Genomic DNA, 72089 nt, shown 5'->3' on the forward strand with positions numbered 1-72089 from the left:
TAAGGTTTTTAATTCTCGCCTATGTTCAATAAATAGATGCCTTTATAACACTCCTATTATCATATGAGCTGGAAAACACAATGTAGCCACAGTATGAAGCCTTACCTAACCCATGACCTTAAAACATTTGATTCTGTGAGAAAAAAAAAAAAAAAGATAATATAGTTAATAAAAAAATAATTGTTTTCAAAATGAGTTTTTCAGAATCAAATGTGTTATGGTCATGATTCACCAGTAGCCTAGGCTTGATTCTAGTCTTAAAATAAGTTATATAAATATTTTTGGAAATCTCTATGGGAAAAATGAATGGCCTTTTTTTGAGTGAAACCACAAAATGGCCGCCATGCACTGCTATGCCCTATGGGGGTTTCTGTGGGGTTCTTGACGGAAAAAAAGTGGTTTGGACTTTATATGCTGTATCACTTAATCACTCTTCCCCGAAGTGAGAACATAATCTTTGTGGAAATATTTCATATAGGTGGAGTAGATTCAACTTTCAACAAGTCGCTGCATGCAGCTTTGTGGATGTTTGTTTGTTTGTGTATGTCAGACATCTGTGTTGATTTTAGCGTTAATTTTGATGCCATCTTGGAATAGTTTGCATCACCAGCGGGACTGCGGATTGTTAACAGGTTGAGAACATTCTAGAAAACTGAATCACAGGTCACCCTGAGCTGTATAAGACAATACTAATTCCCTGTTTATTTGAGTATTTCCAGTGAATTACTATTTACTTTTTGTTTAATTAACTCTGTCTCTGAGAGTGCACAGATGTAACCAAATGCAACCTTAGCTCAGGATAGTCCCTTTCTTGTCGTGGTGGGTGGACCCAGCATGTGGCATTACAGCATCTAACAAGATGGTTTTCCAGTACAATGATCTAAATCAGCGTTTATCAACCTAAAGAATATGTAAATAAAAATCTGGATTTACACTTAGCTACATGCCGGTGTTGTGCAGTGAAAATAGCATACTGAATATATGCAGATCTAAGTTTGTGGATCTGCTCATTTCAGTGCACGATGCAACCGATTATAGCAAGCCCTCAACAAGCAATATATATATATGTATATATTTTTTTAAAACATTTGAAATCACCAGTAATTAGGTCATGGACCCCTAGTGGCCTGTGGGCCGCTGGTTGAGAAACAGTGATCTAAGTCAGTGGTTCTCAAATAGTTTCATGTTGAGGACCCCCAGATTTTGCGAGAGAAACAAGCAAACAGGTCTATGAAAACACGCACAAAATAAGTAAAATAATAACTCAGGCAGGTCGTTTTTGAGAGCAAAAAGAACCCCCAAATGAATTATATTTGACCACGGACCCCCATCTGAAAAGATTTTGTGCCACTGACCCCATACAAGATTATTTGAAAATAGCTCACAACACATTGCTTGTAGGTCGGCTATTTTCAAATAACCGATTTATAGGGTTTAAGTGGTTAAACTGAAGCAAGCCAAAATAAGCAACTACACTTTAGAAACAAGCTACCGATATTTATACCGACTACCGACTTTATAGGGAAACAAGCCCAAAGTCGCGTGTAATAAGCAGACTTGGCAACACTACTGAAAATACTTTGTGGGACAGCCATGAGAGAACATTTTCCAGAAATTTTTCACATGTTTCCACACTTTCTCAGGATTACTCTACAAGCTAAATCTACGAGCTCACTTGTCGCAATGTGACGCGTTGTGAGCTTGTAATGTAGATTGTATGTGTATACTGTAGATTCAAAGTGGTTAAACTGCTATATATTATAAGCTGATTTTGCTGGGGACACCCCTCAAGGATGTCTGTGGGGTCCCTGGCTGGACCCCACTTTGAGATCCACTGATCTAAGTGACCAAACAGATCTCTGCTTGACCTTCAGATTGGAGTGAGACATTCCCAGTCAAATCATCACTGAACACCAGCGTGGTACAATTTGTGTGTCACATATAGCCTCAGGAATCCTCGGCAAAGATGGTACATTTTTTGGATGATCCGCTATCCCAATAGGAGCCACTAGAGGCAAAATGGTACACATGTATCCTACAAATGTCTCCTAAGTGGACGCCGGCGTCTGACAGCAAATGTCCCATGTTTACTGGTGCTAGATCCCGCGAGAGTGTGTTGCTGGGACAGAGAAAGGTTCATAATAAAGTTGATTTTCTCCTGATTTGTCTCTCTGAAAAAAATCCATTTTGGTATGAAAATCTTGTAAATATTGTGTGGCTTGTGACGATCGGGTCCAATATTTAACTTTATTTCGGTTAATTCGGTTGTTCAGTGGCGATCTAAACCAGGCGATCTGTTTTTGAAAAAATAAATAAACATATATATATATATATACATATATATATATATATATATATATATATATATATATATATATATATATATTTTTTGACCAGCACCCAGTGGGTGCTCCTCACCCACAGTGGGTGCTTTAGCCCCGGGGCACCCACGGTATCGGCGCCCTTGAGTCATGCTTCATCTCAGCCCTGCTTCTCAGCCCATCTCAGCCCTGCTTCATCTCTCTCTCAGCTAAGGGTCCTTGACCTGAAAAAGTTTAAGACCCCTGCTTATAGAGGATAGTCCTTTGAGCCATTGAACACAAAAGAACATGTCTTTGGGTGAGTAGAGCCCTCTAGAGGCCAAGCTGAGAACAGCATCCTTGGAAAACAATGCAACCAAGAGGGGTCATAGGCTAATGAATGTAGGGTTGCACAGATGCCATGTATTTACAGTGTTAATACAAATGTTATATTTTCTAACTCATTCTGTATTCTCAATATGAGATTGGGTGATTTACATATACATACTGTAGCTACATTACATCTGGTACAAGGCAATAACACCAACATGTCCTGAAACTAAAAATTAGATGCAGAACATTCCATGAGGAATGCACCCAGCAGCAGCACTGAGCAACATGAACTTCAGAAAGATAGAACTTGTGACTAGGGCAGTCATGTTCATGACACTAAGGTGCTGTGGTGGAAAGTAACTAAGTACATTTACTCAAGTACTCTACTTAATTACAATCTTGAGGTATTTTTTACTTTACTGGAGTATTTCCGCGCTACGTCTAACCAGTGAACCTCCCCCCTGTCGGGTGATATGAAGCGGCTTGCTAGCTCTCATGCATTGAAGGAGGCATGAGTTCAGCTCTCCCTAGGCTGGCAGAGGGAGTATAGCGCCCAGGATTACATAGGCAATTTGCACTGGGTGAAAAATGGGTTACAAAATCGTGGGATAAAAAACTAAGGAGTATTTCCAATTTTCAATACTTTTACTTCTACTCTGCTACATCTCAGAGGCAAATATTGTACTTTTACTCCACTACAATCTTTGAAAACTTTAGTTACTAGTTACTTTGCATATATAAATTATTACATTGTAAAACATATATTTAGTCCTATTTTATACAGAGGCTATTTGAAAATAGCAGATCTACAAGCTTATAGATCTGCTATTTTCAAAGATTTTAGTACTTTTACTTTTGGAACTTTAAGTATATTTTCATGCCAATACTTAAAGGGGCTACACCATGAATTTCATTTTTTTTTTAGGTTTTTAGTATTTTTTGGGCTCCCCAGTGTCTCTTGTACCCAAAAAAATATATTTTTTTAACATTCAGTCATTCATGCTCATTTCATGGATTTCCTGAATGGGCGTGTCTGAACAGGCCATTTCAGAATGGCATTGCCCTGATTTTGCATTGATGATGGCCAGACAGAATTGCTCAGTAGCTCTCCCCTGCCCAATAGGACGTTTTGGTATTGCAGCTGAAAAAGCTTGGAATGACAGACAGTCAGATTGTGAGAAAAAATATCTGGATGTTTTTTAGGCTTACAACCTGTTTAAAACGTATTAGGGGGCAATATTTATATATAATATATATTTTTTTAATTCATGGTGTAGCCCCTTTAAGTACTTTTACTCAAGTAACATTTTGAACACAGGCCTTTCCTTTTACTTGTAACAGAGTATTTTTTATATTGTGGTATTGCTACTTTTACTAAGTAAAATATTTGAGTACTTCTTCCACCACTGCTGCTAAGGTCGACGATTAATTGTCATTACAAATACTGATTCATGATTTAATTGTGTTTGGCACTGAACATTGGAACATTACATGTCATTTTTTTTTTTTACTTTTTAAAACAAAGATTGCACAGGACAGATATGACTTTAATAATTATACAAAGCCTACTACTGAAATGTACAAAGTAAAACTTTAGAAAATGTACACGTATAACATTTTCCACATTTTATAAATGCTTTGCCTTAAATGCCCAAAATAGGGCCAGGTTGAAAGTGGTTAAAAGAGCATGATGGACGATGTGCATGTACTGTAATGACTGAAATATGACATTTCTGCTCATTTCATCCAGCTGTTTCTATACAGATGAGGGGAAACGATTATAATGACTGTGATTAATACAAATAATTTCCGATCGGGTGATCACACACACACACACACACACACACACACACACACACACACACACACACACACACACACACACACACACACACACACACACACACACACACACACACACACACACACTGCAAAAAAACAAATGATTAAATGACCTATGTTTAAAATTATTTAATCATCATAGGTTAAATGTGAATGCTAGGGGGTGGCAATTTCCATCCCCTTGACCCCAAATGACACCCCAGCAATGCACACTTACGGCATATCAACTGCAAGTTTACTGTCTAAAGTTAACCTTAGGATTTGTTCACAATACAGCGTGTTAACGCATTACATAAATTGTGCCTTGAGTCTTTGTATACAAATTTGTACTTTATATATATTTATATCTTTATATAGGGGTTCTCTAGGAACTCGCACAGACATGTTTTTTTCCAAAATTGTGAAACAAAAAGTTGAATACTGTGATATTATGTTGCTATTTTTCTTGATTTTCTTTTCTTGTTTTGACCCTCTTGTGGGAAAAAGTGTTTGCATTATGATTTAACTACCATATATGTTTTTCACCCGGACCGCTTTGTGCGAGGCACCGAGGTCCCCTATATAAGTGACACTTATGTCTGTATGTTTCATTCACGCTGAGGAAGGCCTGTGGGCCGAAACGTCCGTCATATGAGCTGCTGCTGGGGGTGAATGACTGAAATAAACAAGAAATCCTAAATGGATCAAAGTCAGTGCCAGTATTCCTTTCTAAGAAACACATTACATAAAACATAGTTCCAGTAATGTTCCCGTTATGTAACAGCTGCTACTGGTAAAGGTCTATTAACTCAAGTCATATTTGGAACAGAACTTGTGAATTACTGGTAAACTCCTCCTCGAGTTCTATGACGTATGCACACCAAAATTCCACTGACCGCCGTCTGGCATCATTTATTGTTTCTCATTTGGTGAAACACTTCTACCACTCACTTTCTCTCAGTAAAGTCTGGAAGGCTTTTCCCCCCCGAAAGATTCTGCTCTTAACCCATTTAGACCGGAAAAGAATCTAAGATTTCTTTGGTGCCACGCTATGAGCTTGTAGATCTGCTATAAATATATTTATTTTTTTTTATCTTGAAAATGTGTGCGAATACATTTTTAACTAAAATCTTTGCTTCTGGGGGTCCCTGGAACCAAATATTTTCAGATGGGGGTCTGCGGCCAAATACATATCATTTTGTTGGGATTTAGAATACATTTGTAGAATCCCCAGAAGCAATAATATTTGAGTTACAAATGATCGCTTTAAAAAATATATATATTGAAAGATTTTCATAATTTGTAAAAACAAAAAAAGCAGATCTACAAGCTCATAGCATGGTACTCGGTGCCACGCTATGAGCTTGTTGATCTATTTTTGAATAGCCAAAGGAATCTAAAAATGACACACAGAAGCGTTGCCGGTCTTAATGGGTTAATGCTCAGTGTTTTTGGTGGAAATCGACCAATTTGGTTTCAGTTACTTCACGTGTAACTGAAAACCAAGCATGTTTAGTTTAATAAAATAAGGCTTAGGTGTCTGGAACAATAGGACCACTATGCTATTGCCATCTGACATGGGACAAGATGGCGCCGAAAGACTTTTATGAACAACTTTGATGTGTCCCCAGAACTTGAAACAATGATAAATATAAGTTTAACCACAGGGACGTGCACAGATAGGTTCTAGAGCACCTGCCCTTTACCCTCTTGACCAGAAGTGCCCTTTTGAAAAAAAGGAAAAAAAAGTTGTTTTTTTTTCAGTTTACAGCAAGGGTCTTCAACAGGGGGTCCTCAGAGTTACTACAGGGGGTCCACCAAATCTTTATGTGATATGATTTTTTTTTTTTTACCATAACCACTCGAAACCTAGCATCCCTTTTCTGAGGAGAACTTTAGCCAAAAATAGCAGATCTACAAGCCCACAACGCCTCGCGCTGCGAGGCGTTGTGGGCTTGTAGATCGGCTATTTTTGGCAAAGAGGTATAGGTGTAGAGGGAAAAAAGAGCAGACCAAGTAAACAAAAAAAAGTATAATTTACTTGAGCACCTGCCCCTCAAAATGTCTGTGCACGCCACTGTTTAACCACTTAAACCCTATATACCATACATGGGCGGCTGGCGGGCCGGGGGCCACATGCGGCCCCCCACCTTCACTTAATGCGGCCCGCAGGTTAATATTGGAATACTGATATATTATTGATTTCAGCTGTTACAACTCCAAACATGCAAACATGACCCGCTTTAATTACTTCAGTCTATATTAGTAGCTTAATGACTGGTATAAAAATTCTATTGTCTTGTTTATGTCTATTGTCTTTTTTATGTCCAATGTATTTGTATTTAATTTCATAAAGTTAACATAAGTAGGCCTATAACTAAATGCATTTGAAATTAAATAAAAATGTTAGTTTTCAGGATTCCAATTAAAAAATAGCACCAAAAAAAAATAAGAAAAAAAGGAATGACCATGAGGGGGATATCAAAAGCAGAAAGGCATGAATCCCCATGCGCCCACCCCCTCAAGAACATCAAACTAGAGTTGTTCCGATACCAGTATCGGAAAAGCTGCCGATACTGCCTAAAATGCTGGTATCGGTGAGTATGCCAGTCTATGCCATTCCCATACCACATAATTCATCACATGATGATATGTCATTTACAGTAATCAATGAGTTTGTATTTTAAATGCTTCAGGTGATCTCTTCAGTTTTACTGTTTTATAAACATTTTCATTTTATATATTTATCCCTAGATCAGTGGTTCTCAAACCTTTTCATTTTAAAACGTGAAGAATAATATTTTGTTTTGATTTCAGCTTTTTTTGCAGATCAAAGTATGAATAACTGTCTAGGTATTTGCTGTGGTCTCCTGAGTGTAATATGTTTCGACAGGAAGAAGGAGGACGAGCATAATGGGTGATGTTTTGTTGTTCTTTCTTCAATGGAACAAAAAGAAAAAAAGAAAAGGAGAGATTGAATCAAATTGGCTCGGTGCCATGCAGCCCAGCTTACTGGAAATGACCAGAGGTGTTTTTCCAATGACGTTCTAATCTCCGCCCTCCTCTCCTCCTAAACCTCTCCCTCCATCCTCCCACTCACTACTCGTTGTTGTCCAGGGATTCATTCATCTGTCCACTCTTTCCATCTGTCTCCTACTCCTTGTTCTTTTGATCAGGTCGCAACTAATGATTTTCTTTTAATTAATTAAAAAAATTGTAACCCCTTTTTGTCCCCAATTTCTGTTGTTGTGCCAATTAATTCCTCCCCACACACATTTCTGTGTTGTCACTGCTGCTGTATCCTACCGACTCACCTGCCAGTGAGGAGCCCCCGCCGGGAGGACGTAGAGCCTTCGTCGTACAGAAAAATCTTACAGATCCGTGTTGGTCACATGACTATAGAGATAATCTGTACCGATTTAAGTTAAATTTGGACAAAATCTGTAGGAGTAATATCAAATATGCAAAACTCAGCCTCCTGGTGGCGCTATAAAAGGCTGATGTGAATTGGCATTTCTTCCTTGGCCTAGTGGGAATATGAATGCAAAGTTTCACAGCAATCGTACGCTGTGTTCATGATTTGAGGGATTTTGTTCAAAACGAACCACTCCTGCAAACTTTGGAAGCCAATCTTAGCCAATCAGGATGGAATATGAGAAATCTGAAAGACCAGTTTGGTTTAATGACGATAGAGATGCTGTGTGCCAATTTGCGTGATGTTTGGACAAAATCTATAAGAGTAATATTTAAAAAATGGTTTTGCAAAATGTTGCCTCCTGGTGGCGCTATAACAGGCCGAACTGAAACATTCGGGGCAGAGGTTCTGCTCTGGCTTCCAGGGAGTGTCGCTGCGATTGGGCCAACGGTGCCGGAGATTAGCTGTTCACAGACAGACGGACACACACATGGACGGGCAGACGGACAGGGTGCAAAGCATAGTCTCTGCCACGGCTTCGGCCTGGCGGAGACAAAAAGCAGATCTACAAGCTCACAACAAACTTACTGTAGATCAGCTACTTGCTCTATTTTGTTATCAATTATTTTATTAAAATAGAATTTTATATTCACTTAAATTGATTAGTTTGATTAACTGTAGCAACCCTATACACATACACTGACATTTACATGACACTTCTACACAGTGGGGCTATTAGAGGCCACTTCAATACCGGCTACTAAGGTTTATAACAGCCCAATTTTTGTGTCAAATCTTCGTCAAATCTCTCTTCCCAGTGTTGCTGAAACAACATCAATGATTTGTTTCTTCTAGAGCCGTTACCATTAAGTACAGGTCTGAAACACCTCGTTCTACGGAATAGGGTTTCCTTTGGGAATTCAGTGGGAGTAAATCATCTCAATACAAGCTACAGTAAGATTTATAACAGCCCAATTTTTGATATATAAATAGAAAGCAGCTATTGGGGGCTAAAGAACATAATTCATGAACTGTTAATCAATTTTCTTGACATTGATATATCATTATTTCCACATTCTACCACCCACTAAAACTGATTTGAAGATACAACTTGCAAAGCATGCAACATTTAGGCAGCTATAGCCTCAAGCTAACAATAGCCGTTAACCTCCACTACCATAAAGTGGAGGTTCACCAAGAAGCAGGACATGTCAGCGGGACCAACACTTGATACGTGCAATAAAATGTGGGCTGTCTTGCAAAGCAAGTGGATGTTCAAAAGCAGGTTAGCTGAGCTCCTCAACCTGTGGATAACATGCTACGGAATCTGTACTCCAAAACAATGTCCCTTGGCAGTGAAACCAACACAAAAAGCAATCCCTTGTGCAAACAGCCCATGCCACTTCTTAGTCAAGTCTAACGTGTAAAAACTCACTCACCATGGAACATGTCACTGCTGGAGAATGCTTGTTCAGTCAAATGAATTAAATGACATGCAACACCAAGCTGTTATCAGACCATTGACTGGAAATGACAAATGCAAGGAAATGACAGTATATTGTATATTGCCCCCAGGGGTGTCCCCACATATTTTGGGGGGTCCCAAGATGTCAGTGGAGTGACAATTTAAGGACTTTTAAGATATTTGTAAAACCAAAAAGAAATTGTAAAGAAAAATCACACCCTGTGTGAAGGAAGCGGTGCCTTTGGGGCGGGGCTTAACTCATTTCAGTTCGTCCCTATTGGTGGTCTGAGTCCACTTACCAAATTTGTACTTGGTAGCATGCTGCAAACTGGAATGATAGCTGTTTAAAGCCCAGCCAATGGGCAGACAGAGGGGGCGGGGCTTAACTAATTACAGTTTGTCCCTATTGGTGGTTTTAGTCCATGTACAAAATGTGTACTCCGTAGCATGCTGAGAACTTGAGTTATGGCTGTTTAAAGGCCAGCCAATGGGAAGACAGAGGGGGCGGGGCTTCAGCAATTCATGCTCGTCCCTATTGGTGGTCTAAGTCCACATACCAAATTTGGACTTGGTGGCATGCTGCAAACTGGAGTTATAGCTGTTTAAAATCCCGTGCTCATCCCGTGCTCATACGGGCGGACGGACATAACATACGCTGGGGGTCCCTGGACCTCTCTTTTATAACTTCAGCAATTCATGCTCGTCCCTATTGGTGGTCTAAGTCCACATACCAAATTTGGACTTGGTGGCATGCTGCAAACTGGAGTTATACTGTAGCTGTTTAAAATCCCGTGCTCATCCCGTGCTCATACGGGCGGACGGACATAACATACGCTGGGGGTCCCTGGACCCCTCTTTGATAACTAGTGGCACGTGTGGCCAATGAGAGGAGAGATGGCATAGGCAATCTCCAAGTCCATGTGTGTGTGTGTGTGTGTGTGTGTGTGTGTGTGTGTGTGTGTGTGTGTGTGTGTGTGCGTGTGTTTGTATGTGTTGCTTCTTTGCCGTGCTCATCCCGTGCTCAAACAAACGGACAGACGGACACGCAGACAGAGTCAAACGTAGAGCGGTTGGCACCGCTAAAAAAGACCATTACTGCATCAAACGTAATCAACAAACTATACTATAAAAACTGGCCAAACATTGGCCAAATATTATAAGAAATAGGCAACTGCTATTTTCATAATATTTATCTGTGGAACCGAGTCAAACTAAATGTAATGCCTCAACTCTTACAATTCCATGTGCTTGTCAGGGTAGGGGTCCCCAGTTCAAATATGATTATTTTCACAACCTGAAAAGGTTGAGAACCACTGGTATATTGCAATTAACGTACACAAACTGAAGAAACAAATAGGCCTAGGTTCCTTGAACAAACAAACACACTGCTACCTATATGTGCCATATGCAGTCAAAGGAGGATGTACTCTCTTACAGAAATTATGACTGGTGCATAATTTGAAAGAAAACACAATTTTGGCACTGCAATCTATCAGTTGAGAGGCAAGTTTATGTGTATAGCACATCAACAACGCCATTCAAAATGCAGAAACCATTAAGCATTAATGAGGGAGAAGACACAGAATTAAAAGTGAAAAAGGAACCCGTTATAAAAGGACATTTGAATGTAATAAATAACTTTGTATTACACTGAGGAAATGTAGTCAATTAAAATATTTGTAAATATTATTTGTAATTACTATAACTTTTATGAATCATTTATTTGTATTCCTGATTTCTAATTATGTAGATCTTTGCTATAATTTAGAATTTGTGTTTTGATACTGAAATTATACCAAATCATTTTGATAGGTTGCAAATGCTGTGCCTTGGCATTTCAATACATTTAAAAAGGTGCCGTACACACGACTGTAAGTGAGATTAAAAGTGGAATTGCGTCAGAAAGGCGTCCGCCTACGCATTTCAAGACATTTACAATGTACACACAACTGTAGATGAGATTAAACATATAATTGCGTCAGTAGCAACGCATGCATCAACTGAAAATGCAACCTTGTTGCAGGGACACAAAATTAAGCTGGATTTTCCTGGATGGGTTGACCTGTGCATGCATGCATATGGGTCAGAACAGAAGCAAGTTTGGGAAGATGCAAAGTGGGGCATTAACTCATAAAAACCGGGAAAGCATCCGTGTCATTTTAGATTTCTTTGGCTATTCAAAAATAGCACAGAGCTGCGAGTTTGCAGATCTGCTATTTTTGAGAAAAACAAATAATTTGTGCAAATCTTTGATATATATATATATTTTTTTAAAGAGAACATTTAACTCAAATCTTTGCTTCTGGGAGGTCCCCGAAACAAAACATTGTGAGATGTGGGTCCGCGGCCAAAGATATATAATTTTGGGAGTCCTTGACATGAAAAAGTTTGAGAACCACCGTTTTTTTCAGAAAACTGTTAGGATTTAGAAGACACTTTTAGAATCAGCCTAAGGTCTTAATTGGTTAAGAGAAAGATACACTATAAAAGGACATTTTAATGCAAGACATAATTGTTATCAAAGAATTAAGAGAACATAAAGTGAGTATAAGTTCAAATAAAACATAAAATACAAGAATGTTGTTACATTGCAGGATATGACTCAAAACCTCAACTAAAGGCAGGGGCAAAAAGAAAGGTCTTCCGCTTTGATTTCAAAGCACTGAGACTTGTAGCAGACCTACAGTTTTCTGTGAGTTTGTTCCACAGTCCCCTGTACACTATATGTCCGGCTGCATACAATTTGAACACTGCTTCTCCACATTTAGTTCTGACTCTGGGATCAATATAGACCTGTGTCTCACGACCTGAGATGGTTCAAAATCATAATAGTATAATATAATAGTATAGCACAAGGTCAGACAGAATATGTATTTCTGACAGACAGGAAGCCAATGTAAAGACCTAAGAACTGGAGTGATATGATTCACTTTCATTGTATTTGTAAGGACTCGAGCAGCAGCATTCTGAATCAACCTGTTATTTTTTTTACTCCAAACTATTTATTTTGTTCTGTATGATAATCAATGACTCTATCCAGCTGGAATATCTATGTATCTATCTGATCAATTATTTAGGGAGACCTGTAAATACAACAGTTGTGATATTACAGTAGTACTGAAGATGAGTCATTTTTTTTCCAAATCCTTACTGAGACATAAGTGCTTTTATCTTTTATTATTCTTACGGTGATAGTAGGCTGACTTTGTATTGGTCTTTAATATGGCTGTTGAATGCATGACTACACCAAGATTTCTGGCTTGGGGTTGTGTTTTTTAACACCACTGAATGAAGCTGAGCAGTGACTTTATTGTTTTCTTCCTAGGCTACAAAAAATATTATTTCAGTTTTGTTTTTGTTTAATTGAAGAAAACTCTGCCCACACAAATAGGGGGAGGGGACCGATACATTGTGGGGATACCAAGTAGTAATTCACCTCAACATCATGACATAATCAGACATGTCTTATTTAAAGACAGATCGGCATACTGTGTCACTTTGTCACTTGCATCTGCAGCAAGAGAGACATTTAGCAAACTACAGGTAAGGCAATGATATAATACACTCTTACAGGAGATGGTGATGAGAGATAAATCAAATTAATTTTAAAAAGCAAAATGTATATTATTTTCTAGAATGTTAATGTTATTTCTCTGCAGAACTTGTAAATTCAATTAAATTGTCATGCATAAAATGTACTGGCATTTTGCTTTTTTTATGCAGAAAGCAAAGTTTTCTGTTACTTACTTTGACTTCTGTACAATGTCATTATTTGTCATTCATTGGTTTATATATACTTTTTGTGAATCAGAATGCACACCAGTCTGCCTCTCCTGTGTGTCTCTCTCATGGCACTTGCATCCGTCTGCTTCAGTCGACCGACCAAAGGAGAATCCAACTCCATCCATGAAATAATAAATATTGCTCAAACTACCCTTGTTCACATTAAGAAAGTAAAAGCAAAGGTATGTACCGGTAAATAGATTTACTCATTTGATTACTCACACAATACGATATAGGCTTTTCTCTATGTTTGTTCTGAAAAAAGAAACTTTACTTAACATATTTTGGGGATAAAGTTTTAACTTTAGGAATTTATTTTATCTTATTGTATCTGTAATGTTACCAGGCGGGGATGGTCATTTCTAACATATTGATTCGATTTTTTTGTCATATTAATAAGAACAGATTTAATGTTCTTTCTTTTTTCACTCAACTGTGAAAACTTGATTGGTTTCAAAGCTCGGTCATGCAATGATGAAGAGACTTAAAAAATATGTAATAATAAAAGAATCACAGTAGATCGTAAAATAGTAATTGGTGCAGCTTTTAAAATAATGTAATGACTTTAAACCTGGTGTCCTTGTTTTGGCCATGTTAATATAGACAAAATGTTTTGGTTCTTTTGTGTTCAAACATAAAAATAAAAATCGGAAAATAGCTGAATGTACAGGGTTGCATAATGAGCTTCTATTTAAAAATGCTTGACATTTTTTGAAAATAGTTAAGAACTGCAAAAGTTAATTTCCCTTTCCATTTTATGCAAAATCATTTCTTTGGAATTATTTTCCAATCTACCTTTTTAAAAAAGCATTTTCTTAATTATTATTATTGGGCCTTTTTTTTTCCATGCCCTGATTTTACCTAGTTTTTAATTTGACCCTTTAGCCTAGTAGGGTCCCATGTAATTGTTTGGTTGTCTTTGCTGTTTTATGCCATAAACCCTGTAGCACTTTGAGATGTGCAAGAATGTAAAGTGCATTATAAATGAAATGTATTATTATTATTATCCATCATTTTTATATATATTTTTTCTCTTCCTCAGTGGTCGATAGCTTCTCCGGTGACAGTCATCTCCCCTCCCATCATCATCGAGGGCCTGAGCAGCATTAGTCATGACCTGGGACTGCTGGATGTTCAGCTCCAGAACCCCCCGTCCGCTCACTTAACCCAGATCCAGGCTGACGTGTCCAGCTTATGGGGAAGAGTGCGCTCCTTCTCCCAGACAATGGAATGTTCTGTCCAAGCCAGATCTGTAGGAAACGCCACCGAAGACGCTTTCCCGGCCACTCAGCAATATGAGAGGCTGGTGAAGGTGGAAAACTACCTGGATCATCTCATTCGCAACCAGGACAAGCTAAAAATCTGCTAGGGAAAAATCCATAATAAAATGATATAAAAAGCCATGCAGAGATGATAACAGGCCTGAAAATCCATCTTTCAGGAGACCCACAAGGGGAGGTAAACTAATTTTTCCCATAGAAAGGAGGTGGCATTCAATGCCTTTTTTTTCATTTTTCACCTTTTTCTCCACATATTTTTGTGTTATTTTAGGCTATGTTGATTAATTGAATATATAGGACCACAATGGAAACAAGTGGTCTGGGGATCTTAGTATAATTTGAATTTAGAATTGAAAAAAATGTGAAAACGCTAATAAAGAATTCACAAAAATGACCCTTTTTGGTCTGGGGATCTTAGTATAATTTGTACCACAAGTGTCCTGGACTTTTTTGTGTTACCCTTTTAGCCTAAATGTCTGACTGTACCTCGTTGTTTACATTTCTGACTAATAAAGATAAGTATTGAATAATAAACAGTGGAATAATGTCACGTATGATCCTATTATGGCAGGTAGCATAATTATGCATTTTTACATGTATTTTAAGAGAAGCATATTCATTTATGAATGCAAAATAGTTTAACTTGCACATACTGAATTAATATTTACAGTATGTGAGCTGTTTATATATTTTTTCAGATATTGTTTTTAAAGAACAGAAAAGCACCGAACTTTATGCAATAGGCCTAAACAGAATAAACAAAATCAAATATCTTACAATTTTGGCTGTTAATGTTGATAGAAATGGGGACGTAGAATTCAAGAAAATTCACCTTTTTATTTTGTGTTTGATTGTTATTCGTCTCTGTCAGCAGTGTAGGCATAGCATGTTCTCCTATGGGAAGTTTGGGAACTTAATATTATTTTTGTGGTCGGCTACATTTGACAGTAAACATGTAGGCATGAGATTGTGGGGAGGGCCTTCGCTGAAAATAGTAGATCAACAAGCTCATGTCGCAGTGTATAGGGGCTGAAGTGGTTAATGTATGTTTTGTAATAATACTCAAAATCAACAAAGTTACCAGTAACTAAAGTTTTCAAATAATTGTAGTCGAGTAAAAAGTACAATATTTGCCTCTGAGATGTAGTGGAGTAGAAGTAAAAGTACAGAAAAAATGGATATACTCAAGTAAAGTACAAATACCTCAAAATTGGACTTAAGTACAGTACTTAAGTAAATGTACTTAGTTACTTTACACCACTGTTTACCATAATAAACTCACCTGTTCAGTTCAGTTCAAGCATAAGTTGTGTCTGAAGTGGGCTAAATATCAGGCCTGATGCTCACTGATCGTGGGCTGGTCTATTGTCTATATAGGCGGTGGAGTACAGAATTTTAACATGAACATATGAAAACTAGTCTTAGCTCTACTATGGTCAGGAGGACATAAACATATGAAAACTAGTCTTGTAACTCTATGGTTGAGAGGACATGACTACATGACAGAGGTGCTTTGCACTCACTTCCTGATTCAATATCGACAGGCTGTGCTGATTGGCCAATCTTTTGGTTGGTTGACAGACAGGCAGACAGACTAGATAGATAGATAGATAGATAGATAGAGGAGTGCATAATTGGTACTTTAAGTATATTTTGATGCCCTTACTTTTGTACTTTTACTCAAGTCAATTTTGATTAGCAGAATTTTACTCTCTCTTCTCATCTCATGTCATCGTCTGTTACAACAGTGTCTTCTTTTAAAAGCAAACTAAAAACCTATCTTGTGTGTGTAGTTATCAAGAAAAACTGGACTTTCATTTATTCTAATTCATTCTTATGTGTTAATCATAATGTAATTGTGTTCATTTCTGACCGTCATTGCTGACCGTTGCATTTTCTTGTCTTTATATATATATTTTTGAAGCACATTGAGTCTGCGCTTGTCGTATGAAATGTATCATGTCATTAAATGTAACTTGTCTTGACTATGAGTCCAGTGTGGTTTTGGAATTTGACCTTAAAACAATTTGTATGGCTTTTCCACTTATTGTTACGTGGCTTCTGCATGGGAACTGATGAGAACGCATGGGAACTTATGGGAAACTACTTTTTTGTATATAATTAGTAGATCTTGGTATTCAAGATTTCAAATATTAGAGGTCATCTTTGCTGCCAAATGCAATATTTATCTAGACACATAAGTATTTCAGGTAATGAACCCTGACTCGATGAGGAAATCCTCAACAAGAATCTGGACCAGTGGGAGTACATCTTTAAGGCCTCACTGTGTAACTTGTTTTTAATGAATAAAATGTAATTGTGCCCAATTTGTATGGTTGAGTATGTTAATAGAATATAACTCATACAATTGGGGTGGTTGTATTTTGTCTCCCTGCTCTTCTATTGAGACATTTAGATCATGTCAAAGGTCATGTCACACCTAGACACAGGATCTGTTTTGTTACAATCTTCTTTTCTGGGAGTCCCTGGCACAACATATTGTCAGGTGGGGGTCCGCGGCCAGAAAGGCTACATATAATTTTGGGGGTCCTTGACATGAAAAAGTTCGAGAACTACTGCTTAAAATAACATGTAAAGCATGTGGGTGATCTGTGATCACGTGATGTATGATTTCTAGATGTGGAATGTGTGAACATGTTTCAGAAATGGGCGGTGTGCTATTAGGCTGCGTTGTTGTGCAAGACATCTTGTTTCAGCAGAGGCCAGTACTTCTCAAACTTATTCATGTCAAGGACCCCCAAAATGATATGTATTTGGCCGCAGACCCCCATGTCAGAAGATTTTGTTCCAGGGACCCCCAGAAGCAAAGATTTGCCAACATTTTCACAATCTACAAGCTCATAGCATGGAGCCAAGTGCCGCGCTATGAGCTTGTATATCTGACAGTTCTGCTATGGGCTACTCCAGCTGTTGATTTGTCATCTCTCCAGCAGATGTCAGTCATGATTCAATGTTTTGGCTCCAGTCAGTGTGTGTGTGTGTGTGTGTGTGTGTGTGTGTGTGTGTGTGTGTGTGTGTGTGTGTGTGTGTGTGTGTGTGTGTGTGTGTGTGTGTGTGTGTGTGTGTGTGTGTGTGTGTGTGTGTGTGTGTGTGTGTGTGTGTGTGTGTGTGCTAAATGTGATGCAAGTTTTCAACATTATGTATGCAGAGGGCATTAGCGTGCGTGTGCGTGTGTGTGAGAGAGAGAGAGAGAGAGAGAGAGAGAGAGAGAGAGAGAGAGAGAGAGAGAGAGAGAGACGGTGACACATGCCTTTTGTCTTAATGCAGTGGCTCAAAACAGTAACCTCTTTAACCTTATTTTATACTTCGGCTATTAGGAAATAGCTGATCTACAAGCTCACACCACGTCGCGATGACAATGACACACGTTGTGAGCTTTTATGTATTGTGAGCCATTTTGAACATTGTAGCCACACAAATCTCCTCTTATGCAACTCCCTTCCCTGTCAATCAATTCAATTTGGGGGTCCTCCAAATGAAAATGTTTGAGAACGACTGTTTTAAGTGACCAGCCTTTTTATGGGTCGTTTGTGACTCTTACCTTTATAGGATTTTATTTCTCAAAAGGGTGTGAGGGGGGGGGGGGTTATTGAATTATACCAGACGACTGTTACTGAAGGCCGATGCCTCTCAAAACATAATGTTTATATGACTCATAAAAAATCACAGTTACTGTAATACAAAATCTATTCTGATGTCAGTGATCTTGTTCTCACTTTGTAATTTAGGTCCATTGCACCATAATCCATAAATAGGTCCCATTTGCATGTATAATGTATGCACGAGAGGGGATAAGCCTATGGCACAATAGCCCTAAATGACAAAATCTAAGTGAGAACACCAACATCAGAACAGCAATTTCATCAAGTGTATTATAAGATCAACGTAAAGCCTGGCTCACTACTCTACTGTATAATCGGGGAGATTTTGGGTCAGACCCAACTATTGGGCCATTATCTGGCCAGATTATCCCATAGTGTGTGATGTAACCAGATTTCAAAACCGTTTAAGATTGTAAAACTCCTGTGGCGTGAGCCCAGCTTTAGTGACAAAGGACCCACATGTCCAAAGGCTGGTGAGTGGTTCCCATGATTTTGGAGGGGTCCCTAGATGACAGTGAAGTGACAATTTAAGGACTTTTAAGAACTTTTTAATACCGAAAACAAAATAATAACAAAGACGATTACTGCATCAAAAGTAATCAACAAACTGTGACAAAAACTGGTCAAACATTGGCCAAATTGTCAAATAATATAAGAAAATTGCTGATCTACAAGCTCACAACGCCTTGCAACGCAAGGCGTTGTGAGCTTGTAGATCGGCTATTTTCATAATATGTATATGTAGAACCGAGTCAAACTAAATGTAATGCCTCAACTCTTAGAATTCCAAGTGCTTGTCAGGGTGGGGGGTCCCCAGTTCAAATATGATTATTTTGTAGGGTCGCGGCCTGAAAGGGTTGAGAACCACTGGTGGTCTATGGCAGCATTTGGACCATGGTGAAGAATGATGCCAGTGTTCATGCTGACATCATGTCTCGTTTGGATCCTCACCCTCTATAGCGTAGGGTGATCGAGTTCCAATCGGGGGTAGCCTATAGCTGGCATCATGCCTACAGTATGTGCACTTCCTGAACGAGGTGAGCGGTGCCCCCGCAATAGTGGCCCCGGGAACAGTTTTTCAGCGCAGTTAATTGCACTATAAGGTCCGGCCTTTCTTTCTTTCTTTTGGGCCAATTAAGCGTTTGGTGCCCCCCAAGCTTGGTGCCTCCCGAGCTTGGTGCCCGGGTCAGCAGCACGGGCCAGCAGCCCCTACAGCCTGTGCATTAAGTCGGGCCAGTACACATGCACAAACCACATTCACCCCACATACACACATACATACACACCACATATACATCATGCACACATACATAACGCACACACACACACACACACACACACACACACACACACACACACACACACACACACACACACACACACACACACACCGCATACCACAGATCGACACAAAGCAGAGCTGTGATGTGTTGCCACAATGTAAGGATTTGCTCAACATACATTGACCATTTAAGCCAGGGGTGGGCAACCTTTTAACGCACGTGGGGCCCTATTGAGTGCCGCCGCCTTACCCCTTATGAATTCATTGTTTTGGCATTTTAAAATAGTTCAAATAGCCGATCTACAAGCTCACAACGTGTCAATGTAGATCGGCTATTTGAACTTTTTTTTAAACAATCCAAAATAGTAAAAAGCCAAAAAAGTTCAGGCGTAAGGGGTCAGGCAAGGCAAGATAAGGCTAGAAAAACACGATCCCTTAGCCGTTTTCCAAGGCTGGCGATTTCAATGACGGGCAGTGACGGATAACTTTAAGTGGGAGTGTTTATTCATGTTGATGATGATGATGACTCCGCACTGATGTTTCATAAAGCCTTGAATTCATTGAGATTTTATTTGTTTTTGTCACATTCCTAAGCCAATAATTTGATGACGAGTCAAGAGTCTCCTCCTGAGTGTCCTATTGACCGATGACCCGGTCATCTAATTATTGGCTTGGGGATCTGAATAAACAATAAACAATAGATGGCATACTCTGCATACTTGAACATGTCTGTTCATACCCGTCTTCACCACGTCCACGACCGTACCAGAAGAACCATAGTAATAAACACCAACGCTGCCACAAAAAGCACCACAGAGACACTCACAAAGACTCTTTCTTTGAAAATAAATATAATTTTATTATAAATATAATACATTGACTAATGTGTTTTCAAGTCAGATTCCAAATGGTTTATTAAAACAAATAAAACATTAAGACCATAGTCATGCTCTTCCAAAAAGCTTGCAATTATCTATACATGTTAAGCATAACATCACTTAGATCAGTGTTTTTTAAAGGGGGGGGGGGGGGCACTTGGAAAGGAGTAAATAATAATTTAATTAATTAATTACATTTTTAATTTCAATGTGTAAGATTATTGTGCCATAACCACTTTCAAGTCTGGCATCCCTATTTTGGGGATGTTATTAAATGTGAAAAATATTTTTTTTTCAAAGATTACAAAATAAACCCTTTTCTTTACAGATTGGTCAGCTACCCGTCATATCAGCCTTAGGGGTTATCAGTTATCGTCACCTTTCATCAATATCCTCAGCCAGGGTAATTGACCACTTAAACCCATATACTTTAGATTCCATAGTAAAGTTTAGAAGAGTCAACATCCAAGGACAGTGCCTCAATTACACCAATTTATTTTGGCAAGACTAGGCTAACGTTTCAGCCTAGCTGGCCTTCATCAGAGCTTATGCTCTGATGAAGCCCAAATTGGCCTAGTTGGCCTTCATCAGAGTTTAAGATGTGCTCTGATAAAGGCCAACTAGGCCGAATTTCTGAAATGTTAGCCTTTTGTTTGTCTGGCCAAAATAAATTGGTGTAATTGAGGCGCTGTCCTTGTCCTTTTTTTTAAATTGGTCAATGCTACCATACATCCTTGGATGTTGAGTATTCTTTACTACATGTTTTTTGGCTTAGCAGCACGGAAGTGTTTCATTCTGGGAAGGCACGTCTAACTCCTCCTTTGCAACCCTATATACTTTGTTTGCAAAATGCGCCACAACGTGTTGTGAGCTTGTAGATTGGCTATTTTCGCTGACTGTTCGCCTTATGACATGCCCACAATAAGGACATGTCAACATATTCTCACTCCCAACTCGTCACATACTGACACTTGGTAAGGGCCCGCATTTAGTCACCAGTAAATGCACTGGGAAACCCTTGAGTGTCGCTTTTCAATGATCAGGACAGTCCGCGTCACGTGACGAATATTGCAGATCGACGATGAAAATACCATTAAATACATTGAAAATGAATAAAAATCTAAACTTAAAACAAGGCAGGCACACCGTCAATAGCGGACTTGAGCCCTGTGAGAATGCATTCATGTGGTTAAAGGATGGATATGTGATACAATGCAGACAATGCAGCCAGCGTTAACATACCAAATGAATCAGTGCAGCTATTATTGCAAGAATAACAGTAACAATTCAAGCAGTGATTGTCGTCATTAGAAATCCCTTCACGTTGTGTCATACCAGGTTCCCATGCTGGGGGAAAACACACTGATTGAACGTCGGGCTGGGTAGTATATTGATATTATCGGGTGGTAACGTCCAAAATATATGTTCAAATTCAAAACTAACATTTTCTAAACTAACCTGACTGTTCCAGCTGTTCAATTAGTTGCCTTTACCCACTTGGTTATTATATAGGCATTACTTATTATTATATCTAAAGAATCTCATTGGATATTAAGCTATTGGGTAAACAAGAAATGGCAGTCATAATATACCAACTTGTGCCAAGCCCTTGAAAAGTACTGTCATGACTCTTGCATCTTACTAAACATTACCAAAAATATATATTTATTAAACTCAAGAATTAAATTAAGGTGCCTTTCACATCTAAAGCTCACTAGTGGATTGATTCATGGACTCTTCCAGGCACAAACAATCCAACATCTAACTGTAAACATAAACAAAAATAACTTACAACTACTAGGCTTCTATTAAAAAGTGCAGTATTAAATAACATATTCAACTACTTCGAACACTGTTTCAGAGACATAGCGAATTTCATTCTTATTAACCTATACATTTGTATGTAATATAATCTTGACCTGAGCGCCTCATTGCGGCTGTGAGGTTTCAAATGATCTAATAATTTAACTAGGCTACTATATCAGACAGAGCGCTGACAACATCATCAGACAGGGGAGGGGTGCTCTCTGTAAACTGTGTTGTTTGGGCCATTCATCAATCAAATAAAACATGTTTAGATTATTGAACCAACTGATGCACATTTCCCTCTTTACGTAGTGCCGGCAGTTGTGATGTGACCGCACAGGTCACATTGCTTTGAAACAATTTTGAGCAATAAGATAATTAAATATTTTACAAAAATCTTCAGCGTGTCCCAGCAGTCACTTATCCACTCCCAACTAATTACATTTTTGCTTGAAGTGGCACTAGTGCATTCAAGAACTTCTCCAAGGTGGACAGGTACTCGTCCGGGTGACACCGCATGTGGCCCGCGTGCACCGACACCTTCCACTTCCTGCTTTCTACGGCCACGCCCCTCTCTCTCCACAAGTCAATGACGGACTCCAGGGCGACTGGGTCGCAGAGTGCATCGTTTTCGCAGAAGAAGAAGAGCGAAGGGGAAGTGACGGGGCTGTGGTGGAAGACTTGGATGCCGGCGTCGTAGTAGTCGACTGTGTGCGACTTGAACAGCCAGAAGTACAGCAAGGCTGCGTTTCTGACCAGCCAGTTCAAACGAGGCAACAGAGTCTTCCCAAGCCCTGGATAACAGACAGATCACAGACAGAGAAATGGAGAAATTAACCGGGCTAATTAATATTTGAAAACGTCAACAATGTGTTTTTTCAAGAAAAGTTGAAACACTTTCAACCTGCCGTCCCTATTTTGAGCGTGTCATTATAGAGCAGAAATGTTTTTAAAAAATCTTCAAGCTCACAACACGTCCTATATAGCGTTGGTTCTCAAAGTGGGGTCCGGGGACCCCCAGGGGTCCTTGAGGGAGTTCCAGGGGGTCCCCAGCTAAATGATAGATAGTTAGGAACCAAATGGACCCTTATGGGTCTGTAACTCTGAGAGTGTACAAATGGAACGAAATGGACCCGTTAGGGTCCATTTGGTTCCATTTGCACACTTTCAGAGTTAAATTAACATTGATTTTACAATATAAATTGGGGTCCCAGAGATATAAATGCCATTAAATGGGGGTCCGTAGCCTAATGCATGTCAAACCGGGGGTCCTAGAAATCTAAATGGTTGAGAATCACTGCTAGAGCCGTAAAAAAAACCTTCTCTTATGGGGGTCCCTGGCATATGTTTTCAAATGGGGGTCCACGGGCCATAAGTGTCAACTTGGGGGTCCTTGGCATGAAAACGTTTGAGAACCACTGCTATATAGGGCTTAAGTCAGTGGTTAAAGTTTAAAGTTTCATATATGCAACTAGCATTTCCTAGCCAGTAACAACAGCGTGCATAATTTAACATTGAACCACGGGCTCCTAATTCATTATTCAACAGATTGACACACTTTTCCAACACAAAAGGAAACACAACCCCCTGTCAGATCCCCTCCCTCCCTCTCTCTCTCTCACCTAAGGCCATGTGCTCCAGTGTGCCAACCACCATGCTGTCGTAGATCTGCCCGACAAACATCGGCGCCAGGCGGGCGTATCTCTCGGGACCCTGAGCGATGTGCTCCAGCATCTGGGTGAAGGTGTACCCGCCGATGGAGCAGGCGTGCACCAACAGGGGGCGCCCCGAGAACCGCGGCTCCTCCAGGACCTTCAGGACCTCCAGGCCGTAGCCCAGGCCCCAGCGCGGCCACAGGAAGTGCGCGACGTCGGTCTCCACCGACAGCACGTCCATGCCGCGCCGCAGGTAGAGGCTCCGGTACTTGGCCGCGGCGCCGGGCCGGGCGCCGAGCCAGGGCAGGAACAGGACGAGTGGGCGCGGCGCCAGCAGGGGGTTGGTTTGTGTGCCTGAGAGCAGTGCATCGTGGGAGGAGGCCTCTGGAGGCTTGGCATCAGAGATAGACTCTGATTGGCCGGCGAATAGTGTCTTTTGGTCCCTCGCGATGTGAACGCTGGTGTAATACGTTATCCTTTTAGTAATGTTCTGGGAGACGACGCCCCTCTCTTCAGATAGCTTTTCAGGCATTTCCGCACCAGAGCTAAAGAGACTGTGTGGGCGGATCAAAAAGAGACATTCGTTACAATCGGACAGCATGTTGAAACGTGAAAGAAGAACATGAATGAGTCATTCTCGTGCAATGAACAGCCAGTGGTGGAAAAAGTACTCAAATTCTTTACTTAAGTAAAAGTACCAATACTGCAATATAAAAATACTCTGTTACAAGTAAAAGTCTAGAATAAAAAATGTACTTGAGTAAAAGTACAAAAGTATTGGCATCAAAATGTACTTAGTACCAAAAGTAAAAGTACTAAATATTTGAAAATAGCAGATCTACAAGCTCACAACGCAGAGCGTTTGTTCAGTAACAGGAGTCCCCATGTCTCTCCAGCTCTTTAATAAACAGAAAGTTCATTTTCAGGTAGGTGACCACATCTCAACCAATCAGGAGAGGTTCCCTTTTATCAGCTTCATTTGTATAGTGTTCCAGTTCAATTTCACTTGTTTAATCGATATCCTGACTGCGTTCTCTATCCTGATTAGATAAAATTGGAAATGAAACTAAAAATGGACTGAAAATGCATTTTATGTTTAATAAAGAGGTGGAGAGAAAAGGAGACTCCTGGAAAAAAAACACTCTATAGCAATGAGTACAATCAGAATATAGAGCTATTTAACACTTATTTTAACCAACAGAGTAACAGAGTATTTCTACATTGCAGTATTGTTATTTTCACTTTTACACTTAAAAGCACTTTTACTACAGAGGATATAGGACTTAGCAGCTTTAAATTAACTAGGCCATTGGTTCTCAAAGTGGGGTCCGGGACCCCAGCAAAATTAGTTAACACTAGCATCACAATCATTTTAACCACTTTAACCTTATGTTGGCTATTCAAAAATAGCAGATATACAAGTCCATAGAGCGGCAAAGAGTGCCATGCTATGAGCTTGAAGATCTGCTATTTTTCAAAAATCTTGAACATCATCATTTTGAACACAAATCTTCGTTGACGTCACAAGCGTCATGGCGGAACTTTTTCCTGTTTTTTGAAAATGTTACATTTACAACCAGTTCATCTACATGAACGTTCAGATTTCAAATATAAAGTGTTTACCCCAAAGCCACGGATGTAAAACGTTAAAGCGCCAGGGTCTAAGTACCCGTATCTTCCGTATTGTTCAATAAAAAGCAATTTAATCCGATCTGCAGCCATTTTCTTTTTTTTAAATAAATGTATCAGAGTGCAATACACATCCCAACTGATAGGGGCGCGTATGAAAAAAAATCGGAGAAATGCTTTTTATTGAACAATACGGATGACGCGAGTACTTAGACCCAGGCGCTTTAACTTGTAACAACCGTGGCCGTAGGGTAAGCACTTTATATTTGAAATCTGAATGTTTATGTAGATGTACTGGTTGTAAATGTAACACTTGCAAAAAAAAAATAGGAACAAGTAGCGCCAAACAAGTCATGTTTCAGGGCTAGTCCCTAGCACAACATATTTTCAGATGGGGGATCCGCGGCCAAATATTTATACATTTGGAGGTCCTTGGCGTGAAAAAGTTTGAGAACCAACCACTGGGTTAGAGTGCAGTAATACCAAGCAAAGCGTTACTCTACCTATTCATGCAAGATCTTCAATGCGCGTCACACGCATAAGGCAGAGATGAACCATTAACAACAACCGTTACCCTCGAATGAACTGCAGGTTCCCCATGTTCAACACAACTATACTGCCAGGAGGATGTAATGTAACGATCACAGTCCACCCCGGGTCCTTTATATATTAGGATGGATCCTGAATTAAAATAAAGGTAACAACGGCAGGGTTTTGTATCGGATTCAGGCGGCGGCGTCAGCAGCGCGTCGCAGCCCTCCTGGCCCCGGTACGGCACGGTTCGGTTGATATCGTGCTGGATGAGCCTGTCCAGCTGATGCGATCTATAACTGTCTGTGTCTGGAGCCTGCTGACGCACGCACTGCCTCCCCGCTGCTCTGACTGCCTTCCGCAATCCACCATGCGCGTGCATGTTGGTTAATCGGGGCCGCTGCGCGCTCCCGCCAGGTCGTGAGGTGACGTGATGACGCGAGGTTATTAATTATAATAACGGTCAGCCTGGTTGGTTATGCTTCATCGTACGACGGTGTCGCTTGATCCAAGGAGAGGGGAGAGAGAGAGAGAGAGAGAGAGAGAGAGAGAGAGAGAGAGAGAGAGAGAGAGAGAGAGAGAGAGAGAAAGAGAGAGAGAGAGAGAGAGATTTTTTTCGTATTTGTTTCTTTTTATAGTTGATTAGTTCGATTAACTGCACCCCACACACAGACCCAGAAAACCATTTAAATGTAGGCCTATAAGACTCTTGTATAAGCATATGGATGTGATAGGCTATAACGTTATAATGTCCAAGCTTTTCTTGAAAATAATCTAATTGTGGAAGATAGCCAGGGTAAATAAACATCATGCCAGAGCAGCTCCACAGTGATGGGTGACCGCAGTTGATGGTGATAGTAAAAAACTTAAGTAAAAGTATCAATACTGCAATAATGTAGAAACACTCTGTTAAAAAGTAAAAATACAAAAGTATTGGCATCAAATTATACTTAGCCTAAATTAAAAAAACTCATTATGCAGAATGTTTCACAAGTTATCAATATGTCTAAAATATATAAAACAATCTTTTGAAAATAGCAGATCTACAAGCTCACTACGCGTTACATCGTGACACGTTGTGAGCTTGTAGATCGGCTATCTTCACATAGCCAAAGTTTAAATAATAATCAAAATCTACAAAGTAACTAGTAAACTAATAGTCCATGGGCCAGACCAGAAGTCAGGGACACGAAAGGTGGCAACATCTCTTTGGCACCATTTTGTTTGTAGGGTCCATATAAGTACTTTGAAACATGACAGCCTTTTCAAATGAGTAGCGTTAATACTTTTTTAGGATATTCATTTTTTTGCCATTATCTCCCCACATTATCTGCACAGTAGTCATGTACCTGGCCTATAGGCCCGTTCGCAATTTGGTGGTAGGAGAATTTCTCACTTGAACAATGGGTACCTAGACATGAACAAGAAAGAAATGACTTGAAGTCATATTCTCCCAGGTGCTCTGTGTGTGTGTGTGTGTGTGTGTGTGTGTGTGTGTGTGTGTGTGTGTGTGTGTGTGTGTGTGTGTGTGTGTGTGTGTGTGTGTGTGTGTGTGTGTGTGTGTGTTGTTTTCATAGACCTGATTACTTGTTTTTCGAATTGTTTGTTTCTCTCGCCAAACCTGGCAACAGAATCTGCGACGCTAAACGCTAATAATGTTTTTTATATAAGTGGTGGCAACAGAATCTGCGACGCTAAACGCTAATAATGGTTTTTATATAAGTGGTGGCAACATTTTTAGACACCACACAGGTCTTCCCAACAATAGCGAAGATTGAAGTCAGTGTGAACATGGCCAAATAATAACTTAATAGCCTAACTAGGTCTAATGAAGCACGCTAGCATTTAGGCTAACCCTCCTGCCTGAGGCTGCAATACAACTTGCACTGTCTGCAACTGTTGCAGTGTGAATGAGGGGAGCGGAGCGCTGTTACTGCGGGGGGGCGGGCCGTCTCCGCATTCGTACCATAGCTTGGGAGGACGAGGCCGCCCGTGCAGAGTATGGGAAAATATCCCCATTGGCTTAAAGGACAGCCAATGACGCAAATGTGTCGAATGCAAATCTGTAATCTGTCGAAACGATGACTAGTAGGTCTGCCTCTTCTTAGACTCAGGCGCTCTTCGAGCACCTGGTAAAAATCACAGAGGCGCTCGTCCGCCATAGTGCCACGAATGGCGCAATGGCCAAATCAAATATGGCTGCCATCGGCTATGATGAAAATCCAACTTCTTTGTTTCTGAGTGTATATACACATGCAATACCTCCATTTTGACTAATTGTGGGGTGTGGAATTCATTTCTGATATTGTTATAACCACTTTGGGTGATGTTGACCTTGAAAGGTCCTTGGCCATAACTTGCCCATTGTTAGGACTAAAAACAGGTGCAATAAGACTAATTCAACTAATTCTGACATTTATTTAGGTTATTATGGCCTCCTGGTAGCGCTATAACAGGCCAATGTGAAAAGGAGAGCATTTCTTCCTTGGCAAAGTGGGAATCTATGCGGAAAATGTAATGGAAATCGCATGCTGCGTTCAGGATTTGAGGCATTTTGTTCAAAACAAACCAATCCTGCAAACTTTGGCAGGTGTGTGTTTATGACGAGGAGCACCCACGGGATCGGTGTCTACGACATCATGTGTGTGTGTTGTGCCTTAGGATATTTAGCTATGCACACTTCTCTGGGGCATGAGATGATCTGTTTGTTTTTTAGTTTTGTTTTTTATACCTCGATTTTGTAACCCTTTTTTCACCCGGTGCCAATTCGCTAAGTGATCCTGGGCACTACACTCCCCCTACCAGCCTAGGGAGGCCAGGGCCGAGCTCATGCCTCCTTCAATGCATGAGAGCCAACTGACCTTCTTGTCACCTGACAGGGGGGAGTTTCCCTGGTTGGACGTAGCGCGTGGAAGGAACACGTTATTCCAACCAGTTCCCTTCCCCTCCATCAGAGCCCCGGCTGACCAGGGGGCATGAGATGATCTGTTTACTGGGTTGTAAAAAGAACAGGAGCACTCAAAAAATGTGGAGGAGAGGATAAAAAGTTAATATGCAGATTATTGCGAATGCGGGCGCCTCCGCCCAAGTGGAGCTTACTATAGACCCCTTAAAGGGGAAATCCACCCATTTTCAATATTTAACTATGTCATTAATATAGCATAAAGAAGTTGTGTGGAAATAAGAAAAAAGTTCCCCCCTTTCTGTGTTGCCTTGAAATGGAGGATTGATTGTGGGTTTAACATTGCAAATTACAACATGATGAGTCATCATCATTCAAATATTGAAAATGGGTGGATTTCCCCTTTAACAGACGACGTCACACTGGCTGCACGCAGCCAGTATGCGCGCAACGAAACCCATTATATCAGGTCTCGTTAGGACGCGTCTCACCAGCCAACACACACAAGAGGGGGTTGGGGTGTGCTGAAACCAGTGCACCCCGAAACAGGTTGGGAATTGATTGCGTGAAACAATCACCTGTGCGTCCAGGCTCAATGTTAGTAAACAAATAATTGGTCTATGAAAGTCTGCTCGGCTTGTGTGTCTGTGTGCAGTGCACTGCCTGGGTGCGGCCAACAGAGTGCGCCAGAGTGCAGCTACAGTCAAAACACAAACACACACACACACACACACACACACACACACACACACACACAAACACACACACACACACACACACACACACACACAAAGTCTGTAAATATACAATATTTTCGAGCTGCGTTCGCTTCCAGCGTTCGCGCGTCTTACTTGTTATATAAAGCGCGAGAACTGAACCCGATCACTCCCTGATGAAGATCATGACACTTGTGTGACGGCATAAAGTCCACCTACCACACAGATGGACTTTAGGTCAAATTGACCTTTTTTCTCCTGCGTTATCATTGGCCACTGTCTCCCCTCGGGGCTCCACACGCCCCAACACCTTCTTCCCCACGCAGCGGGGATACCATAGTCTTATAAATATTATTTCAATCCCACTCACATCTCACAGGTATACTACGCTTCATTTGGCTTAGACAGAAAACTAAATCTGATATATAACTTCAGTTACACGTATTAACTTTTCAAAAAACAGAAAATACAAACATATACCACACACTGTAGGCCTACAGTAGTAGTCACTACAACACTCACTTCTACTGTATGTCACAGGAGCAATCCATATGAATTCAACAGTTAAAGCATTATTCCTTTTCACATTGGCAAATTCGAAAATCATTATTCAATATACCAACAGTCACACAAAAGTTCTACATCCAGTCCAGTGCTTTTCTATTCCGTACATACAACATACCATCATGTCAACAAAATGTTTCCCTCAATACAACAGTCACAACAGGACTCCTAAAATAATGCTATACTATGGTATTATGAAAACATGGCATCTGTCTACCTAACATACTATCTAAATTACATTTTAGCCTTTGCATAATCCTGCAAGGTCGTCAAGGCTAGGGCAAGTGCTACAGGCTTTTTAGACAAGTACACGTACAACCCATAAAGTAAACAGATCCCGTCATGCCCCAGAGAAGTGTACATAGTTAATATCACAAGGTACAACACACACCTGAGGTCATAGGCACCGATGCTGTGGGTGCTCCTTGTCATAAACACACACCTGAGGTGGTGCTCAGGGGTGCACTGGGCGCTTCGCGTGACACCACAGCGTTCCGCCAGTTTTCTGAACAAACATATGTTGCTACCAGTGGTGCAAAGTAACTAAGTACATTTACTCAAGTACTGTACTTAAATACACTTTTGAGGATTTTTTACTTTACTGGAGTATTTCCAATTTGCAGTACTTTTACTTCTACTCAGGGGCAAATGTTGTACTTTTACTCTACTACAATTTTTTGAAAACTTTAGTTACTAGTTACTTTGTAGATTTTGATTATTAGTACAAAACATACAGTAACCACTTCAACCCATATTTCGGCCATTTGAAAATAGCCGATCTACAAGCTTGATCTACAAGCTCACAATGCGTCGCCTCGTGACGCATTGGCCGGCCACTAGCCGCGCACGGGGCTCTGGCGCGATACAAATTTCCAATAGAAAAGTTAAAAAAAATAAAAAAAATCCTGGGGGTCCGCGGACCCCCTGACGGAACCCCTGGAGAGCCACGCGAAACAGCGCGTACCCCTTCAGACCCCATATAGATCCACCGTGGTGCTGTGGCTTTTGTTTTTTCATGAACGTCCTTGCTTGTTTCTGTCGCTTGTTTTTGAAAACCTGGCATCCCGACTGACATCACAGACAAATCCTTGGTATTTGTACTTCCGGGTTGCATAATGATGACATCACTGTCGAATCCTTTGGTGTCATGAACCTTGCCTGGTGTGTTTACCAAATGCAGTGCAGGACAACGCGCTGTAGTGTGCCCGTCGCCGTTTATTTTTGTGTTTGGGATGTACATGGCACGTGAAGGACGGACATATTGTGATTGATAGAGACATGAGTGAAGTGAAAGTAACGGCCTGGGTGGAACAAAAGAGGTAAGAAGGGGGGGTTGAAGCGAAGGACCTGCTTGTGTGTTGTTGTGGAGATGCGCCGAGTTCAATGGCGGCGCTTCGTGTTGTTTCGGCTAAAGCCGTCGCCGTTCGGTGTCGGTGGTGCGCACGGTAAACGGTACGAAAATGTTTCACCTTCCGTTTTGTCCGTAATGTGGTGAGTGGAATAAATTATGTTGCAACGTGGAAACTGTGTAGTGAGCAATGATAGCTAGGTGGCCTACGCCACCCGTAAATTCTGCGCACACGCCGTGGCTACTGTGTTGGCGAGATGTGGTGTGTCGGCGTTGTGTTTACTCGCCTACAGAGCTGTGGGTATAGCGTCAGCGGGGGGGGGGGCGGAAGTCACTCCCCGATTATATAAGTATATATATATATATATATATATATATATATATATATACTACGAAGCACCGCCATTGAACTCTGCGCATCTCCACAACAACACACAAGCAGGTCCTTCGCTTCAACCCCCCCCCCTTCTTACGTACCTCTTTTGTTCCACCCAGGCCGTTACTTTCACTTCACTCATGTCTCTATCAATCACAATATGTCCGTCCTTCACGTGCCATGTACATCCCAAACACAAAAATAAACGGCGACGGGCACACTACAGCGCGTTGTCCTGCACTGCATTTGGTAAACACACTAGGCAAGGTTCATGACACCAAAGGATTCGACAGTGATGTCATCATTATGCAACCCGGAAGTACAAATACCAAGGATTCGTCTGTGATGTCAGTCGGGATGCCAGTCGGGATACCAGGTTTTCAAAAACAAGCGACAGAAACAAGCAAGGACGTTCATGAAAAAACAAAAACCACAGGGAGCACCACGGTGGATCTATATGGGGTCTGAAGGGGTACGCGCTGTTTCGCGTGGCTCTCCAGGGGTTCCGTCAGGGGGTCCGCGGGACCCAGGATTTTTTTTTTTTTTTTTTTTTACCGATTTGCGTGATTTTTGGACATAATCTGAAGGAGTAAGAGCAAAATAATTGTTTTACAAAACTCAGCCTCCTGGTGGCGCTCTAAAAGGCATATGTGAAAAATGCAGGGCAAAGGTGTTTCCTTGGCCTGAGGTGTTGTGAGATTGAAGACATGCCATTTGCTTAATGTTCGCCCCAGAATAGGCATGCTAGGGTTCATGTGGTTAAATAAGTGAATGAAAGAGATTGAATAATAGTTTTTTTTCCCTCTGTATGACGTGTTCTATTCAAAAAAAGTTCGAGATTGTTTTCATTCTTTGGAACTATGGTTGGTGTCATTGATTGATGGATTGATTGATGTACTTTATTTAGTAAGACATGAGAACAGTACATGACAGTACATAACAGTACATGGAAGTACAAATTCGCAATACAAGGTCTACTAAACTGGATAGCTCAGTTAAGCACTTAGCTTGTTTAAGATGAGATCCCCATGCACACAAATCATGATGACATATAAGAGACAGACAGATATACACACTACTATACAGAATGTCATACAATCAGTTTACAGGTTACTGGTATGAAGAGTGAAAAATATGTACAAAAGAAGAAAGAGAGAGGGGGGGGGGGGTTATTGAAGGCTGATAACTGGGACTAAGCTATTACTTGGGAAGGGCTATCATGTTGAAATATTATCTAGATATATAGACCTTTTCAAAATACCAAACTAGAGTTTGCCACCTGAGTGTCCCTGATTAGTGAAAATTCTGGCCTGGGCCCATGGGGTGCATTTCTCCTTTCCGACATGTCGCCTTTCCGACGTTGACTAACCCTATACCTAACCCTAACCCTAACCTTAACCGCACGCGGAAGCCACTAGTCGGAGTGGTGAGATGTCGGAATGGAAGGAGCACCCCGGGCCCATGGACTATAATGTTTTCAAATAATTGTAGTGGAGTAAAAGCACAACCATTTGTCTCTGAGATGTGGTGGAGTTGAAGTAAAAGTATAGAAAATTGGAAATACTCCAGTAAAGTAAAAAATAAAAACTCAAAATTGTACTTACTTACTTCCCACCACTGCCATTCACACGGTAGCCTATACTGTGAGCTGTATTTGAAATGGTTAGTTGCTAAATGAATGAAAATGCTGGAAAACTAAAATGTCTTGGACAGACTGTATGGGCTTCTGTCCAAGAGCTGCACTCTCATTGGCTCTGTGTCAAAGTTATTTATAAAGGCCTATCACAGTTATGTCAGTCAAGTGTCTCAAGTAGGCAGTGGTGGAAAGTAACTAAGTACATTTATTTAAGTTCTGTACTTAAAGTAAAATGATGAGGTATTTGTACTTTACTTGAGTTTTTCCAAATTCCAATACTTTTATTTCTACTCCACTACATCTCAGAGGCAAATGTTGTACTTTTATTCCACTACAATTATTTTAAAATGTTAGTTACTAGCTACTTTGCAGATATACATGATTACATTATAAAACATACATTAACCACTTTAGCCCTATTTTACACCTAGGCTATTTGAAAATAGCCTATAGGTATAGTCTACAAGCTCACAAGATCACAAGATGTGTCACATCGCGACACGTTGTGAGCTTGTAGATCTGCTATTTTCAAACATTTTTGTACTTTTACTTTTAGTACTTTAAGTACATTTTGATACCAATACTTTTGTACTTTTACTCAAGTACATTTTTTATTCCAAATGTTCACTTGTAACAGAGTACTTCTACATTGCAGTATTGATACTTTTACTTAAGTAAAACATTGTAGTACTTTTTACACCACTGGTCTCAAGTAGGCTTTACAGCAATGTCACATTGGGTCTGACATTTCACTTCCTCGAAATAGGCAAATAGGCCGGGTCACTCCGGGTCACTCAGACGTCAGGGAAATGCTCCGAGCAGATGCTTTTTCCATTTGGCGTGGATGGCCAGTGGTGTAAAGTAACTAAGTACATTTACTCAAGTATACTGTACTTAAGTACAATTTTGAGGTACTTTTACTTTATTGGAGTATTTCCAATAGTCTATACTTTTGCTTCTACTCCACTACATCTCAGATATTGTACTTTTACTCCACTAATACTTTGAAAACTTTAGTTACTAGTTACTTAGCAGATATAAATTATTACATTATAAAACATATACATAACCACTATAGCCCTATTTTATACATAGGCTATTTGAAAATAGCCGATCTACAAGCTTGTAGATCCGCTATTTTCAAACATAAAACATTTGAATACTTTTTCCACCAATGGATGTGGTATGGTGAATACAAGACAGTTGGGCACTAGGGACATCTAGGCACCATATTTTTTAGATTACTGGGCACCTGGATGAGTGGGCACCTGGAGAGGTGGGCACCAGGACAGCTGGGCACCAAATCCATCTGGGCACTAGGGACATGTGGGAACCTGGACAAGTGGGCACTTAGGGGTGGAGATAACTGGGCACCTGGATGAGTGAGCACCTGGAGAGTTGGGCACAGGGAAAACTGGTTAGGAGAGAGAAAACATAGCAAAACAGTGTAAAAAAAATATAGAAAAATATAGTAGCCTACTGTTAAAGATTTGAGGGGGGAAAATAACTGAACAAAAAAAATGGCTGAACTGAATGCTAGGATAGAGAAAACATAGCTAAACAGTACACAATAAATGTATAGAAAAACAGGTGCCCAGCCTAGTCCCTAGTGCCCAGATGGTTTCGGTGCCCAACCTGTTCTGTTACCCTCACGCAGTCCTGGAATAATTGACGTTTGTGGCCACAGGGTGGAGCCAGAGACTAACCAACCAATGAATACCACATGAAGAACTTTTTGGTGCAGTTCTCTAACTTTTTTTCATGTTAAGGATAATGAATAAATTATGTGTTTGGCCACAGACTCCCATCTAAAATATTTTGTGCCAGCTACCCAAAATCTTGAAAAAGTTTTCAAGTTTGTTTTGAATAGCCTATGGCAGATCTACATAAAGCTCACAACATGTTCCGTTGTGATTCATTGTGAGCTTGTAGATCGGTTATTTTCAAATAAACAATGTATATATAGGGTTAAAGTGGCTAAACTGATTGTGATGCTATATTAACACATTTTGTCGCGGACCCCCATACATTTTATGCATTTGAAAACTTGTAAAATGGGACTGACTAATAGGATGTACTGACTTGTAATGAATTCACTCATGTATCCATTATTGTTAGACTGCACATATATTACTCAGATACTCATTTATGAATCCTGTGAACACTGTACATTTATGCATGTTATTGGTTCTATGTACCATAGAATATTGTCATACATATGCATTGGTTAGATAGAGGTAGGTCCATATATTGAAACAGAGCAATGTATGTGTGGCCCCCCCAAGAGAGTGTGACCTCATTTATATGTATTTTAAAGTCTGATAATTACTACAATTTCGTTGTACTACTGTTTACATTTCATGTTAAACCTCCATGGAGCAGTGAGGGCGGAACGTTTGTTCTTAGCCCAGTTTCTCTGGGGACCCAATATAAGGGAGCACCCCTTCCGGTTCTCCTCAGTTGCATTCTGGAAAGAGAAACAACAAGTTTGTTCCGTGTCTTTTCCTGTTTAATTCAGGTCAGTACAATGTAAACAAACCAACGTTTTATCTCATAAGAGCAGGCTTTAGTAATTAGGTATTTTCGCTAAATGTTATAGGGTAAATGAGTGTTGCACTTTGATAATGCACTTTTAAACAGTGTACAAGCCATTCAGATGCTGTGTAAATGATACTTTAGTGTTAAAGAGTATTATTGAACTTAAGGGTCAATTAAAATATTGAATAAGAGTGAATATATGAAAAAGTGAATTAATGTGATCTGAATATGTATTTTGGTGAACTGAAATTGTGATTAATGTGAAAATGAAGAACACTACTGAGCCAAAGACTAAAACAGAGATGAATTAAACTTTTGTTACCACTTTCTTTGTAGAAGGTTGCATGGATCATGTATGGGGGATGGGGGTGGAGCAAAGTGTGTTAGATTGTGATTGGTGAAGAGATGGTTCTATTGTTCTCTTTGACCAATCATTCAAAGCAGTGGACTCAGGTCTTAGCATGAGAAGGGTTTGTAGTTGACAGTTCTCCACAACTCCTCCAGGATATCGTTGATTGCTGATCCGATCTGATTGTGGACTCCAGACTTCAGGTGAAGATGAACTCTCTCAACTCCACCAGGGACAATTCTGCTGAACAGGAGGAACACAAAGACCCCGGTATCTTACCTGCTCTCCCTCCTTTTCATTTCCCCCTGTTCTGTCATAGTTCTGTTGTTGTTTGTCTCTTTCCTTTTCAAGTTTAAACATACACGTCGCACTATTCATTTTATACTCATTCAATTGTATATGTTGTTCCATTGTAATTTGACTAGTAGTTTTGCTGTAGATTAGATTTAAATCGTTTCTGTTTAGCCTCACAGTTCAGCCAAATGTTAAATGTAGAATGCAAGTGCCTTTAGTATTACTTCAGTTTTAAGTAACCACTTAATACTAGCATATCCAAAAGCTTGTAATGTGTTGCATTATGAGTTGTTGTGAGCTTGTAGAATGGCTATTTTATATTGGGGTTTATATTTTTATTATGGTTATTAAGGACAATGGGCCCGATTCATGAACCGTACTTACGAACAAATTTGTTCTTAGACCCACTTAAGAATTTTTTAAAGAGATTTTGGCATTCACAAATGTTTTCTTAGCTGTGATTTGTTCTTAAGTTAAGAAGAAATCTACGCATACTAGAGAGCACTCTTAGAGTGGCCTTTGAGTTCTTAAGTGTGATATGTTTGTGCAAAAATAATTAATTCTTGAAGTTTCTTCAATTCTACAGTTGTATAATATAGGATTTTAAATTACAATAATATTTTTATCATATCTTTAGAGCAAAAAAGGTTCTCAAAGGTGTGGTCTTGAAGCTGTTCCAGGGGGTCCACAGCAAACGAGGAACAGTTTAATCACTTTAACCCTATTTTATACTTTGTTTGAAAATAGCAGATCTACAAGCTCACAACGCGTCCCATTACTGGCAATTTTGAACTTGTAGATGGGCTATTTTCAAAACATTTTGATAAATCTTGAAAACATTTCCCTAGCAGAAAATATTTTCAGGTGGGGGTCTGCAGCCAAATGCATCTAACCCAAACAGACCCGGTTGAGTTGAAGCCCAAGCCCCATACCCACTCCATAACCCACCACCCAACCCACCGTCATCGCCCCCCCATACCCCCACCCCCATATCCCGACATTCGCCACACCCCCATTTTCAAGTCCCCTTCCTACCTGAAAGCCCCCCTATACCCACCCGTCACACCCATCCCCATACCCCACACAGCCCCCTACACCCCTCCTTGCAATACCATATCACCCACCACACCCCTATTTCCACCCCATTACATACCAAGCAGCTGCTACCTTAAAGACCCTCTATATCCACCCACCAGCTTTCAGTACTAAAATGTTTTATATCCACTACTAACGCTACTCCTGAACATAAAATATGGATAACATTTTTAACAGCTAATTTCAGCAAATTTACATTGATGTCGAGTGGTGATATGTTGATTAATGTGAGAGAAATAATAAAATACATTCATTAATTAAATAAAATAATTTGCTGTTCACTTCAGAAGTACCTCCACAGAAATATTTATTTATTTTTATGTTTGGAGTCTGGTGTTCCACCGTCTTTAGGCTTTAGTTTAGGTATTCTTTACTTCATTCTCTCAACTTTATTTCTCTGTGTGATTTCTGTGTGCAGCAATCACACACAGGTGTGACTGCAGCCAGAGCCATGCAGTCATGCCTTATATGGGGATTGGTGGGGAGGCTCCCTATGGTAATTAGGATTAACTGGCACACCCCTTCAAGTTACGAGGATTGTGATTCATCATCATCAAGAACATAGTTACGAACAATTCTGCCTTTTAAGAACGTTTCATAAATCTGACTCGACTTCTCTTAGGAATTCACTTAGGAAGAAATTTAAGAAGACAACTTACAAATTTATTGCTGAATGAGGCCCATTGTTAGCTAGCTATTTGGCTAAAATGATTGTTCAATATAGTGTCTAAGTATACAGTGTGGAAAAAATATCTTTCCTTTGAAAAAATATCTTTCCTTTATCTTTGTTCCAATCCAGTGTTGCATCATCAGTCTGGCTTCCCTGTCATACCAGAGGTGAATGAACAAAGACGCTTAGCTAAGCAAAAACTTCACTGCTGCGATCAATGTGGAAAAAACTTCCCTAACCTGTCTAAACTTAAAATACACCAGAGAATTCACACTGGTGAGAAACCCTATGGATGTGACCAGTGTGGAAAACACTTCTCTCAAATTACCAATCTTAAAAGCCACAAGCAAATCCACACTGGAGAGAAACCGTATGGATGTGATCAGTGTGGAAAACACTTCTCTCAAATTACGAATCTTAAAAGCCACAAGAGAATTCACACTGGAGAGAAACCCTATGGATGTGACCAGTGTGGACAAAACTTCTCTTTGATGTCTTCCCTTAAAACACACCAGAGAATTCACACCGGAGAGAAACCCTATGGATGTGACCAGTGTGGACAGCACTTCTCTCAAATTGTCGGCCTTAATAGACACCAGAGAATTCACACTCGAGAGAACCCCTATGGATGTGACCAGTGTGGTCAACACTTCTCTGAGATATCCACCCTTAGAACACACCGGAGAATTCACACTGGAGAGAAACCCTATAGCTGCGAAAGGTGTCTGAGCAACTTTACGACACAATCTTCGTTAAATAAACACCAGAGAATTCACACTGGAGAGAAACCCTATGGGTGTGAACATTGTGGACAACACTTCTCTCAAATGTCCAGCCTTAAAACACACCAAAGAATTCACACTGGAGAGAAACCCTATAGCTGCGAAAGGTGTATGAGCAACTTTACGACACAATCTTCGTTAAATAAACACCAGAGAATTCACACATGATTGAAATCCCATTTTTGGTCAATGTGGAATTAAATTTACTCGGTTAAGAAGTCTAATATGTCATGCATGCACACATCAATGCAAAAGGATAGTGAACAGTGTGACAAGCACATCATTAGAAGTAGAAACGTGCAACATGATGACCCATTGTTGTTATTTTAAGCAGTTGTTTATTACTGGTAAGTCTGCTGAGCTGTTATGAACCTATTACATGTATATTAGCATTGCTGACCGAGACAAGAAGGTGGGCGCACACAGTGGTCAGTGTGGAAAGGGTTTTACTTAGTCTAAATGAGCATGCACGCACTCAATGAGTAATACTCAATGAATTGCGTGTACAATTTTAAATTACAATTTTCTGGGGAAAAAAAACGTTTGTCAAATTGCATTAGCACAGTCTTTGTGGAACATGTCCCACCAAATGTTTACAATTTACAATTTTAAATGACAATTTTCCGGAATAAAATCTATGTTGAAAAAACAAACAAACTATACCTGTTTGTCAAATTGCAAATTGCCTTGGCGCAGTCTTTGTGAAACTTGTCCCACCAAATGTTTACTTCTTGTACCTGAGTGACAAATAAACCTCACCATATTGATTCTATATTATTTTGTAGTACTTTCTTATTCACAGGTACGGTGGTGTCTGGTGTTGAAGCCAGTTAGTACAAATTTCTTTATATATGTATGCTTTCTGACTTCTTGTATATTCCTGATTGCTGCTATAGATACCATACCTAACTTGGATATTGTTTCCTTATATATGATGGTATTTTTTAACTTCATCACACCTAGTTGTTATATTGCAGTGTTTTACTGTATTACTGTCTTTGCTGAACATGTCCCATCGATATTTGACTTATTTACCAAGTGAGTTACAAATAAACCCTTCTTGATTCATTCTTGATGATTTGTTTCTTCTTTTTTCTTGTATGAATAATTTTCAATGTAATAATGATAAAATCACACTAACTTCTGCAAATGGTGTATATATATATATGAATGTCTTAATCTTTTTTATTAAACGTGAAATAACATTGCCATTTTAATGATTAATAATATTTTTAATAAACAAACACACATGACCAACAATAAAGCACAGATATATTTGTATGTTAATAGATTATTTTAGGATTTATTTGTATTCTTGTTAGTCATATCTCAAGTTTCTTAGTGGGGAAAGAAGGAAAGCACAGTGATGTTGAATGGGATCCAGGCAGGTCCATGATTTGAACAGTATGGCTTGCATTAAACATGTGTTTTTCATTAAGCTTTATTCAACATGTAAATGGCAGCAATACATGCACAATAGCAATGATAGCGGTTTATATTTTATATAATATTACCAGAAACACATAAAGAGATAACCCTGAATGACCATAACAGGTCTGTAACTCAGAGTGTACAAATGGAACCAAATGGACCTTGTGTTTTACAGGTCTGTTGGGTCATGGTGTCCCCCCAGAGTCAATCACCTCTGTACAATTAGTACCTGTCCTTAAAGACAAGGCAGGTAAACTAAACAGCATTGACAACAATAGACCTATCGCTCGGGCCAGCACTCCAAAGTTTTGGAAAGAATCATGCTTGTGCTCCTTGAAATGTTTGTCCTGACTGCAGATAACCGTTTGGATTTAAAAAGAAACACGGCACAGACTTATGCACCTTTGCACTTAAAGAACTGATTTGCCAGCTGCAGTAGCCATAATTCCACTGTCTTCATATGCTTCATTGATGTGTCTCGAGCTTTTGACAGGATTAACCACTACAAACTGTTTCAGAAGCTGCTTGATAAAGGCACACCTAGACACATTGTACGTATACTGGTGTTTTGGTGTGCAAATCAGAAAATGCAGGTCAAATGGGGTAATGTTACATCTGCCCATTTCTCTGTTAGCAATGGTGTACGCCAAGGGAGGATTTTGTCTCCCGTTTTATTCAACGTTTACATGAATCTATGTAAATCTATCCATTGAATTAAACAAGTGCAATACGGACTGTCTGATAGGTAGCTCTATCGTCAATCACCTTATGTACACTGATGACCTGGTCGTGCTAAGTCCTTACAGTGGAGGGTTACAGCAGCTATTGAAAGTTTGCTCAAATTATGGCAATGATCATGACATCATTTATAATGTAAAAAAGAGTAGTGTCATGCTTGTGAGAAGCCATGAGGACACATTGTTACTGACAATCTCCAAGATGATAGAGATATGTGCCGCATACTTTATGGCCAGGCCAATATGCTGCTTTGCAGGTTCAGTGTGTGTTCTGATCATGTCAAGTGTGCACTTTTTAAAGCATTTTGCACTCCCATGTATACAGCCTTCTTGTGGTGCACATACAAGAAAGGTAGTATGCAGAGGCTTAAGGTGGCATACAATGATGCCCTGAGGATTCTACTTAAGGTCCTCACCACCACCATTTACTACAAGATATCAGTCAAATGCTGGTACATGTTGTGCCTGATTAAACAGGTAACCAGTCTTTATTCAAAGGACCTGTTCTATTTCATAAATCCTATTATGCTTATAAACCGGTGCAAATGTCTGGTGTTTCCTCGTCTGGATGCATGTCTTCGGCAGTGGCCAACTGAAGAACCAAGAAGCCATCTTGAATCTTCTTGCTTGGTGAAGAATGTCACTTATATATGTACCAAAGACTGTTTCCTTATATACAGTAAGTAGGTTACTCGTCTATTCACTCTCTGATGCCACCAGCCCCTAACAGATAACTAAGTGCAGCCAGCACTTTAAACAGATACAATAGAATGGGTGTAAATGTGTGAAGAGAACACAAACCTTGACCCATATAGATTATGCAAAGGCAAAGGCAAAGTAACAGATTCAAGAGACAATTCTTTATCATTTTAAAAACACTCTGTGAAAGTGACCGATAGGCCAAGGCTCCAAAAAAATCCAGTCCAGAGATGCAAAGTTTGGGGGTTTTATTTTTACCCAAACATCTTTCACCAACAGTTCCAGTGCGTCATATAGACCCCTTAACAGATGACGTCACACTGGTTGCAAGCGTCATTCTGCGCAAGCGTCAAACCCATTCTGTCAGATCTCGCTAGGGCGCCCAGCACTAGCCAACACACAAGAGGGGGTTGGGGTGTGCTGAAACCAGCACACCCCGAAACAACAGGTTGAGAATTGATTGTATGAAACAATCACCTGTGCATCCAGTCTCAATGTTGGTTAACAAAGAATTGGTCTATGAATAGTGAAGGCCTTAAATAACAAGAATCATAATACGACTTTAAAACATATAGAAAATAAACATAATTGACAGCAAAGTAAACTAAAGAAACCAACTTAGAAACTTAAGATGCTGGCGAACAGGCATCACCCTTAAATAAGGGCCCTGCTAGCTCTCCCCTAAGCGCTTACAGGTAGTTGCTTCAAGCCAGGCTGAACTCCTTAGTACTGGGGCATGCCTGCGATTTAACCAGGTGGGGTGCACCAAGCACCATTATTTAATTTGTATCCATTATCTCAAACAAGGCAAACCAAGGCCCATGAGTTAATCTACAATTACATAAATGCTTCTTAAACATAATGTCAATGAATACACTTCAATACATATTTCAGGCACAAAACACATACAAGCAAAATGCTAAACAACATTAACAAACACCCCTCCTCCTCTACAGTACTTGGCACCCTCCAATCTACAGAGTGCCAGCACTGCAGAGGAGAACAGGTGAGGTGACAGCGCCAATGATTACCACCACCACCACCACCACCACAATGAACTACCCCAGATTCAATAAACAGAAACTTCAAACATTAAAATGCATTGGGAAATACGCTGTTAAGAACACTGTCCAGTCTGTCCATGAACCAACACTTCCACAGTAACGTCCAAAGCCGGCCGGCAAAGTTAGTCAAATGGAAGCCGTTGTGTAGTTAGGTGTGTACATTGTCCTCAATCAATGTTTGTATATAGGGCACGGGCTGCCCCGTGACACACTCTTTTAATCTTTTTTTTCCTTAGAAAAAACAATAACAATATACTGTATAATACTGTCAATATACTGTATGATTATAATAAAAGGCTGCATGACACAATATTTTCCAAATTATTTAACTTTTTCTTCTCTTGTACATGTTTTTCACTCTTCATACCAGTAACCTGTAAGCTGATTGTATGACATTCCGTATAGTAGTGTGTATATCTGTCTGTCTCTTATATGTCATCATGATTTGTGTCATGGGGATCTCATCTTAAACAAGCTCAGTGCTTAATGAGTCTTCCAGTTTAGTAGACCTTGTATTGTGAATTTGTACTTCCATGTACTGATGTTCTCATGTCTTACTAAATAAAGTACATCAATCAATCAATCAATCAATCAATCAAAACATCTTGACTGAATGAATTGTACAAATCTAATTATTGCTAAATAGCTTCAGGTGAAGCCATTTAATTTAGGATGAGATAGTCTGTGTCTGAGATAGATTCCAAGCAAATGGAAACTACAACCTTTCTCTTCCTGGATAGTTAGCACAATGGAAACAAGTCCCCAGGACTTGTTTGTGTTATCCTTATAGCCTTGATGTCTTACTGTACCATGTTGTGCTGTTTACATTTCTGACTAATAATGTAATCAATCAATCACGATGCAGGCACGATCAATACTTTGTAAACTTGACCTTTGGCTCGGTAGGCCTACTTGGTCTGCTCTTTTGTCCCTGTACACTAAAACGCTTGGCCGAAAATGGAATGTGTTATTTCTTCACTTCAACATTACAGAGCTGTAAGCATGTGTGGTATCTGACCATAGCGGACCGGTAGAAATAAGAATCCATATCCGGGAGAGAATAAGCCAACGCTACATTCTCAAACAATTCACTTTATTGTCAAAGTTCTCAGCAATCCATACATCCAAGTCAATTCAACGTATGGCGCATTTAATTCATAGAATCTGCTTTATTCTGCTGAACGTGGCTTCTGCATGGGTCCAGATCACAGAGCCCCATTTCTCACAAATACAGTACATCACATTATATGCAAGCAACAGGCCCTCCTCCACCACTCACAAACAGGTTGCTTAAGGACAATGGATTTCTTGGGGTGGGCCTAAAAGTCACACACTGGATCTATCTTAGTTAGCACATAACATTTATCTATCAAACTGTACTTTTACACAGGCTCACATTATAAAATTATTATTCAACATTTTACTAGCTTCGAAATGAATCTAAACAATGACATGTCTGACGTTGTATGAATTATTTAGATGATTAAAGTTACTTTAAAAGAAACGCATTCTTCTGCAGCTGTTGGGAACGTCGGATCACAGAGTGATTGTATTGTCCCACTTAAGGGTTTTTCCTCGGGTCTATTTTACTGAAAGTTAGTTCTATCCATCTGTATAATTAGAAAAGACTAGTACACTTTGTATAGGCTTATTCTACTTGATTCTTAAGTCAGTCTGCTGATTTGGGAGAGACAACTGGCGACAGGCGCTCCTACATATTATTAGGCTCTCTCTGAGTAAACAAAAGAATTCGGCCCGGGTGTGGTGTCATAGATTCACACCCAGGACAATGGACAGGAAACCTGCCAGTGTTATCTTGACCAATTCTGCAGCTGGCATTCACCACTAATAGCTTGGTAATTTTCTGGTCTCCTCATGCTTTGGGACACTTTAACAATGTCTGGGTTATAATGTATTAATAGCATAATATTTTCATATTTCATAAGCACAGGACCCGATATGACACGACATTCCCCTCTTAAAGAATTACTCAATATTCTTTACAATAAAATATTCGGGGCCTGTCGGGCATACTTTCCTATGCACCACCTATAAAGCAATCTTGAAACTTTGGTTAGAAAAGACAAATTATTCCGTTTAGAATGGTCGACCCATTCCCCCTCTAGGCTATTGAATTATAAAGTGAATCATCAACAAATCATTATACATTAAACAAACAGAAATAATATCACTGTACTCTCCAGCTGGACTTCTTTACACAAACCTAAGGAAAACTCAAGTTAATAAAAACATCATTATTACAAGTTGACATGTTACATTGTGTGGACAACGCGCAAATACAGAGACACAGTTCTGTTTCTTTTTTTTCTTTTTTCTTTTCTATACTAACAAACGAACGCAATTCCTTCTTTTCGACCGTCCATTTTGAACAATTCAACATGAGGCACAAGTTTGAATGCCCTCGCCATGATGAGTGGTCAATCTGCAGATTTGAACACCCACCATAGTTCGGAAAACTCGCACATAGTGCCCCACAAGAATGACGCTCTTTTCTGTCCGAATTTGTGAATCACACAGGAATGGTCATTCTGAGGCTTACAATACTTTGTAAACTTGACCTTTGGCTCGGTAGGCCTACTTGGTCTGCTCTTTTGTCCCTGTACACTAAAACGCTTGGCCGAAAATGGAATGTGTTATTTCTTCACTTCAACATTACAGAGCTGTAAGCATGTGTGGTATCTGACCATAGCGGACCGGTAGAAATAAGAATCCATATCCGGGAGAGAATAAGCCAACGCTACATTCTCAAACAATTCACTTTATTGTCAAAGTTCTCAGCAATCCATACATCCAAGTCAATTCAACGTATGGCGCATTTAATTCATAGAATCTGCTTTATTCTGCTGAACGTGGCTTCTGCATGGGTCCAGATCACAGAGCCCCATTTCTCACAAATACAGTACATCACATTATATGCAAGCAACAGGCCCTCCTCCACCACTCACAAACAGGTTGCTTAAGGACAATGGATTTCTTGGGGTGGGCCTAAAAGTCACACACTGGATCTATCTTAGTTAGCACATAACATTTATCTATCAAACTGTACTTTTACACAGGCTCACATTATAAAATTATTATTCAACATTTTACTAGCTTCGAAATGAATCTAAACAATGACATGTCTGACGTTGTATGAATTATTTAGATGATTAAAGTTACTTTAAAAGAAACGCATTCTTCTGCAGCTGTTGGGAACGTCGGATCACAGAGTGATTGTATTGTCCCACTTAAGGGTTTTTCCTCGGGTCTATTTTACTGAAAGTTAGTTCTATCCATCTGTATAATTAGAAAAGACTAGTACACTTTGTATAGGCTTATTCTACTTGATTCTTAAGTCAGTCTGCTGATTTGGGAGAGACAACTGGCGACAGGCGCTCCTACATATTATTAGGCTCTCTCTGAGTAAACAAAAGAATTCGGCCCGGGTGTGGTGTCATAGATTCACACCCAGGACAATGGACAGGAAACCTGCCAGTGTTATCTTGACCAATTCTGCAGCTGGCATTCACCACTAATAGCTTGGTAATTTTCTGGTCTCCTCATGCTTTGGGACACTTTAACAATGTCTGGGTTATAATGTATTAATAGCATAATATTTTCATATTTCATAAGCACAGGACCCGATATGACACGACATTCCCCTCTTAAAGAATTACTCAATATTCTTTACAATAAAATATTCGGGGCCTGTCGGGCATACTTTCCTATGCACCACCTATAAAGCAATCTTGAAACTTTGGTTAGAAAAGACAAATTATTCCGTTTAGAATGGTCGACCCATTCCCCCTCTAGGCTATTGAATTATAAAGTGAATCATCAACAAATCATTATACATTAAACAAACAGAAATAATATCACTGTACTCTCCAGCTGGACTTCTTTACACAAACCTAAGGAAAACTCAAGTTAATAAAAACATCATTATTACAAGTTGACATGTTACATTGTGTGGACAACGCGCAAATACAGAGACACAGTTCTGTTTCTTTTTTTTCTTTTTTCTTTTCTATACTAACAAACGAACGCAATTCCTTCTTTTCGACCGTCCATTTTGAACAATTCAACATGAGGCACAAGTTTGAATGCCCTCGCCATGATGAGTGGTCAATCTGCAGATTTGAACACCCACCATAGTTCGGAAAACTCGCACATAGTGCCCCACAAGAATGACGCTCTTTTCTGTCCGAATTTGTGAATCACACAGGAATGGTCATTCTGAGGCTTGCTGCTTCTGAACAGAATCACAGTCATTTCAGTACTTGACTGACATTTCAATCAGGAGTCACCCACCCATACCTGATCCGTAGGGGTGCCTCTTCTTCTTCATGTGATCAAAAAGAAAGTATCGTGCCTTTCAATTTTGCAGATGCAACTTGATGTGTCTCAGGTAACTCCGGTACCTGGGACTTCCAAACGCTCGCTTACTTGTCAAAAACCATGTAGATCTGAGACCTCTCGCCCTCCTGCCGTCAGAGGTGTTACACCCTGGGTCTGGCAAAGATGTTTTGCGGGGCCGGTGCTGATGAGTTGACAGGTAGCTGATCCCCGCTTCCCGCTGGTGCGGTGATGCAGAGATGGAACTGCTGTCAGGTCTGAAACTCTCTCCTCCGGTGTGGCGGGTTGAATCTCATGCAGGCTGCATCCTCAAGTCTCCCCTCTCGACCATGGTCTGTGATGGTCGCTGATAGGTGAAGGTGTGAAGATAGGTGTCACTGCGGTTCCCTGGGGGTAGAAGTCCGAGCGACCTCTGCTTGTCCCTGGGTCCGCTGCTTCCTTGCCTGCTGTCATCCTGGTCACCTGCCATTCCTCCTAATACAAAAACAAGACACACAGTTTAACTCATGCTGTTAAGATTAGAGAACCTATCATTAAATGGTTGAATGCCATCTGATCCTTCAAACAGTACATTCTCCTGGACTCTGGTCCATTCGCTCCTTCATAAATTGTACTAACTCCATCCAATATTAAGGTGATCTTTCCCACTTTATCAATATTTTATTCTCCTTTCGTATTTCATCAATCAATCGTTCCATTTTGTTACTCACTTACCACAGCTTTTATCCTTTTTCCATATGACTCCTATATTTTCCTATACTAAATATCCTATTTTAAGTTCTTTACTGCATACTGCAATCACATCTTACTTTGCTCCAGATTTTCCTGACTATGATTTCCAAAATGTGTGATTCATTAAAGACACATCTCTTAATTTACACACGACTCTCTTAGAGTGCTCTAATTAACTTGTTATTTTGTTTAAGCATGTTCCAATGTATTTTGCCATGATTTGATAATCATGAAAATATCCCAAAACTGTGAAGTCTAAAGGACAACCACAGAACTATTTTTTCTTTAAATAAACATTTTTCCAAAATAAACTGACAATATCTGCGATCTTCATACTCTATAATTTTGTTACAATTTAGTAGCCTCCAGAAAGCATATTTGCTAAATCTAAAATTAGTTTTAAGGAAAGAGTTTGTTATCAAGTTTCAAAATAGGCATAGAAGCAAGTTTTTAGCTCTTTTTTTTAAACTCCCACACCAAACTATAATCTGTGATGTATCAAGTCCTTGTGTCAAGTTCAAAAGATGACTACTGTTTTCCTTGTACGGTGATACTCTTCTGGTATTTCCAGTATCTCCAATATTCACCAACACCTAAAGTAATGTCTCTGTACATTTCCAAATGTCTCTTTTCGTTTTCCAATCACTTCAAGTGTCCTTCAAATGTCTTTTTCTGCAATAACTTTGAATCTTTTGCAGTCAATTAATATCTTCAGACTTACCTCATGCCCAGACTCCTAGACTCCTCCCCTCTCCGGTGACCCTTTTCACTGGATCACCGGTACCTTCGCCTCCGCTGAGCGCCCTCATGATATGGGACGTTGAGACGAAGGGTTTACTGAGAGGCCGTGGACAGGATTATGCAAAATGATGTAACTGTCAGACTCAAAGCAACCTCTGTAGTCCGACATCGTCACACAGGTGCAGCTCGCACCTGTGTGATGGCAAAAAACCTGTCGACCTGCTGGAACTTATGGGCCTCAATTGGAGATCAATGACCCCGGACCCCTCTTGGAACCCAACGCAGGCACGTTGGGCCGGGTGCCGATGCAGCTAACAACAGGCTTTTCCGCTGGCAAACACCTGTCTGCCCCTCTGAACGGTTCCACCTTCCATCTGCGATGGCTGTGGTCTCCTATAGCAACTGGATCAAACTGTTGGGGACACATGGACTCCTCGCAAAACATAGGGAATTCATAGATGCTTTTCCCTGGACAACCATGCGGTCGTCAGTTTTAGTGTGGGATTCCTGTGTGAGCTTTTTCGATTACTTCATTCCCTCTTTTGAAAAACAAAACTAACCACTTAAGTCCTTCTTTTTCCAAATTATGCTGGATCAAATATGCTTCCCTCAGGCCACATTAATTAGTATTTGTTCAAATCGTTTCAGTCACAAATATTGTCACTCCATCTTTTACTCCAGGCTTTTACTAAAATGTCAGAATTTCTCAGTATTCTGTCTACTGAAAGTATGTTTTACACTGTACTTTTTCTCATAAGAATAAAACACAAACTATGGATACCATTGCGTCAGTTACGTCAGAGCGATTTGTTCAAAGGGAAACTGATACTAGTGTAATATATTGTATCAAAAATGTGTCATTCTACACAACACACAATATTCCACAATCAGTATTACATATTAACTGTTAAGCATTGTCAATACAATTTTAGAAAATGGGTGTATGGGTGTAAAAACACAAGTACACCCTTTGTACATGCTCAAATACGTGTATAATCTTGATTTCTGTTAGCAGCTGTAGTAAATGTAAACAAAAGGTATTAAGTTTTATCGCCAAAGATAGGAATTTTTAAAGCTTGTTACTTTCAATATAAATCAAATATTCTAATTTTGCAACAATTTAAAAGTCCGGTTGATACATTACTTCTTCCAGACAGGAACTGTCCTTGTTAAGCTGGCACTAAACACTCAAGTCATACTGACAATCGTTAAGCCTCCCTTGTGAAGGCTATCTATGAAATAAACAGATTAATTGTTAACACAACAAACAAACAATGTTAATCAAACATACTTAACATGCTAAACCTAAAGATACTGAGTTAGCTCATTAACCTAAGAACTGTTAAAAGAAAGCATCTCTGTCATCATGCAAGAAAATAGTGTCGAAAAGACCTAATATCAACTGTCCTTAATAGACAGGCTTCATACTTTGACCGCCAGAGGGAGCCAGTCCGACACTTTAATGCCGTCTAATAGGTCACTCCCACAGGCAACACGTCATCACGAATGATCACATGACGATCAGTGCGTCCAGTAGGGTGAACTCCTAATTTCTCTTTTGCAATACTTAAACCAAAAACGTATTTTAACTTATTGTTCATCAGTGGTACATCACAAAAATCGAGTATAATTACACGTCTGTAGCTTCAAATCATACACATTCGTGTCATTAAAATAGTAACATAGACTGATTAACTGTTCATAAATTGTCATTCAAATTCAGGTTTAATCTATTCAAAAATATCTACTTTGCTTTTAACATATCAATCTAAATAGGTTACTGAAGGGTGTGATAATTCATCTCATCCACCAGTGGTCGTCCGTCAGTTTAAAGGGACCGAAATAGTCTCGAATGGTTGGGCGGTGTGCCCCATCAAATATTCACGGGTATTAAACAATTTTAATTTATAGTTTTAGTAAGGTTTTAAGGCCACTTATAGCACCACTTTCGTACACCATTCAGATATTATGGGGAAAATATCTTATTTGTGTACTTAAGCAGGCAATCATTTTCACCAAATTTCTCCTATCATTCACTATTTAGTTATCATCAAACAATTAGTCTCAACTTGCTCTGTTCCTCATATCACACCTCAGTCAGCCTACATGCAACACATCCATGAATTAAATCACACAGACATAACACATTATAGGCAGACCTAAAAAATAACATGGACAAGTAACACTATGCTTCCACAGAAATTAAATTCAAATAAAGTCGGACATTGGTCCATTTTAAAGAAGACAACATGCTCTCATTCTCTGGGCCAGCCAGCGAAATTGGAGCAACCTGAGTGTAGGCCTACATCCCAGGCTATTGTTCCCTATAAAATTACCTTATCCCACTCCAATGCATCACTCCCATGACGGCCTATTGATGATCAATTGAATAATAAAAAGCCAAATTCAATGCCATATAACAAAGCAATATGTCTCTTAGATACAATAGGCCTACCTTAACTCTCTTAACTTGAACATCAACAGTAATTTTCACCAATTTAATCTATCCCTCACAATAAGCAATAGGCCAACAACCAACAGCCCAACCATACTCCTCTTTCAATAACATGGAAACAACCATTCAGTAAGCTCTCATAGCATACCATACGATTCACATAAAACAAACACATCCAGTTTCCCCCACCGGACTAACACGCACACGCACGCACAAGCGCACACACACACACACACACACACACACACACACACACACACACACACACACACACACACACACACACACACACACAAACACACACACACGTTAATTATAAACACCCACATGGTCTATGAACAAATATGGTTTATTTCCACAAAATCCACAAACTCCATTCTACTGTACAGAGCTATAGTTCCACCTGCTGGCTAAAGAGTAGAACAGCAGAAAGGAGAGCGTTAAGAAACCTGCAGATTTCGTTCCCACAATATATTTAGTAGTAAAAATAAACAACAATATTTCACTTAAGAGACTCAAGCATTCAACCAAGCCGTGTAATGATAACATGTAAAGCTTTGCTTGTTTACTGTTGTTTTGTGATATTGACTGCTAGCTAATCTGGTAGTTAGCTCACAGCCAGTGTTGCCAGTTTTGCGTGAGAAATAAGCAACCAAACAAGCCCAAAAGAAGTGACAACACATGAGCACTTTTAACCTATATACATTGGCCTTTTGAAAATAGCCGATCTAAAAACACAAATCTGGTACAGGGCACCCTGGCACAGAACATTTGATGGGGTTTAGGGACATACAATACAATATAATTTGTGGGTCCATGACATGAAAATCTTTGAGAACCACTGGTTTAAATAATAATAAAAAAACATTTAGGAAGCAAGCTCAAATAAGCAACTACACTTTAGAAACAAGGCCAAAAAAAACGCCACCCGCAACTACCAATATTTACAAGCAACTTTACAGAAAAAGGCCATGCAAGTCGCTTATAATAAGCTGACATGGCAACACTGCTCACAAAACGTTGACCTGCCAGCCAATCAGAGAGCAACATTCATGTAATGAACATTACCCAAGATGCAACGCTATGGAAAGTAACAATATGCGTTTAATAAAAGCTTAAATAACAATACACTAAAGTGGCTTTCCAAGTTCAAATTCAAGATAAAAGTTTCCTTTATCTAGAAATACGTTTTTGCATAGTGAACTATAATAATTGTTTTTTAGCTGAGACCGTGGAAGACAGCGTAGTGCAAATGGGACCTTTAAGTATATGCTGGAACCTATCTGTCTGTTGGATGGAGAGATGATGATATGCCCTTAGCAGTCACCCTGCCAGTACGATCCGCCTGTTCTCCTGTTGGCCCAGTGTGTCACTGACAACCCTGAATCTAATTCAGGTGTAAGGTGTACTGCTGGGAACCTGATGGAGTACAGTACTGGTTGTGACATTGACTGAAGGTGGGCAGCTCGTGAGTCTGATCACTATCTTTAAGTGATATTGACTGAGTACTAAATCTGATCCTAACTGTAAAAATATTTAGTAGCCTAATGCTTAAGTACTCATTTACCTATCTGTCTGTCTGTGTCTAAGCCATATATAGAGAACTCGGTATCTGCCTGTGTCCTGTGTCCATATGTGGGGTTATATATATATATATATATATATATATATATATATATATATATATATATATATATATATATATATATATATATATATAATGGGACTCGATTAAAACAATTAATCTAATTAATTAGAGGCTTTGTAATTAATTCATCTAAATTAATCGCATGTTTAATCGCATATCAATATTTGACCTGAGAAGCAATTTCTTTTCAGTTAAAACAGATTTTGGTATATGAGTGAATCAATGAGTGAATACATAAGTTTAAGCAACAAAAAATTGTTCTGCATACAACCGTGTTTTTATCCACGCTTCCATCAGAGAGTTTTTTAAATCTAAATTTCCCATCCACTGGGCCAAGCAAAGCAGTCTGATCGGCTTCTTGTCCCATTGCGTGCACTGGGGTGTGTTGGCTGTTGGTTGGTGCACTGGTATGATCGGTACACCTGAAACTCGTCCAGTGAGCTGTGGTGCATAAACTAAGCGCGATTAAAATGCGATAATTTTTTTTAATCGCGTTAATTTTCTGAAAAAAACGTATTTTAACTTATTGTTCATCAGTGGTACATCACAAAAATCGAGTATAATTACACGTCTGTAGCTTCAAATCATACACATTCGTGTCATTAGAATAGTAGTCTGGGAGGCATTGCCTCGGAGTTTGGACGGCGGGGGCGCGGCCACTGCGTTGTGATTCAAATCAACAGCCAATGAAGAAAAGGGGGCGGGATCCACATGCAGTGGGTGTTGCATCTAAATAGGATCGACGGGAAGCAATTTCCCCTTGAGAAATTTCGGCCGCCATTGTTGTGTACTGCTGTTTGCCTCTCGTCGGACTTTTTAGACGAGTTGCACAGCTCTGAGACCGGTAAGAGGCGTGTCCGCTCAGATTCAGAGCGTAAATAACATCCCGCCCACAAATCCCAGGGCTCTGGCCCAGAAGTTCCTCGCCGAGCCGGCGAAAACTTCTGGGAACTCAGATTATTAAAATAGTAACATAGACTGATTAACTGTTCATAAATTGTCATTCAAATTCAGGTTTAATCTATTCAAAAATATCTACTTTGCTTTTAACATATCAATCTAAATAGGTTACTGAAGGGTGTGATAATTCATCTCATCCACCAGTGGTCGTCCGTCAGTTTAAAGGGACCGAAATAGTCTCGAATGGTTGGGCGGTGTGCCCCATCAAATATTCACGGGTATTAAACAATTTTAATTTATAGTTTTAGTAAGGTTTTAAGGCCACTTATAGCACCACTTTCGTACACCATTCAGATATTATGGGGAAAATATCTTATTTGTGTACTTAAGCAGGCAATCATTTTCACCAAATTTCTCCTATCATTCACTATTTAGTTATCATCAAACAATTAGTCTCAACTTGCTCTGTTCCTCATATCACACCTCAGTCAGCCTACATGCAACACATCCATGAATTAAATCACACAGACATAACGCATTATAGGCAGACCTAAAAAATAACATGGACAAGTAACACTATGCTTCCACAGAAATTAAATTCAAATAAAGTCGGACATTGGTCCATTTTAAAGAAGACAACATGCTCTCATTCTCTGGGCCAGCCAGCGAAATTGGAGCAACTTGAGTGTAGGCCTACATCCCAGGCTATTGTTCCCTATAAAATTACCTTATCCCACTCCAATGCATCACTCCCATGACGGCCTATTGATGATCAATTGAATAATAAAAAGCCAAATTCAATGCCATATAACAAAGCAATATGTCTCTTAGATACAATAGGCCTACCTTAACTCTCTTAACTTGAACATCAACAGTAATTTTCACCAATTTAATCTATCCCTCACAATAAGCAATAGGCCTACAACCAACAGCCCAACCATACTCCTCTTTCAATAACATGGAAACAACCATTCAGTAAGCTCTCATAGCATACCATACGATTCACATAAAACAAACACATCCAGTTTCCCCCACCGGACTAACACGCGCACGCACAAGCACACACACACACACACACACACACACACACACACACACACACACACACACACACACACACACACACACACACACACACACACACACACACACACACACACACACACACACACACAAACACAAACACACACGTTAATTATAAACACCCACATGGTCTATGAACAAATATGGTTTATTTCCACAAAATCCACAAACTCCATTCTACTGTACAGAGCTATAGTTCCACCTGCTGGCTAAAGAGTAGAACAGCAGAAAGGAGAGCGTTAAGAAAGCACTTTTAACCTATATACATTGGCCTTTTGAAAATAGCCGATCTAAAAACACAAATCTGGTACAGAGCACCCTGGCACAGAACATTTGATGGGGGTTAGGGACATACAATACAATATAATTTGTGGGTCCATGACATGAAAATCTTTGAGAACCACTGGTTTAAATAATAATAAAAAAACATTTAGGAAGCAAGCTCAAATAAGCAACTACACTTTAGAAACAAGGCCAAAAAAAACGCCACCCGCAACTACCAATATTTACAAGCAACTTTACAGAAAAAGGCCATGCAAGTCACTTATAATAAGCTGACATGGCAACACTGCTCACAAAACGTTGACCTGCCAGCCAATCAGAGAGCAACATTCATGTAATGAACATTACCCAAGATGCAACGCTATGGAAAGTAACAATATGCGTTTAATAAAAGCTTAAATAACAATACACTAGAGTGGCTTTCCAAGTTCAAATTCAAGATAAAAGTTTCCTTTATCTAGAAATACGTTTTTGCATAGTGAACTATAATAATTGTTTTTTTAGCTGAGACCGTGGAAGACAGCGTATTGCAAATGGGACCTTTAAGTATATGCTGGAACCTATCTGTCTGTTGGATTGAGAAATGATGATATGCCCTTAGCAGTCACCCTGCCAGTTCGATGGTCCTGTTCTCCTGTCGGCCCAGTGTGTCACTGACAACCCTGAATCTAATTCAGGTGTAAGGTGTACTGCTGGGAACCTGATGGAGTACAGTACTGGTTGTGACATTGACTGAAGGTGGGCAGCTCGTGACTCTGATCACTATCTTCAATATCTTTAAGTGATATTGACTGAGTACTAAATCTGATCCTAACTGTACAAATATTTAGTAGCCTAATGCTTAAGTACTCATTTACCTATCTGTCTGTCTGTGTCTAAGCCATATATAGAGAACTCGGTATCTGCCTGTGTCCTGTGTCCATATGTGGGGTTATATATATATATATATATATATATATATATATATATATATATATATATATATATATATAATGGGACTCGATTAAAACAATTAATCTAATTAATTAGAGGCTTTGTAATTAATTAATCTAAATTAATCGCATGTTTAATCGCATATCAATATTTGACCTGAGAAGCAATTTCTTTTCAGTTAAAACAGATTTTGGTATATGAGTGAATCAATGAGTGAATACATAAGTTTAAGCAACAAAAAATTGTTCTGCATACAACCGTGTTTTTATCCACGCTTCCATCAGAGAGTTTTTTAAATCTAAATTTCCCATCCACTGGGCCAAGCAAAGCAGTCTGATCGGCTTCTTGTCCCATTGCGTGCACTGGGGTGTGTTGGCTGTTGGTTGGTGCACTGGTATGATCGGTACACCTGAAACTCGTCCAGTGAGCTGTGGTGCATAAACTAAGCGCGATTAAAATGCGATAATTTTTTTTAATCGCGTTAATTTTCTGAAAAAAACGTATTTTAACTTATTGTTCATCAGTGGTACATCACAAAAATCGAGTATAATTACACGTCTGTAGCTTCAAATCATACACATTCGTGTCATTAAAATAGTAACATAGACTGATTAACTGTTCATAAATTGTCATTCAAATTCAGGTTTAATCTATTCAAAAATATCTACTTTGCTTTTAACATATCAATCTAAATAGGTTACTGAAGGGTGTGATAATTCATCTCATCCACCAGTGGTCGTCCGTCAGTTTAAAGGGACCGAAATAGTCTCGAATGGTTGGGCGGTGTGCCCCATCAAATATTCACGGGTATTAAACAATTTTAATTTATAGTTTTAGTAAGGTTTTAAGGCCACTTATAGCACCACTTTCGTACACCATTCAGATATTATGGGGAAAATATCTTATTTGTGTACTTAAGCAGGCAATCATTTTCACCAAATTTCTCCTATCATTCACTATTTAGTTATCATCAAACAATTAGTCTCAACTTGCTCTGTTCCTCATATCACACCTCAGTCAGCCTACATGCAACACATCCATGAATTAAATCACACAGACATAACGCATTATAGGCAGACCTAAAAAATAACATGGACAAGTAACACTATGCTTCCACAGAAATTAAATTCAAATAAAGTCGGACATTGGTCCATTTTAAAGAAGACAACATGCTCTCATTCTCTGGGCCAGCCAGCGAAATTGGAGCAACTTGAGTGTAGGCCTACATCCCAGGCTATTGTTCCCTATAAAATTACCTTATCCCACTCCAATGCATCACTCCCATGACGGCCTATTGATGATCAATTGAATAATAAAAAGCCAAATTCAATGCCATATAACAAAGCAATATGTCTCTTAGATACAATAGGCCTACCTTAACTCTCTTAACTTGAACATCAACAGTAATTTTCACCAATTTAATCTATCCCTCACAATAAGCAATAGGCCTACAACCAACAGCCCAACCATACTCCTCTTTCAATAACATGGAAACAACCATTCAGTAAGCTCTCATAGCATACCATACGATTCACATAAAACAAACACATCCAGTTTCCCCCACCGGACTAACACGCGCACGCACAAGCACACACACACACACACACACACACACACACACACACACACACACACACACACACACACACACACACACACACACACACACACACACACACACACACACAAAAACACACACACACGTTAATTATAAACACCCACATGGTCTATGAACAAATATGGTTTATTTCCACAAAATCCACAAACTCCATTCTACTGTACAGAGCTATAGTTCCACCTGCTGGCTAAAGAGTAGAACAGCAGAAAGGAGAGCGTTAAGAAAGCACTTTTAACCTATATACATTGGCCTTTTGAAAATAGCCGATCTAAAAACACAAATCTGGTACAGAGCACCCTGGCACAGAACATTTGATGGGGGTTAGGGACATACAATACAATATAATTTGTGGGTCCATGACATGAAAATCTTTGAGAACCACTGGTTTAAATAATAATAAAAAAACATTTAGGAAGCAAGCTCAAATAAGCAACTACACTTTAGAAACAAGGCCAAAAAAAAACGCCACCCGCAACTACCAATATTTACAAGCAACTTTACAGAAAAAGGCCATGCAAGTCACTTATAATAAGCTGACATGGCAACACTGCTCACAAAACGTTGACCTGCCAGCCAATCAGAGAGCAACATTCATGTAATGAACATTACCCAAGATGCAACGCTATGGAAAGTAACAATATGCGTTTAATAAAAGCTTAAATAACAATACACTAGAGTGGCTTTCCAAGTTCAAATTCAAGATAAAAGTTTCCTTTATCTAGAAATACGTTTTTGCATAGTGAACTATAATAATTGTTTTTTTAGCTGAGACCGTGGAAGACAGCGTATTGCAAATGGGACCTTTAAGTATATGCTGGAACCTATGTGTCTGTTGGATGGAGAAATGATGATATGCCCTTAGCAGTCACCCTGCCAGTTCCAGCCTCCTGTTCTCCTGTCGGCCCAGTGTGTCACTGACAACCCTGAATCTAATTCAGGTGTAAGGTGTACTGCTGGGAACCTGATGGAGTACAGTACTGGTTGTGACATTGACTGAAGGTGGGCAGCTCGTGACTCTGATCACCATCTTCAATATCTTTTAAGTGATATTGACTGAGTACTAAATCTGATCCTAACTGTAAAAATATTTAGTAGCCTAATGCTTAAGTACTCATTTACCTATCTGTCTGTCTGTGTCTAAGCCATATATAGAGAACTCGGTATCTGCCTGTGTCCTGTGTCCATATGTGGGGTTATATATATATATATATATATATATATATATATATATATAATGGGACTCGATTAAAACAATTAATCTAATTAATTAGAGGCTTTGTAATTAATTAATCTAAATTAATCGCATGTTTAATCGCATATCAATATTTGACCTGAGAAGCAATTTCTTTTCAGTTAAAACAGATTTTGGTATATGAGTGAATCAATGAGTGAATACATAAGTTTAAGCAACAAAAAATTGTTCTGCATACAACCGTGTTTTTATCCACGCTTCCATCAGAGAGTTTTTTAAATCTAAATTTCCCATCCACTGGGCCAAGCAAAGCAGTCTGATCGGCTTCTTGTCCCATTGCGTGCACTGGGGTGTGTTGGCTGTTGGTTGGTGCACTGGTATGATCGGTACACCTGAAACTCGTCCAGTGAGCTGTGGTGCATAAACTAAGCGCGATTAAAATGCGATAATTTTTTTTAATCGCGTTAATTTTCTGAAAAAAACGTATTTTAACTTATTGTTCATCAGTGGTACATCACAAAAATCGAGTATAATTACACGTCTGTAGCTTCAAATCATACACATTCGTGTCATTAAAATAGTAACATAGACTGATTAACTGTTCATAAATTGTCATTCAAATTCAGGTTTAATCTATTCAAAAATATCTACTTTGCTTTTAACATATCAATCTAAATAGGTTACTGAAGGGTGTGATAATTCATCTCATCCACCAGTGGTCGTCCGTCAGTTTAAAGGGACCGAAATAGTCTCGAATGGTTGGGCGGTGTGCCCCATCAAATATTCACGGGTATTAAACAATTTTAATTTATAGTTTTAGTAAGGTTTTAAGGCCACTTATAGCACCACTTTCGTACACCATTCAGATATTATGGGGAAAATATCTTATTTGTGTACTTAAGCAGGCAATAATTTTCACCAAATTTCTCCTATCATTCACTATTTAGTTATCATCAAACAATTAGTCTCAACTTGCTCTGTTCCTCATATCACACCTCAGTCAGCCTACATGCAACACATCCATGAATTAAATCACACAGACATAACGCATTATAGGCAGACCTAAAAAATAACATGGACAAGTAACACTATGCTTCCACAGAAATTAAATTCAAATAAAGTCGGACATTGGTCCATTTTAAAGAAGACAACATGCTCTCATTCTCTGGGCCAGCCAGCGAAATTGGAGCAACTTGAGTGTAGGCCTACATCCCAGGCTATTGTTCCCTATAAAATTACCTTATCCCACTCCAATGCATCACTCCCATGACGGCCTATTGATGATCAATTGAATAATAAAAAGCCAAATTCAATGCCATATAACAAAGCAATATGTCTCTTAGATACAATAGGCCTACCTTAACTCTCTTAACTTGAACATCAACAGTAATTTTCACCAATTTAATCTATCCCTCACAATAAGCAATAGGCCTACAACCAACAGCCCAACCATACTCCTCTTTCAATAACATGGAAACAACCATTCAGTAAGCTCTCATAGCATACCATACGATTCACATAAAACAAACACATCCAGTTTCCCCCACCGGACTAACACGCGCACGCACAAGCACACACACACACACACACACACACACACACACACACACACACACACACACACACACACACACACACACACACACACACACACACACAAACACACACACACGTTAATTATAAACACCCACATGGTCTATGAACAAATATGGTTTATTTCCACAAAATCCACAAACTCCATTCTACTGTACAGAGCTATAGTTCCACCTGCTGGCTAAAGAGTAGAACAGCAGAAAGGAGAGCGTTAAGAAAGCACTTTTAACCTATATACATTGGCCTTTTGAAAATAGCCGATCTAAAAACACAAATCTGGTACAGAGCACCCTGGCACAGAACATTTGATGGGGGTTAGGGACATACAATACAATATAATTTGTGGGTCCATGACATGAAAATCTTTGAGAACCACTGGTTTAAATAATAATAAAAAAACATTTAGGAAGCAAGCTCAAATAAGCAACTACACTTTAGAAACAAGGCCAAAAAAAAACGCCACCCGCAACTACCAATATTTACAAGCAACTTTACAGAAAAAGGCCATGCAAGTCACTTATAATAAGCTGACATGGCAACACTGCTCACAAAACGTTGACCTGCCAGCCAATCAGAGAGCAACATTCATGTAATGAACATTACCCAAGATGCAACGCTATGGAAAGTAACAATATGCGTTTAATAAAAGCTTAAATAACAATACACTAGAGTGGCTTTCCAAGTTCAAATTCAAGATAAAAGTTTCCTTTATCTAGAAATACGTTTTTGCATAGTGAACTATAATAATTGTTTTTTTAGCTGAGACCGTGGAAGACAGCGTATTGCAAATGGGACCTTTAAGTATATGCTGGAACCTATGTGTCTGTTGGATGGAGAAATGATGATATGCCCTTAGCAGTCACCCTGCCAGTTCCAGCCTCCTGTTCTCCTGTCGGCCCAGTGTGTCACTGACAACCCTGAATCTAATTCAGGTGTAAGGTGTACTGCTGGGAACCTGATGGAGTACAGTACTGGTTGTGACATTGACTGAAGGTGGGCAGCTCGTGACTCTGATCACCATCTTCAATATCTTTTAAGTGATATTGACTGAGTACTAAATCTGATCCTAACTGTAAAAATATTTAGTAGCCTAATGCTTAAGTACTCATTTACCTATCTGTCTGTCTGTGTCTAAGCCATATATAGAGAACTCGGTATCTGCCTGTGTCCTGTGTCCATATGTGGGGTTATATATATATATATATATATATATATATAATGGGACTCGATTAAAACAATTAATCTAATTAATTAGAGGCTTTGTAATTAATTAATCTAAATTAATCGCATGTTTAATCGCATATCAATATTTGACCTGAGAAGCAATTTCTTTTCAGTTAAAACAGATTTTGGTATATGAGTGAATCAATGAGTGAATACATAAGTTTAAGCAACAAAAAAATGTTCTGCATACAACCGTGTTTTTATCCACGCTTCCATCAGAGAGTTTTTTAAATCTAAATTTCCCATCCACTGGGCCAAGCAAAGCAGTCTGATCGGCTTCTTGTCCCATTGCGTGCACTGGGGTGTGTTGGCTGTTGGTTGGTGCACTGGTATGATCGGTACACCTGAAACTCGTCCAGTGAGCTGTGGTGCATAAACTAAGCGCGATTAAAATGCGATAATTTTTTTTAATCGCGTTAATTTTCTGAAAAAAACGTATTTTAACTTATTGTTCATCAGTGGTACATCACAAAAATCGAGTATAATTACACGTCTGTAGCTTCAAATCATACACATTCGTGTCATTAAAATAGTAACATAGACTGATTAACTGTTCATAAATTGTCATTCAAATTCAGGTTTAATCTATTCAAAAATATCTACTTTGCTTTTAACATATCAATCTAAATAGGTTACTGAAGGGTGTGATAATTCATCTCATCCACCAGTGGTCGTCCGTCAGTTTAAAGGGACCGAAATAGTCTCGAATGGTTGGGCGGTGTGCCCCATCAAATATTCACGGGTATTAAACAATTTTAATTTATAGTTTTAGTAAGGTTTTAAGGCCACTTATAGCACCACTTTCGTACACCATTCAGATATTATGGGGAAAATATCTTATTTGTGTACTTAAGCAGGCAATAATTTTCACCAAATTTCTCCTATCATTCACTATTTAGTTATCATCAAACAATTAGTCTCAACTTGCTCTGTTCCTCATATCACACCTCAGTCAGCCTACATGCAACACATCCATGAATTAAATCACACAGACATAACGCATTATAGGCAGACCTAAAAAATAACATGGACAAGTAACACTATGCTTCCACAGAAATTAAATTCAAATAAAGTCGGACATTGGTCCATTTTAAAGAAGACAACATGCTCTCATTCTCTGGGCCAGCCAGCGAAATTGGAGCAACTTGAGTGTAGGCCTACATCCCAGGCTATTGTTCCCTATAAAATTACCTTATCCCACTCCAATGCATCACTCCCATGACGGCCTATTGATGATCAATTGAATAATAAAAAGCCAAATTCAATGCCATATAACAAAGCAATATGTCTCTTAGATACAATAGGCCTACCTTAACTCTCTTAACTTGAACATCAACAGTAATTTTCACCAATTTAATCTATCCCTCACAATAAGCAATAGGCCTACAACCAACAGCCCAACCATACTCCTCTTTCAATAACATGGAAACAACCATTCAGTAAGCTCTCATAGCATACCATACGATTCACATAAAACAAACACATCCAGTTTCCCCCACCGGACTAACACGCGCACGCACAAGCACACACACACACACACACACACACACACACACACACACACACACACACACACACACACACACACACACACACACACACACACACACACACACACACACACACACACACACACACACACACACAAACACACACACACGTTAATTATAAACACCCACATGGTCTATGAACAAATATGGTTTATTTCCACAAAATCCACAAACTCCATTCTACTGTACAGAGCTATAGTTCCACCTGCTGGCTAAAGAGTAGAACAGCAGAAAGGAGAGCGTTAAGAAAGCACTTTTAACCTATATACATTGGCCTTTTGAAAATAGCCGATCTAAAAACACAAATCTGGTACAGAGCACCCTGGCACAGAACATTTGATGGGGGTTAGGGACATACAATACAATATAATTTGTGGGTCCATGACATGAAAATCTTTGAGAACCACTGGTTTAAATAATAATAAAAAAACATTTAGGAAGCAAGCTCAAATAAGCAACTACACTTTAGAAACAAGGCCAAAAAAAACGCCACCCGCAACTACCAATATTTACAAGCAACTTTACAGAAAAAGGCCATGCAAGTCACTTATAATAAGCTGACATGGCAACACTGCTCACAAAACGTTGACCTGCCAGCCAATCAGAGAGCAACATTCATGTAATGAACATTACCCAAGATGCAACGCTATGGAAAGTAACAATATGCGTTTAATAAAAGCTTAAATAACAATACACTAAAGTGGCTTTCCAAGTTCAAATTCAAGATAAAAGTTTCCTTTATCTAGAAATACGTTTTTGCATAGTGAACTATAATAATTGTTTTTTAGCTGAGACCGTGGAAGACAGCGTATTGCAAATGGGACCTTTAAGTATATGCTGGAACCTATCTATCTGTTGAATGGAGAAATGATGATATGCCCTTAGCAGTCACCCTGCCAGTTTCATCTTCCTGTTCTCCTGTCGGCCCAGTGTGTCACTGACAACCCTGAATCTAAGTCAGGTGTAAGGTGTACTGCTGGGAACCTGATGGAGTACAGTACTGGTTGTGACATTGACTGAAGGTGGGCAGCTCGTGACTCTGATCACCATCTTCAATATCTTTTAAGTGATATTGACTGAGTACTAAATCTGATCCTAACTGTAAAAATATTTAGTAGCCTAATGCTTAAGTACTCATTTACCTATCTGTCTGTCTGTGTCTAAGCCATATATAGAGAACTCGGTATCTGCCTGTGTCCTGTGTCCATATGTGGGGTTATATATATATATATATATATATATATATATAATGGGACTCGATTAAAACAATTAATCTAATTAATTAGAGGCTTTGTAATTAATTAATCTAAATTAATCGCATGTTTAATCGCATATCAATATTTGACCTGAGAAGCAATTTCTTTTCAGTTAAAACAGATTTTGGTATATGAGTGAATCAATGAGTGAATACATAAGTTTAAGCAACAAAAAATTGTTCTGCATACAACCGTGTTTTTATCCACGCTTCCATCAGAGAGTTTTTTAAATCTAAATTTCCCATCCACTGGGCCAAGCAAAGCAGTCTGATCGGCTTCTTGTCCCATTGCGTGCACTGGGGTGTGTTGGCTGTTGGTTGGTGCACTGGTATGATCGGTACACCTGAAACTCGTCCAGTGAGCTGTGGTGCATAAACTAAGCGCGATTAAAATGCGATAAAAAAATGTAATCGCGTTAATTTTCTGTAATTAATTAATCTAAATTAATCAGTTAAAGTCGCTTGTTTGCTTCTTCAGGTGCTCCTGAAGCACCTGAAGAAGCAAACAAGCGAAACGCGTTGTGCAAATAAAGAAAGCAAAATCAGTCCTGGAGTTGTGCGGTCCCTTCTTTTGGAGGTTTTTTCCTTTTAGTTATATATATATATATATATATGTATGTATGTATGTATGTATGTACGTATATATATATATATATATATATATATATACATATATACGTATATATATACATATATATATATATATATATATATATATATACATATATATATATACACATATACATATATATATATATATATATATATATATATATATATATGTGTGTGTGTGTGTGTGTGTACACACACACACACACACACACACACACACACACACACACACACACACACACACACACACACACACACACACACACACACACACACACACACACATACATACATACATACATACATACATACATACATACATACATACATATATACAGATGTGCCACTTCAAAACTTCACACGTTACTGTTCTTTCCCTGAAAGTGCCCTGAAAATGCATTTTTTTCCTCCCTTTTCTGCCCTTAAAAATGCACTGTTTTGCCCCTGAAAAGAAGTTGTCACTACACACCCCCGTTTTTCCCTTCAACAGACATCCATATACATGAGAACAAAAGAATGTGTGTTGAAGAAGGTGTCAGACTCATTATGAGGTTAAAGGTGATTTGAAGAGGTCCTTGACCAGTTGCTCAAATGAATTAGCATCATAAAAGCAGTGATCATCAAAATAATTCAGCATTTTAAATGCCCTTCTTTGTCCCTCTTATTGCCCTGGGAATCCCCTGAAAATGTACTGTCTTGGCGATGGCAGGACATTTGAAGTTTTGAAATTGCACATATGTATATAATAACTCTGCAGGTGCTCACTGCTCCCCCCCTCCCCGACCTGTTTTTGTTGTAAACGGAGGTGCTCCCGGTGTGCGTGGCGTGCTGTGTGTCCGTGTCTGTCCAGTCTGTGCCACTGTATCTGTTAATAGAGGTAAGGCAGTCGCGCTGCGCACATTGTAGTTTTTATCTTAAGTCATTGACCAGTTTATTAATTATGTCCTTTTGTTTTGTTAGGAGAAGCTCTGTTTGCCTCTGCTGTTTTTGTCCTTATTACTTTGGTTATTATTTGATTTGCTTATTTCATTTAGGTTTATTTTTGTTTATTTTTGTTGTGCAAACCAACTGTTCTCACTGAGGTAAACTGAGGTATATTTGGCTCCGGCCGTACCAGTAATACGGGTGGTCCCGACAGGTGGGTGGTCACGGGTGATAGGCTGTAGTATTGGGGTTTGTTTTATCTTTAGTGCATGGTTTGTTTTATCTTTAGTGCATGACTGCTTGCATGCTATTATTTTGAAGAACCCAGTGTTGTGTGTATTTCAACATTTTCTCTTGTGTCTTACAGTGAGTGAAGTGCGTGTGTGCCTTGTGTGCGCTTTTCGTGGCGGTGAAACCCCTCTCTCCTCACTCCCTGTTGTGATTTATTGTATTATCATGTCATTTCATAAATAGTTAAAACGGTTAAAAAGGAACTTACTAATTTACAGTTTAAGAAACACGTATTATTATTTCACTGCATATTGTGGTCGCTACTAACTAAAATGCCTCAAATCATGAATGCAGTCCGATTGCCCTGAAAGGCCTAAGAACAAATGGCACCTTTTTCACATTGGCCTATAATAGCGCCACCAGGAGGCCATAATAACCTACCTGACCTGGCGGAGACTTGTGCTCCGAGAAGCACTTTTTCTAGTTTGGTCTTGTTTCTAAAGTGTAGTTGTTCATTTGGGCTTGTTTCTAAAGTGTAGTTGTTCATTTGGGCTTGTTTCTAAAGTGTAGTTGCTTATTTGGGTTTGTTTCACAGTGTAGTTGTTTACACAGATCAGTGGTTCTCAAACGTTTTTGTGCCAAGGACCCCCACATTGACACTTATTAGCCCGCGGACCCCCATTTGAAAAAATATGCCAGGGATAAGAGATGGAAAAAGATTTTTTACGGCTCTAGCAGTGATTCTCAACCATTTTAATTTCAAGGACCCCCAGTTTGACATGCTTTAGGCTACAAACCCCCATATAATGGCATTTCATTCTCTGGGACCCCAATTTATATTGTAAAATCAATATTAATTTAACTCAGAGAGTGCAAAACTGGAACCAAATGGTTTCATTTGTACGCTCTGAGTTACAGACCCATAAGGGTCCATTTGGTTCCCATATCTATCATTTAGCTGGGGACCCCATGGAACTCCCTCAAGGACCCCTAGGGGTCCCCAGACCCCACTTTGAGAACCAATATTTCTCAGTGTCAGTCCACAGCAGTTCACGTTCAATATATCTGTCGTGTTTAAATGAATACTTTATTAACCGGTTTGCAAAGAGTACAGTAGTACAATTATATGCAATGCGATGCTAAGAGGATAAGACATTTCCATTGTGGTCCTGTGGCTGTGTATTCAATTCATCTTGGTGTGGTGTTTTTGTCACAGTGCCAGAGTCCTAATGGAAGGGAAGCTGGACTATGGAGAGTATGTGGACAAGAACCAAGTGAGACGACAGGCCAGCAAGCACCATCATAGCAGGTCAGGAAACCACTTCATACAAACATGAACATCAATATTGTTTTGTCGCATTCCTGAGCCAATCAGTTGATGACCGGTGGAGATTGTCATTGAATCTCCTACTGAGTCTCCTATTGACTGATGACCCGGGCATCAAATTATTGGCTCAGGAATACGAGTCAACTACACAGTTGATAGAAAATAAGATTGTTTTTTTGGTGAATTACTCTTTTAATGTCTGACTGTACCTCGTGCTGTTTTACATTTCAGACTAATAAAGTATCCAAACGATCAATCAATCCTGTGTTCCTCCCAGATAACATCATCTTCCTGAGTGACAACGAACGGGACCGAGCGTGAAGGACGTTATAACCACAAGCACGAGAACTTCTGTCCTTCTGATGTGTCGAAAGACTCTAACCTCCTACACAAGCTGATTCCAAGGACCCCCATAACTCTGAGGGCGTTCAAATGGAACCAAATGGCTTGTTTTAGAAGAGAATGCACTTAGGACTTCTGGTGATTAGTAGTTTTGTTCCCTACTGTTACGACCCCCTGTCTAGGGTAGGGGAGGTGACATAATAATGGAGGACAAAGTCGCTTTCAAAAATGAATTGATTTTATTTTCCTTTCCTTCAACTATAATGAAATTATAGATTAAACCAAGAAACTGAAATAAGTATAACTGAAGAGCAAACAAAAGTAGCTAAAGAACAAACAAAATAACTGATTGAATCAAAAGTCACTGATGGACAAATGAACAAACAGAAGGCAAAGAAAACAGAACACAACACAACAGATCAGATCAGATCAGGCTACATGGGTTCGGGGAGACAGAGGGATTGAATCTCTGCAGCTCTTTCAAATGAGAGCAACCAGTCCCCATGACAGACAGAGCAGAATGAGCTTTTGTAGGTGAGCTTCAGAGAACAGCCAGCCCTGGCTAGGGCGGAGACAAAGGGACGACGAATGGGAGCAGGAGAACAGGGCCAGAGGCTGGACCTGTCAATCTGGACAGCTGGAAGTCAATCACTCACTCACTCATACCAGCACCACACCCAGACTCAGACTCACAGCTTCCACCACCACTCATGACCTTATATGGAACACAGAAAGACAACAATATAACACAAGCCACACATAGCACAGACATATAACCAAAATATAACCACACATAATATAACCATACGGCTAGGGCCGTAACACCCCCCCTTAAAGAAAACCTCCCCCCCAAAAAATAAGTTTCTTAAGCTGGGGCATAAACACGAGAAAGGGCATCTGCCAAGACATTATCAACTCCTTTCTTGTGACGAATCTCTAAGTTGAAATCCTGTACCAGTAATGACCATCGCATGAGCCTTTGATTCGAATTTTTCATCTGTCTCAGAAAAACCAAAGGGTTATGATCAGTATAAACAACTAAAGGCAATGGGCTAGATCCCACGTAAACCTCAAAAAATTGCAGAGCAAGCAATAAAGAGAGAGCCTCTTTCTCAATAGTACTGTAATTGCTCTGAGGTGCATTCAATTTCTTTGAGAAATAACAGTTTGGATGGTCAATACCTACGTCATCCTCCTGCAGCAGTACTGCTCCGGCTCCACTTCCACTCGCATCCACCTCCAACTTAAAAGGCATTTTGAAGTTTGGGGCAGCCAGGACAGGAGTGCTGCAAAGAAGAGCCTTACAGGACTCAAAAGCATGCTGGCAAGCAGGCGACCAGACATAAGGCTTTTTCACACTGGTCAAACTGGTAAGGGGAGCAACTACATCAGCGAAATTTTTACAGATGGTACGATAGTAGCTCGACATTCCTAGAAAACGGCGGAGACTACGGCGTGACGTAGGTACAGGGTAGTCCACTATGGCCTTGACCTTGGCATCGATGGCCCGAACTTGACCCTGACCTACCTCTTTTCCCAGATACGTAACGGTGGCACGACCAAATTCACACTTTGACAAATTTAGAGTCAGATTAGCGCCCGCCAACCTGCCGAAGATTAAACCAAGAGTGTGCATGTGCTCAGGCCACGTATCAGAAAAAGCAACAACATCATCGAGGTACACCTCACAATTTTCCACCCCAGCTAACACATTGTGCATAAGCCGTTGGAACGTAGCAGGTGCATTACGGAGTCCGAATGGCATAACAGTATACTGATAGAGACCATCGGGGGTAACAAAGGCAGAGATATCTGAAGCACGACCAGTTAAAGGGACCTGCCAGTACCCTTTAAGTAAATCAAGTTTTGTAACAAATTTAGCAGCACCAACACGGTCTACAGTGTAGACAGTGTAGACTCTACACAGTCCTCTCTCTCTCTCTCTCTCTCTCTCTCTCTCTCTCTCTCTCTCTCTCTCTCTCTCTCTCTCTCTCTCTCTCTCTCTCTCTCTCTCTCTCTCTCTCTCTCTCTCTCTCTCTCTCTCTCTCTCTCTCAGAACGAGAGAACGAAAAGGTTCAGGTACAACAACCTGCTGAACGGAGTTCCACCCGAGGTTGCCAGCGCCGGGCGGGAACCAAGTGAGCAACAAAATGCCATCCACTACACTGTACGCACTCTGCGCATCCTGCGCATGAGCGGCCCCCCAGCAAACAGCGAGGGATGGGTCATTTTGCTGTGCCGAAACGAACGCGTCTTTATCGACATCAAACACAAATTCAGTCTTTATTGGCATCACATCAACCATCTTCTGCTTAACCATGGCGGCAGGAAGATTCACTGGTTGCTCAGAACACATAAAAGTGTCCTTCAAACTAATGTTCTCATCACAGCCCTTCCTTGCCTGTGCACGGGTCACAGCGCAGGCAGGGAACAATACCGAGGTGCCCATAGACTGATCCAAATCGATCACAGGATTCTCGACAATTTCCGGCGTTGGGAAAACTTTCTCCCCTGCCAAGTCATTGCCGAGAATTAACGAAACGCCGCCGACTGGTAACTGAGCGTGAGTACCCACCTGCACAAAACCGGAGACCAGGGGCGAACGCAAAAACACAGAGTGCAACGGAGCGCGTAATGAATTCATCTCCACCCCCAACAATAGAGCATCAGATCCACAAAAGGACTTATTCGAGAAAGGCAACACATCATATAAAATGAGAGATTGTGACGCTCCCGTATCACGTAGGATTGTGATCGGTACCTGATCTATATCCTGACCTGACAGGGACACTGAACCTTTCAGATTGATTGATTGATTGATGTACTTTATTTAGTAAGACATGAGAACAACAGTACATGGAAGTACAAATTCACAATACAAGGTCTACTAAACTGGAAGACTCATAAAAGCACAGAGCTTGTTTCAAATGAGTTCCCCATGCACACAAATCATGATGACATATAAGAGACAGACAGATATACACAACTACTATAGAATGTCATACAATCAGTTTACAGGTTACTGGTATGAAGAGTGAGAAATATGTACAAAAGGAGAAGGAGAGAGGGGGGGGGGGGTAGGGGGGTAGGTTAGGTTAGGACTTAGACAGGGGCCATTTTCCAATTGCAGCCTCCTGAAGGTGTATCTTTAGGGCTGTTTTGAAAGAGAGTAGGGTTTTACACTCCTTTACTCCTTTTGGTAGGGCGTTCCACATTTTTGATGAATAGCATGAGAACGAGTTACTTCCCTTTGTTGAGCCAAAAAAGGGTTGGACAAGGTTTGTGGAGCTGCCTCTGGTATTGTGATCGTGGACATCATTAACATTTTGGAAGTATTTTGACAAATACAGGGGGATCCCAATGTTGTGATATATCTTGAAGACCAGGCCCATAGCAAGTTGCTGTACTCTGTCCGCAACCCTAAGCCATCCAATCCTATCAAAATGATCAGGGGTTAGATGGATTTTGTAGTTGAGGCCAAGAAGTAGCCTTACAAGTTTGTTTTGGGATGTTTGGAGCCTTGTTTTTAAGGCCTTGGTGGTGTTGTGATACCATGAAGTACATGCATAATCGTAATGACCTTGTATGAGGGCCACTGCAAGAGTCTTCAGAGTCTTCTTACTGACTTTACGATCAATACTCCGCAAATAGCGTGTTTTTTTGTGGACCGTTTTGATCGTTTTTTCAGCATTTTTGTCACCAGAGAGGTCAGCCTCCAAGATAGAGCCCAGGTAGGTAATTTCGTTTTTTCTTTTGATGATATCATCACCCGCTTTGATCGTGAAGCTCTCTGCCTTTCTGAGGTTAGGAGTGGACCCAAAGAGGATGCATTCCGTTTTGCCCAGGTGTAATGAGAGCTTGTTGTCGGAGAGCCAGATGCAGATCTTGTTGAGTTCAGAGCTGAGAGTTTTCTCAACCTGCAGCCTGTCCCTGTCCGAGACTAGCAGGGCCGAGTCATCTGCGAACAGGAACAGGTTGCAGTCGCAGGCTGACGACATGTCATTCACATATATCAGGAACAGTAAGGGTCCTAGTATACTTCCTTGGGGAACACCACAAGTCACTGGGAGGGGGGGGGACTGGGTGCCG

General features: G+C 39.8%; 2 protein-coding genes across 3 annotated transcripts; one reads left to right on the top strand and one right to left on the bottom strand.

Annotated features, from left to right (window-relative positions):
• Positions 1 to 13146: 13146 nt before the first annotated feature.
• Positions 13147 to 14486, top strand: lepb (leptin b; the record flags this gene model as incomplete). Its single annotated transcript, XM_084050120.1, has 2 exons — positions 13147 to 13299; positions 14160 to 14486. 2 exons carry the CDS (start codon positions 13147 to 13149, stop codon positions 14484 to 14486), a joined length of 480 nt encoding a protein of 159 aa, XP_083906246.1.
• A 5697-nt stretch (positions 14487 to 20183) lies between these two features.
• LOC311039728 (transmembrane protein 53-like) lies at positions 20184 to 26119 on the bottom strand. Of its 2 annotated transcripts, none has more exons than XM_084049682.1 (3): positions 25845 to 26119; positions 23609 to 24195; positions 20184 to 22780 (listed from the first exon to the last, which is right to left on the bottom strand). In XM_084049682.1, exons 1-3 carry the CDS (start codon positions 25868 to 25870, stop codon positions 22425 to 22427), a joined length of 969 nt encoding a protein of 322 aa, XP_083905808.1. In that variant the 5' UTR covers positions 25871 to 26119; the 3' UTR covers positions 20184 to 22424. The 2 variants fall into 2 exon arrangements, with proteins under 2 accessions (XP_083905808.1, XP_083905809.1); XM_084049683.1 differs by having other exon boundaries at positions 25774 to 26119.
• Between the last annotated feature and the right edge of the window lie 45970 nt (positions 26120 to 72089).

This window comes from Gymnoscopelus microlampas (genome assembly GCF_963454915.1).
Source record: "Gymnoscopelus microlampas genome assembly, chromosome: 23".
NCBI lineage: Eukaryota > Metazoa > Chordata > Actinopteri > Myctophiformes > Myctophidae > Gymnoscopelus > Gymnoscopelus microlampas.

Coding starts and splice junctions, on each gene's coding strand:
- LOC311039728 (XM_084049682.1), bottom strand. CDS start 25,870: ATGGGGAACCTGCAGTTCATTCGAGG. Junction 24,196..25,844: donor AACCTGCAGTTCATTCGAGG/GTAACGGTTGTT, acceptor CCGCCCACACAG/TCTCTTTAGCTCTGGTGCGG. Junction 22,781..23,608: donor ACTGGAGCACATGGCCTTAG/GTGAGAGAGAGA, acceptor TCTGTTATCCAG/GGCTTGGGAAGACTCTGTTG.